This window comes from Benincasa hispida, chromosome 1 (genome assembly GCF_009727055.1).
Source record: "Benincasa hispida cultivar B227 chromosome 1, ASM972705v1, whole genome shotgun sequence".
Taxonomy (NCBI): Eukaryota; Viridiplantae; Streptophyta; class Magnoliopsida; order Cucurbitales; family Cucurbitaceae; genus Benincasa; species Benincasa hispida.
Window position 1 is genome coordinate 26,188,646 of NC_052349.1, and position 72,089 is coordinate 26,260,734.

The following is a 72,089-nucleotide window of genomic DNA, read 5'->3' on the forward strand; positions in this document are numbered from 1 at the left end:
TAATTCATACTCTGCTTTTGTGGAACTGAAATTTGACAATAGGACTGCAACTTCAACCCTTTCCAATCATCAATTTCAAATCCAACATCATGACGCTCCTTATCAGCAAACTTTTTCATCTTTTCTTGAACCAGCCTCAAATGTTCCTGACACTCGCGCAATGTAGTATCTCTGTCTCGCGTTTGTCGGCACAAAATCGCATTGGTCGTACAATTCCTCCTATAGTAACCCAACACTGCTGGTTGTCGTCCATACACAATCTGAAAAGGGACAAAGCCAGTAGGAGCACTATACGCAATGCTACTCCAACAACTCGCCCAGTGCCACCAGTTCCTCCATTCTATCGGTCGCTCACCACCGCAACACCTCCAATTCATTTCACGCTGCGATTTACCTGCTCTGTCTGACCCTCAGACTGAAGATGAGAAAATGAGCTATGATGGAGTTTGGTACCCGACAATCGGAACGACTCTGCCAAAATCGATTCACAAACTCCTTGTCTTGGTCCGAGACAATGGATTTCAACACCTCCACAGATCGATACACTTCCACAGTCATTTCTTGTTTAGTAGTCACGAATCTCCCACAGATCGATCCCTTTCTTGAAGATCGGAATCACGCTAACATCCTTTTCTTCAAGTCTTCCCAATCTTCGAACGGCTCTCTATTTCTCTCCGAACGGTACTAGTCGAATGCGAGGTCATCGAAATTAACAACCGCCACCGTAATCTTTTCAAACTCAGTCAACTTGTGATCTTCAAAATATCAGTTTGCTCTGTATATCCACACATCTAGATCGCTTCCTCCAAACACTGGCATTTCGAATTTCTTGAATTCACTCTGGTCGCCATTCGCTTCTTCACTGAATGTTCTCACCGAACTGTTTGTCCCACACCTCTGATTGGGATCTGATCCTTCTGCCTCCTCCGTCACCTTTGCTTTCTCTTTGGTCATTTCCGTAACATGGGAAACGAACATTTCTTGATGTTTTCCTGCCTGCAATTTCAATCTTTCAATGCTCTTCGCTATCGACGCCAACCTCTCCTCTATGGTTGACACTTTTTGTATTTCGACTCTATATTCAAAGATTTCTTGCTCTAGTAACTCTAGTTTCTTTTCAAAATCTTTCTGATCCATACTTGCCCAGGTGATTGCTCTGATACCAATTTGTTAGGAAACTGATTTTTGAAGTTCTTGTTGGTGTAACAAATGGATATAATCTCTAAGAAAGCGTTTAAACTATGAACAACTTCTTTATTAAACAAAGGGAATCAACAAGACCAAACGGTCGCTTACAAATGATCCCTCGATCGTTTACCATACGCTAAACAAGTAAACGATCGTTTATAATCTATTACACGATCGCTCCGTATTAGCTTACTAAATCCCCGCGATTGCCCACAAACTCCTACACAATCGCTTAGCTATTACTATTACATGATCGCCTACCAGAACCTATACGATCGTCTACCAAGTGCTACACGATCGTTAAGCTTTACTACACGATTGCCTAGTGGACGTAGACGATGAGTGGCACGCTGCAATGGCTTCTCCACGACAGCGTCTTCCGAACTCCCACTCTCGAGAGCTATTCTAAAAAGAAGGAAGGAAACAGATGGGAGGAGGGATTCTGAATAGTCAGGAGTGAGTTAGAGGAGCTCTCGAGAGTGGGAGTTCGGAGGACGCTGTCGGGGAGAAGCCATCATAGTGTGTCGCTTATCGTCTACTTCTACTAGGAGATCCTGTAGCAGAACTAAGTGGTCTTGTAACGGAGCCCAGCAATCGTGTAGCATTTGGTAGACGATCGTATAGCAACTAGTGGTCGATCGTATAGTAATTGGGTAAGCGAATGTGTAGTAGTTTGTAGGCGATCGTATAGGAATTAGTGAGCGATCGAGGAGGATTTAGTAAGCAATCGTTTAGCAATACTGGGCGATCGTGTAGAACTTGTAAACGATCGTTTAGTGTTTGGTAAGTGATTAGGTGATAATTGTAAACGATCGATTAATCTTGTTTGGTTCATATCGTCTAATAAAGAAGTTGTTCACCGTTTAATTGTTCTTTCTAGAAGATTGTACCTCCGGTTACGTTAATAAAGAATTCAAGAATTAGTTTCCTAACATCATACCACCAATATCATTAATATCATTCATTTAATTGATATATATCTAAGTCATATCACTGATATACAGATGTCAACTTCTATTAGTAGCTATCGTTAGTAGATTATATCAATGGTTGTTACTAATAACTTTCATCGAATAAAATTGGCTTTAAAATATTAACACTTAAAGCTATCAGTGGCTATCACTAACCAAATTTCATTAACAGCATTCAACATTGAAAGGTTGACATTTCAAGCTATCAATGATAGAAAGATATCATTGGCTACTAGTGATAGATTTCTAGCGGTTATCAACTTTGAAAGATTATTTCTATAAAACATTTAATGTCTATCACTAATAAACTTTTATCAGTGACTACCAACTTTGAAAGATCAACACTCAAAGTTATCAGTGCTCATCATTCATAGACATCTATCATGACCATAATTAGTAGACTTCTATAAGTGGATATCAACTTTGAAAAGAAACTATCGACTTTCAAAGATTAATACGTAAAATTATAAGTGATAAAAATCTATCAATTATGATAAGTCTATAAATGAGTATCATTAATATCTACCTAAGTCGTCATATCACCAACAACACTAATATTATCAATATCATTGATATTTACTGAGATATATCATTGATATCATCGATATATGGATATCACCCAACTTCAATCACTGGTATCACTTAGATCGTGGTTATCGGTGACAGCTTCTATCACCGATCGCATGCTATCGAAGATAATTTATGCCATTCTTTTTTATCATCAAATAACATGCTATCGTTGATAGCTTCTATCACTGATAACATATTATTAGTGATAACTTCTAGGCATCTCACTTAAACTTGTATTCTTAAATGATTAAGTTGCCAATTAGCCACGCTAAAAAAATCTAGGGTTCCTAGATGGTAAACTGATTTCTTATATGAGAACTCAAAAATCATCTTACATTCACCTACATTTTGCTTAACACATGTTAGATACAATTTCATCCAAGAATTAACAAAATCTTAATGATAGGGACTAAAATAAACAAATTTTAAAAGTTCAGGGACTAAAACGGTCATTTTTTAAACATTAGGGACCAAAATAAAACAAAATTCAAAGTTCAGTGACCAAATAGGATTTAAACCTAAATTTAATCTTAAAATAGCTTATGCATTTTTTTTAAGAAAACTTTTTAATTAATTATAAGCTATATTGTGAAGATGATGGTATATATATATATAAGGAGTAGAAAAATTATTATAAATAACAAAACTGCTAAAAAGACTCACACAAATAGTTAGTCTATCGCGGATAGATAGTGAAGTTTGTTATATTTATAAATATTTTTGTTCATTTTCCTAAAAACAACCCGACACAAATAATAATCTATTGTAGATAAACAATGAAATTTTGCTATATTTATAAGTATTTTTGTTCATTTTTCTATATTTGAAAACAATCCAAAAAGTATTTCAATTACATTTACAACCCTAAAACAACCTCAAATAATGGTGTTAAATAATTTCGCACAACAAAAACAAGAGAGTATTAAACCAAATAAAAACAAAAGGAAAAAGGGAAAATTAAACATAACAGTTCAATTCGTCTTGCGCTTATTGTACTCTTGGAAAAAAATTGTAACCTCCCTTGACAAAATAAACAACTCCATTAGAAAATTTGGAATATGGTAATATACTGGCCTATTAAAGTCCTAATTACCAAAATTTAAACTTTACCTTTAATCAAAAGTTAATATTAATCTCACAACTTCCGATATTTTGCCTAAGAACAAAATCGAACATTCAGATCCAATGTTTAGATTCATTAAAAAATTGTGTTAATGTTCAATTAGGACATTACCTAATTCTCTGCTAACTCGACTATGATAAAATTAGGGTTTTTTTAGTTTTCTTTTTTTTTTTAAAAAAAAAAAAAAAAAAAAACTAACCAGCCACAAACCTCGATCAAAAGGGAGGATGAGAACCAATACGAGATAAAATTAAGAAAATAAGTTCACATATAGAAAAAAAGGGCAACTCAAAAATAACAACAAAAACAATAATATACACTAAGAGGGTGTTTGTTTCAAGGGCTAGAATTGGATGGTTTAGGCATCCTAAGTCCAATTCTTATTTGGGGCATGGATTTAGGAAGTTGGCTTCCTACATCACTTTTCCATGGGTTTGAATAGATGGGTTACCCCTTCCCTTATTTTATTTGTTTTTCCATATAATCTAGAAAGTACGTCAGCTAACCTCCGAACACCACTTGCAGTGACCACCACAGCCAACTCCGACCGCCTCCCTCTGATGACCGTCATCGACCAACTCCAGCTGCCATCTCCGAAAACCGCCGCCAACAACTCAAGTCGCCACCTCCTGCGACCGTCATCAGCCAACTTCGACTGCCACCTCGGCGATCACCACCGGCCAACTCTGGTCGCTACCTTGGTGACCGTCATTGACTAACCTCCAGTCGCCACTAGCCAACTCTGACCACCATCGACCTGTTGAGAATGTCTTAAAACTCACAGTTCGTAAATATGGAAAACATATTCTATTTATCAACAAAAGTATTATTGAGTTGTTCATTCAATAAAATGTCATTTATATTGCATTCTGCTATGAAAATCCAATAAACGAAGCCATGACTATAATATGAATACTTTAACTTTATGTAGAGACAAATATGGATCATGTTTTAGTATATAGCCAAAAAGGTCTATAAGTATATGGATGAGATTGGGTACCTCGTCCTTGCAACACTATTGGATGTGGTCCACTTTGTATACTGGTACAAATGATGTGATCCCAAAATCATTCATGTAAAGTGTGAGTGGGGGCATCTTATGCAAAGAATGTTTGCATAAGACTAGACTTCAAAATAGTCACTTTTCTTTATAACGACTGTTTACTATTAAAATTTATTATTTCAAATTCGATGACCTAGTATAACTTAATCTTAATCTTGAGCTAACTATGAACTCCGACTTATTCAGGATTATCCTTTAATCTGCATAGGTAAGAGTAGTTCAACAACAATGCTCAATAAGCCTCCCATTTTTGGGTAAGACTGGACAGATAACTGACTTAGTCTTGCAGGATGAAATTCACTCCTACCCAATTTAAGATTAGCAGATAAGTTGTTCCCTTAAGTACTAACTCATGATGTTGAACAAAGGGGCTCCGCCCTCTCATGGCCGAGAAGGATATGGTTTATTAGTTGGATTATGAACCGATTGTTTAATAGAGGACAAGTGGGAGATTGTTGGGGTTTGTGCCCTAAAGTCTCGTGTCCTGTAGTTTATAAACAACTTTGTACAAACACTTGTGATGTATAATATAAATGATATTTACTTCACTACTTGACTTTGCACATTTAGATGTTTTTCATTTTATCACAAACCAATAAACTTAATATCCCTGGTTATCTGTATGTAACTTAAGCATGTATGTGGTGACATACAAGTGGATCATGTCTTGAATGATAACCAAAATGGTCCTGTAGTATTATAGATATAGGAGGGGAAACCTTATCCTGTTAACCGCTACGGATGCGGCTCGCTTTGTGGAATGGTCACAAGTGTTGTGACTTATCACAAGAGTGGTTGATCCTGATCATTCGTGTAAAAGGACATACGAGCAAAAGCATCCTATAACAGATGGTTTGTATTAGACTTGGACCACGAAGTGAGTTATACGTCTCGTTTCGATAAGCACGTTTCATGACTGGAGTCAAAATTGCACTTCACGGTGGAATGGACCTATAGTAACATTCCTAAATCCTGAGTAGAGTTCGGCTAACTCCTTACCATTGAGGTGGCAGTCCTTTATTGCATGGTGGAGCGTATGTGCCGAACAATGACTCAAACCTACTATTTTTGGGGTTCATCTATATTGGGAGCTGGAACTCAGCATTCACAAGATAAAGTTCACTCCTTCCCCAAAAGTAGGGGTAAGTAGATAGGATTGCTCTCTCTATAGAGCTGATCCCAGCTTGGATTGAACGATGTGGCGCCACGTACCTCTATGGGCCAAGAGGTGTTCACACATAGTGGACTATGTTGTATTGTTTATTAGAGGGATCAACGTGACTTAAGGAGGAAGATGTAATTTAGGGGCACAAACTGGTAAATTGCCTGTTGTAATTACGAGCATCAAATTGTGAAGGGTCATCATTACTGATGATTGTTATATCCAATGGACATAGAAATATATTATGGCAAGAAGAGTTCAACGTCGGTCTTTAGTGGAATGTCTGGTAGTAACGGATGGTGGATATCGTGACTAAGAGTTTAGTCAGCTATTTCACGTACTGTTGAAGCTTCGAGCCATAGGTCCAAAGGTCCCCTTGGTAGCTTGATACAAGTTGAGATTCAGTTTTTGGGTCAATTTGAAATGTTCAAATTTGACAAGAGAGGGTTCGGTTATATAGAATTAATTAACTTTATGTAAAGATATATTAATTGGGAAATGGATATAATATGATGTATATCTAGTAGAGAAAAATATATAATAATTATATGATATCAATTATTTGTTATGAATATGATAAGATCATTGGACACGGTTTATAAAGAAATGGGAAGGCGTCTCTTCTGTTTCTAAATAACGGATGGTGCATTAATAAATAGCTGACGGTGTGCAGGAAACAAGTGCGCGAACACTGTTGAAAAGAAAGTGTCATCGTTTGGAAAATCAGTGTTTATACGATAGTGACTGCACGATCGCTTACATATACGATATTACTAAGCGATCGCATACCAATTACACTGTCGCGCACTATTATCTAAACAATCGTTTACCTTTTTCCTAAGCGATTGTTTAGCTCCCGATATTTACTAAACAATCGTATAGTGATCGCTTAGTTTTCCTACACGATCGTATACTTCACCGAAACGATCAAGCATCTTGTCTATCGATAGATGACCGCATCTCCCACTTGCTTGATCGTTGTGTACGGTCTCTCTTCCTCCTTCCCTCTACCAAATCTGAAACAAAGCCCACATTTTGGATTCTCATTCTAAGAATACTAAGGACTCTAAGTGGTGTTGTCTTCTCCGTTTCCTTTCGTCTGAGTGGTGATTGTTCGAGGTAGAGACGGTGGGCTTAGAAGACTCGCTGTGAAGAAGAAATCTTCATCTGATATGATTTCTTGATCTTTTTAGCATTATGAAAAATATGTTTGAATGTATATGCGGTAATCCTGTCACAATGAATTGGAAAGATCCGCTTTCGCTCGTAGGTACTCTTGAATAAAAGTTCCTTCAGGGTCGACTTACTGATTATGGTCAAAGTGGATAGAAATATATCTATAGTGAGGAGAGTACAACTATTGAGTTATAGTGGTGTGTCTCGGTAGTTAACGAATATTGATTAATTCAATCTGAATAATTTAGCCAATTAATCTCAAATCGTTGGAACTCTTTGTAGGTCCATAAGGTTCCTAATTACTCATTAGATTAGTTAATTGAGTGAATTTGAAATGTTCAAAATCGAAATTAGGATTTTGAATTTCAAATGTTCAAATTCAATTTAGGGTTCGATTAATTATATTCAATATAATTAAAACGTTTAAATTTGTCGAAATTAAAATGTAAATTGGAGAGATTAAAATATTCAAATATTGATTTAAATATTGATTTACATTAATAGGATTCATGTATAAATTAGGTGTTTAATTAATTTAATATTTGATACTAAATTATTAACTAATTAATTTTGTTTAATTTTTATTTATTCAATTCAATTTTGTAAAATTCAATGTTTTTTTGAAATGTTGAATTAAATTTAATTTGGATGAAAATTAAATAAAACAATTTTGAAATTAAATTACAAATTGAAATTCCACTTTAGTGGTATTTTCCATTTTTTCCAATGTTTGAGTGGTTATCTTATTAATTAAATACCTAGCCCACTCAAATTAAGCTCTTTGAAATGTTAATGAGCTGAACAGTCACTCACATGCTTTACATGGTTAAATACTTCAGAATTTTGAACGGGAAAGAAGTTAATGCAAGCTGAAAGCTGAAATTCTAAAATCCTCTCCAAACTATCTTCCTTCTCAACCCAATTGACCTTAATTCAATGTTTCCACTAGACAATCTGAGTTAGAGAATAGTATAAAAGATTCTCTTAGTGGTCTACTATGCATTTGGAGGCCAAATTCGTGAAGAGGAGCAATAATTTGAAGAGTTTCATCAAAGGTAATATACTTAAGAAACCCTACTTTATATAACAGTTTAAGTGCATGTTTTAAAACTCAAATTAAATGTAAATAGAATGCTTAATGATTATGATTTCTTCCGTTGCATGTATACTTACTCAATCACAACCAACCTCTGGCAACCCTTTTTGCCCCACACTGGCAAAATTCTGACCACTGACTCCGTTAGCCACCCTTCGACTGCCGCTTCCGGTGACCGCCACCAACCGACCTTAAAAAACATTAATAAAAATACTCTCAGTATATAACAAACTAGAAAAAATTGTATATAAAAACATGTTTAAGAAAGAATTGCATTACATATATGCTTTTTTTATTTTGATGAGTTCTTATCAAAAGTGTTTAATTAAAAATGAATTTTTGAAAGATATTTTTTTTTCATCCCAAACATGTTAATAGACTGCGATTGTATAACTATATTTGTTTAGGTTATATTGTAGGATTGTATCAGCAACAACGGAAGCGCAAGGATCATCTAAGCATCCAAATTCACTAATTTTGGCAAAATATAAAGCATGCTTTTACAGAAAAAAGTGAGTTTTAAGACATACCTCTTGTAGAACTTCTTCAAAGCTCCTTCACCAGCTGCTATATTCTCCAAATCTTGTTGTAGACCACCTCAAGATCTTCCCCACTATTCTCTTGGTGCTCTAGATTGAGTTGTGGGACTCAAAACAAGCTTGAATCAAGGGAAGAAGGAAAAATGCTCACTGCAGAAAACTAGCTGAAGAAAAATGCTCACTGTAGAAAACTAGCTGAAGAACTCTTTCTTCAAACCAAAATTTCTCTCAAAATCTCTATAGATTTCATCATCATTTTTCACTCCTCACTATATTACAAATCAACATGCAAAGGAGTGAGTTACATGAGTTGCAGCTCATGCTTAGAGAAGATAAAGTCAAAGCAAATGTTTCATGTGTAAGCAACTACAAAGATGGATAATGGAAAATCTCCTTTTTCCATTTTAGTGTTTTGTTGTTGTTGTTGTTGTTGTTGTTTCCAATTTTATCATAGAATCAAAATTTGATTTTAAAAAATCTATTTTGATTTTAAAAAAAGAAAAATTAATTAATTTCATAAATTAATTATTAAATAAAACTTAATTAATTTAATATCAAATATTAAATTAATTTTAACACATATCCATCTTTATATATTTAAACCATATTTAAATATATATATAAATTCTCCCATTCCGTTTAATTCTTAAATTAAACACATAACTATATCTCATATGATTACTAATTCCCTCAATTCTAATATTGAGCGATTCAAAATTTAACTTATCACAACTATTCTAAAGCTAGTCCGTTACAAGCTAGTAGGGGGACCTCGTGGACCTACAGATCATAGGCTCCAACGATCCGAGATTAATTGGCTAAACTCATTAGACTAAGTTAATCACCATTCGTTAACTAATGGGTTACTCCACTAAAGCCCATAGTTGCACTCCTTCACTGTAGATATATTATGTCCACATGATTTAACTATAATCAGCAAGTCGACCCTTCACAGGTTGTTCTAATAACGGCTGGGTCTAATATATGTTTTACCCTTGAGATTTCGTCTTATTCCTCAAGTCCCTACTGATCCTCTAATGAACAATTGGTTTGTGATCCAATCACTAAATCAAACTCTCTCAGTCCAGTGAGAGGGTGTGGCCCCTTGTTCAAGACCTGAATTCAGTACTTGAGAAAACAACCTTTCTCCTATCCCTAAATCGGGTAAGCATGAACTCCGTCTTGCACCCTATGTCCCCAGCTATCTATTTGGTCTTACCCCTGAAATGGGAGTCTTATTGAGCCGGCGTTGTTGAGTCAACCCTCAACTATGCAAATCTAAGGGCAATCTCGAATAAACAGGAGTTCATAGTTAGTTCAGGATTAAGATCGAGTTACCTAGGTCATCTAAGTGAATAGTTAGTCTTAAATAGTAAACACCGTTATAAAGTAAGAGTGACTTATTTCTTGTTTCTGATCTTATGCAAATTAATTGCTAAACTCATAGTTACTTCATCGCATTGCTTGGCACGCATCATTGCTAAACGATCGTGTAGTACCATCGTATAGTAAATTGAACGTACTGTTTAGTTCCTACGCCAAAGCTAAACGATCGCTTAATGCTATCGTATAGCAAATTGAACGCATCGTTTAGCTACCGTAGGTACACGATCGTCTAGCGTTTAACATCACAACAACCAGAGCCCATTACTATACGATCGTCTAGCTTTTCTTCACAGCACCCATTGTTATATTATTAGGTTTTTACTCCGATAAATATTAATGGGCTTTTCCTCCAATAAATGTTAATGGGTTTTCTTTCATAACGTTATTGGGCTTCATTAGGTAAGCAGTAGCAAATGGAGCCGAGAGAATAGTTAAAGCCCAAATTGGGGGGGGGGGGGGGATCGGGGAACAATATCTTTAACTTTAAAACCCTAAATATAACCCCCAAAAGATGCCAAATATACCAAATACTTATTTTTAATACGAAGGGTAGGGTGATAGTGATAATTGATAAATTGATAATTTAGGGATTGGTTGCACCAAAAAAAAAAAAAAAAAACCAGGCCTCAAATAATAAAAAAATGTTGCACAATATAAATACATTAGAAATATGGCACAAAATTAGGAATTTATTAGATAGAAAAGGTGCTTTTGAATTTTTTTTTTTTTTAAAAAAAGATAGAAATTTTGGACCAATCACAAATCGCCACGTCATTTACTAAATTAATGACAGAGTTCCAAAATTGTCAAAGAGTTGACATGTATCTTAAATTGAAATTAAGGACAAATTCAGGTGTTGACCCAGTTACGCCCAAATATGGGCCTAAAACGCCAAAATAGGCCTAAGCCCAGTTTTGGGCATAAAGGCCACGCTCAAGTCTAATTAATTAGGCTAAAAGCTGCCCAAGTCCAATTAAATTAGGTCCAAGGATCAGGTCCATGGGCCAATCAACCCATGCCCATTAAACCCATCAAGGACCTCTATAAAATAAATATAAATACAAAGTTCATTTCACTTTTTTAATATAAAAGCTGACCACAGGAGTCCATCAAAGACTCTCACTCTTGAAGCTGACTCTTACACAAATACTTTCCAAGAAAGTATAAACATCAAACCCGATCAACAAACCCAAAGGTCGGAAGATCAACCAGCTTAAAGATGATAGTTTATTTTGAAAGCATCAAAATAGTATGTATTAGAGATTGTACTCACTTTCTATAAAATTAATATAAATACAAAGTTCATTTCCCTTTTTAAATAATCTTTTTTATTAATATGCTATGTACCATATCAAAATGTCCTCTCTTTTATTTAGTTTTATTTTTTTTATTTTGTAAGGGAAGCATGAGTGCATCCTTGTCATTATTTTTCTTTTTTTATATATATATATACTTTTTATAATAATTTAATGTTTTTTTTAATAAACAATTTTATTCAAAGTTTTCGTAATGTAATTTTTAAATAAAATAAATCTTTTATGATAGTTTAATGTTATTTTTGAAAAACAATTTGACTTGCATGTTCTTGTAAAATATTTTTAAATAAAATAGATTAACTACGTTTGCTTCAAATATTATTGTTTTTAAATATTTTTAACGAGTTATTTTATATAATATTTAAAACAAAATGCATTTTTTAATGAATAAAATGTATATTCTTGAAAATCTTAGACAAATTTATTCATGCAATTCAATTTTCAGTAAGCATGACTAGAAATAAATAATTTCTATGATTGCACACGCAAACATTATCCAAGTTACTAAAGTTACTATTAGTGGTGAGTAGATAATTACTCAATATGTGGGTAATTACCTAAGTTAGTATTGACTATATATATACTTGTGATAAGAAAGTTCTTGTGTGCTCTCTCTAATTCTGTGTGTGAATTGAATAATTTACAATATTAATATTGAAATATATGAATTTAAAGAATTTCGGATATTTATCATTGAATCATCAAATAAGTGTTCATTTATTTAAAATATGTATCTTGGTTGATTTAATTATCCTATTAAAAATCATGGGTGATAATCTCTTTTATATTTGAGTTTAAATGATGCTAACAATTGAAATAAAATTGTAAATAAAATTGATTATTATAAAAAAAATAGATTACAAAAAGAAACTTGTAAATAAAATTGTTTAATAAAATAACATTTTATTATTATAAAAAGTTTAACTATTTTATTTGAAAAAGACATTACAATTTATTTTCAAAAATTCATTACAAAAACTTTGAAATAAAATTGTTTATAAAAATAACATTAAATTATTATTATTAAAAATAAAAGTGAGAGGGGATGCACTCCACCACGATCCAATACACAATTCTAAAAAATTAAAAGAGGGGACCATGCTGACACCATGAAGAACAAACTAACAAAAGATTATTATTTTTTAAAAAATCAAATCAACATTACATTTACATGAATTTTAACATTTTTTAAAAAATCACATGTTCACGCACTCTTTTGAAGGTAGACAGAAACATTTGTTTATATCTTTAAAAGCAGCACACATGGTAAACATTGAGAAACCATGAAAAACTGGATAATTTCCTTTTAAATGTAAATTATATCAGGTAACTGGCATATAATAATCAATAACTGGAAAATACATAATGTTGGCGATGGAAATTAAAAGAATGTAAAACAAAACAAAGGATAAAAAGGAAATAACCCTAAATGATGAATAACCTTTCGGGAGAGAAAAGTAAAGGACCCTGATCTTCGTCCAATGAAGAAGATATATCATGTCTTGAAAGCTTGCTTGAAATCAGTCCAGCTTCTGCTAAACCTGGAAAATAAAGACGAATTAGAAGATGTAATAGAAAAGCCAATATCCTAAGAGTCAAATATCCCACTGACCTTGAATAGATGCAAAATCAGGGTCTTGGGGTGTAATATCATCAAAAGCAAGCTCGGTAACATTCTCTATATACATTGCTGGGTATACTTTAGACGTTGTGTTCCTAGGGATTAAAACAATTCCATTGTTTCATTGGTTTATATTCAGGTAAAATCATAACTAAAAGAGTTTACCATTTCAATACCCTAAAGTCCAAATACTTCAGGGAACTATAGCAGCAACGAAAATTAGAGTTACCTTGAAAGAGCACTGCTTGCAGACACAGCCAACGAGCATATTCCCGACGAGTACATAGATCACTAGGCCCGACATAGCCTCAATCACCTGAATAATTTACAATCTTTAAAATTAATTGGTTCCCGTTTTATTCTAACCAGTCTACATCATGATTCAAAAAACCAAAGAAATTTGGTCCAGTATCTTAAGTATCTAAACCCATAAGTGTTATTAGCCAGAAGGAAGCAACACGCTTTCTCAAGTCATATAAATTATTATTAAGACAGTAGGCAGAGTAGGATATATACTAAGATCAATAGAACAAAAATAAATATATTCTGATGCAAGTGCATCTGGAGAGAATCACATAGTTACCTTTAAAACTTGCAGTGCTGCCAGTGCCTGCCCCTGAACCTGATCCACTACTGCAGGAACTAGGACCTTGCCAGGAAGTGTTTTAACAGCTGCAGAAACCACAGGAGCAGGAACACCTGCAGAAGAAAATAAAATCTCTTGTAGTTCCGGTTTGGCAGCAGTACCATTCATGACACTTTCATGATTTTTCTCTTGATCATCTGCCGATGGATAATCTGTGACAGAGACTAATGCTGCTTCAGATAATCCCCGTTCTATTCGCTGTTCTATGGTTGATGCAGTACACTCGGATAAGAACTGTTCAGAAATTTTCTTGGCAATGAAGAATTCTGTAATTTCATTTACAGGACCAAGTGTCTTATCCTGGTTGCCAGAATTATAGTTTGATGAACTATCATCATACATTGGTAACTTCTTAGAACTGAAATCATAGAGGACCAACATTCAAGGTTTAATGAGAAAACCCACCCAATTTCATGGGATTAAAAATCCATCAAGACCGACATTCAAGTTGAAAAAAATATTTTTCCAAACAAATATCTCCAAATCTTCAACCAAACATGGGTATACAAACCCATACCCATTCCAACCTTCCATACCATCAACCCAAACGAGCCAGATTTCTATTAGGGTCTATAGCTGATAACCTCATCTATCCCCGCCCCTATTAAAGAAGATTAAAATTTTACTATATTATAGAAATAATTTTCCTTATTTTTCTATTTTTGAAAATTTTCCTAAATATAAATTAATTAAAAAAAATCCTAAAATTCAAAGAACTTACTATCAAAAGAAACAATTAATATTTTTTTGCTTTCAAATAAAACATTCTCAGAGGCTAAATTAAATGATGCATTATATTCTTGCTAATTGGCAATCATACCAAAAGAGATACAAATGGCCGCAAGGTGCAATTAAAAAAACGACTTGAAGAAATTTAAATATAAGTTCTAATAACATCACAGTTCATCTAACATAATGTTCAAAAATCCACTCAATTTCCTTCTGGATAAGAAAAATATTAATCTAGAGCATGTCCTTATACATTATGGGAATTAACCACACAAGTTTCATTTCTTCTTCTCGCCACCTCCACCAGCTCTGTATCAAAAAGATATTCAAAGAAAAAAGTTTTAGTATATGGAAAAAAACGTAATTAAATTATGTATTATCGCTGATAGCACGTCAGAAGTGAATTAAGGATAAAATTCAATCATACTGAGGAAAAATTGAAAGCCATCTGAAAATACCTCATCTTGCGGAGAACACTGGACATCTCTTCTCTCTTCTTCTTTGCTCGCTTGTGAGTTCCCAACTTTCTCTTAGCCACTTTTAGTGCTCTCTTATCCTTTCCAACTTTAAGAAGCTCGGTGATTCTCTTCTCATATGGGGCAAAGCCAGCAACTTCCCGAATCAAATTCCTCACAAACAGAACTCTTTTGCTACTTTTCTATGGTAACAATCAGAATTCAAGCAAACATTAATCTTTTTGTGTCAATTACTTCCATCCACCAACAGCTAATATAACTCTGAAAGAAACCAATAGTCCAGAACAAAAGAAGTTCCAATTTGTTTTATATGCAAAATGGTAATATGCATATGGTCAAGACCCTCACAAAGCAGACTCCTTTGCTAGTATTCAACATTATCAATCTAACTGAGCACATGCAGACAATAAATAAAAACTTATAAAAGGTAGAGTTAAAATATCATTGAAGGAAACTGATAGCAAACCAAACAGTCAAACACAGTCCACATCCGACTTTCAATTCACTTAATGTGAGGAACAAACATTCAAATGTACGATCAAGATCTATCTCCTTGCTTTAGAGCTTTTGTAGAGTATTAAGTTAAGTTCATATAACATAGAAAAATTATTAAAAATATCTTATCAAATTGGCCCTACCAAGGGTATTTATGCCCCAGGAAAACCCTGGTTTCATCCACCACTAAAATCCCAAGAAAGAAAAGAGACGAACACAAATTACAGCGAACCAGGGCTCAAATATGGTAAAGAGTACCAAAAACTTGACTGACTTTTCACCGGAGAAAAGAAAAATGCTGGGAATTACTCGTTTGATCCAGGGAAATAATAGTACAAAACTAGCATTAAGATTTCGACTATAGAAAATTGAATAATGATAAATTTGATTTTAGCGATCTGGTAAAGACAGAGAAGGGGAAGGGAAGAGTCGACGTACCTTCTACGACGGGAGGCGGGGAAGTTCTAGGTTACGGCAGCTTTGTTCTAGGTTACAGCAGCTTTCTTATAAGGATAGGTTTCTAAAGGGTATTTTGGGCTGATAAAGTTATTGGGCTTTTACTCATATAAATGTTAATGGGTTTTCTTTCATAATATTATTGGGCTTCATTCGATAAGGTATTTATTAAAAACCCACCAACTACGATAAGAAATTGAGAAAAATAGTTTCTTTCAATTCCTTATTCGAAACCTAGCTTTCTCAAATTTTTTTAATTAAATAATTTTATTAAAAAGTTAAAGTAAACAATAAAAAAATTAATAATGAAAAAAATTGAAAATAGAAAATCAAAACTAAAAAAATAAAATAAAATAAAATAAAAATAAAAAGTAAATGTAAGCAATTGAAAAAAAATGGAAGCCAAATGGAAAAAAAAAATGGAGACCACACAATAGTAGAGGAGACGAAATAGGGAAAGAAGAAAAAGAAAAAAAAGAATGGAGAACATTGGGAAAGGAGAAAAAAAGTGGGGAAAAAAAGGAAAAGGAAGAGGAATAGAGAAGGACAAACTTGGAAATTAAAAAAAAAATTAAAAGGCGGTTGGTCAACATTTATGATATATGCAATTATTTTTAAATGGTTATATATTGATAAATATTCTCTTATTTTACTTACTGTTATAATTTTTCTAATTCAAGCCCATTTGGTAATCATATCTTTTTTGTTTTTTGTTTTTGAAAATTAAGCCTTTAAATACTCATTTCACATATAATTATTATTTTTTTTTATTTTTTTTATCTACTTTCTACTAATATTTTAAAATAGCAAACTCATTTTTAAAAACTACAAAAAAAAACATATATATTTTAAAAACTTATTTTTGTTTTTTAAATTTAACTAAGAATTTAACTATTTTACTTAAGAAATATGTATATTGAAAGAAAGAAAGCTTACTTTTCAACTCTTTTCACGATAGGAACTAAATTATTATAAGTTGTAAAGCACATCACTTAATTGTTACAAATTTAAAAATATAAAGACTAAACCATTGTCAATTAAAATTCAAAGACTAGGACTCCGTTTGATAACCATTTCGTTTATTGTTTTTTTTTTTAAAAAAATTAAGTCTATTTTCTCCCATGTATTATAATGATTTGCATCTTTTTTAAATATAATAGTTGAATTCTTAGCCAAATTTAAAAAACATAAACAAGTTTTTAAAAGCTACTTCTTTTTTAATTTTCAAAATTTTGGCTTTATTTTTTAAACTATTGGTAAATAATAGATAACATATAAAGAAACTTGGAGATAGAAATAGTATTTTAATTTTCAAAAACTAAAAATAAAAAATGAAATATTCATAAAATTCAAAACCTAGAAGTATTTTTTAACCTAAACTTTAATAACAAACTTCTATGAATTTAAAAATATTTTCTTTAATTTCAATTTAATTTAGTTCAATGAATAAATAAAATTTAAAATATATTTCGAGATCGAATGAAAATTTTGCAATAGAAAATGAACAAGATCGAACCGATTCTCTGTCTTTTATTTAGTGGGTAGAAATGGATTGAAGTTTTCCATTATAAAACGTGGCTTAACAAAATTTTAAAAAGTCGATAGCCAACTTTATTGTGCTCTTCAAAATCTCAGTACATCCACTCAACTGCTAAATCGATAGTTTCTGTCTTAACCATAAGATGTTTTGAACTTTTGGGTAATTTTCTCTACTCCTTCCCTACAATCTCCCACAACTCGCTTTGCTCCTTCCTTCAGTGCCAAGCTCAACTCTGCAGTGCTTTGTTGCAGCTCTCTTGCTGATCTATTTGCCCTTGAAATTGCCACATTCTTTAGATCTTCAGCCTGTTCTCCGGTTTTCGAAATCCATTGTCTCAAGTTTGATACTAGTAAAGCTATCTTCTGGATGATCTTCTCGATAACGTCTCTCGATTTCCCTCTTACTTCTGTAGCCATTCTTTTCAGCTTCTCCATTAAGTTCTCGGCCCTGTCCGTGGTTTCTTCAACTGCAAATTGTTTGCTAGAATCAAGCCAGGTATCGACAGCAGATTCTTGTTCACGGAGATCACTGTCGACGACAACTTTGATGCCACGCTTTTCCCAGCGATCTCTAGCCTCTTCGAGTGCTTTTGCCTGTTCTCTTGCTCTTTTTGCTTCGTCCTCGGCCCAAGCTCTGCGTGACAAAATAGAAGACAAGGTGATGAAAGTAGAATGGCATGATGCAGGTTGAAAAATTTTCATTTGAGGTTAAAACCAGTTTCCTTTCCATGGGGAAAAAGATCTTATTGAAAGCAGAAAAATGGTTCAAATTTGATAGGAACACAGACAAAAGAGGGCTTTAAAACAGCTTTATGAAAGATACTAGGCTATGGCCATACTACTACACCTAACCTTTTTGCATTTTCCTCGGTAATTATTCACCTATTTTATAACCACAAATCCTTAGATGGTTCCCTAAGAATAAGATAAACAAACAAACCTAGGGTTACTTTCTTCTCATCTACCAAACCTTTGTAAAACCAATCATTTCACGATGTCCAGTGTGTCAGCCTCAAACACGAAAAAAGCTGCAAAACCTCACCTGGCCATGGACAAGGCCTTTCTCTCAACTTCAAGCTCATACTGCAGACGGGAAATCTCCTGATTTTCAATTTCAGCTTCTTTCCTGAGTTTGTTGATTCTTTCCTTTTCAAAGGATATCTCCACTTTGTTACTCATCAGGCCTCGCAACTGCTCCTCCAACTCACTCCTTAACCTGGAAAGAATTTCCATTTCCGATTCAATAGAAGCGCGTTCCCTGATCAAGGTGATACTATCTCTCTCTCTGTCGGATCTTAATCTTTCCAGTTCTTGCTTTGCCTCTTCTGCCATTTTCTCCACAGCGTCAACCTTTTCCCTTTCAATGGAAAGTTCTTTCTCAAAGCTAGCATTAATATCTTTCTCAACTTGAGCTACCAAAGCACTATGCGTAGCAACAGCATTTTCTGCCATCGATTCAGCTTCAATCCTTGCAAGCTCCTCACTTACTATATCAGAAGCCTCCCCAGTTGCAAGAGCAATGGCAGCTTGTGCTTTTGTTACAGGCTTATCTGGCTGGAAAAGCCTTGTATATCCTATAAGAAGCAAAGTTAGTTTAAAATGGATACATCAACCACAAAATTTGAAATGAATTTTGTATGAAAAAGGGTTTTACGATGTGCAATTATATCCACGCACCAAATGCAAGAGCTACTATTCCCTGTTCTCCTACAGAAAGATCAGCAACAAGTGCAGGACAAGCATCTGGATGGATCTTATCAGCATCAATAAATCCAGAAACTTGGTGGAGCATCTGCATATCAGTCGAGCCAAACTTTAACAAATATGCTAATTATATACAAAATTGGAAATTTCAAAGTCAAGCTTCAAAATAATTTGACCTTTCTATCTGCCACTGGCAGCTGCCTTTTTTCAAGGGCCATCTTCCAACTCACAAGATCCTGACGTGATAGGTGGCTGCAGTTTTAGAAATAGTATAAATAACAGAAACAATTTAGCTTGTACTATGGTTGATAAGAAACAAAACACAAATCGGAAAAGGCAAGTCAATGCAATTGAGCATTTTAGAAAGTGCCAAGATTAGTCAGCAATGAAAAGTTTTCAGCGTAAATCAACATTATATTTACATGAATTTTAACATTTTAAAAAAAATCACATGTTCACGCACTCTTTTGAAGGTAGACAGAGACATTTGTTTGTATCTTTAAAAGCAGCACACATGGTAAACATTGAGAAACCATGAAAAACTGGATAATTTCCTTTTAAACGTAAATTATATCAGGTAACTGGCATATATAATCAATAACTGGAAAATACATAATGTTGGCGATGAAAATTAAAAGAATGTAAAACAAAACAAAGGATAAAAAGGAAATAACCCTAAATGATGAATAACCTTTCGGGAGAGAAAAGTAAAGGACCCTGATCTTCGTCCAATGAAGAAGATATATCATGTCTTGAAAGCTTGCTTGAAATCAGTCCAGCTTCTGCTAAACCTGGAAAATAAAGACGAATTAGAAGATGTAATAGAAAAGCCAATATCCTAAGAGTCAAATATCCCACTGACCTTGAATAGATGCAAAATCAGGGTCTTGGGGTGTAATATCATCAAAAGCAAGCTCGGTAACATTCTCTATATACATTGCTGGGTATACTTTAGACGTTGTGTTCCTAGGGATTAAAACAATTCCATTGTTTCATTGGTTTATATTCAGGTAAAATCATAACTAAAAGAGTTTACCATTTCAATACCCTAAAGTCCAAATCCTTCAGGGAACTATAGCAGCAACGAAAATTAGAGTTACCTTGAAAGAGCACTGCTTGCAGACACCAGCCAACGAGCATATTCCCGACGAGTACATAGATCACTAGGCCCGACATCAGCCTCAATCACCTGAATAATTTACAATCTTTAAAATTAATTGGTTCCGTTTATTTCTAACCAGTCTACATCATGATTCAAAAAACCAAAGAAATTTGGTCCAGTATCTTAAGTATCTAAACCCATAAGTGTATATTAGCCAGAAGGAAGCAACACGCTTTCTCAAGTCATATAATTATTATTAAGACAGTAGGCAGAGTAGGATATACTAAGATCAATAGAACAAAATAAATATTCTGATGCAAGTGCATCTGGAGAGACATCACATAGTACCTTTAAAACTTGCAGTGCTGCCAGTGCCTGCCCCTGAACCTGATCCACTACTGCAGGAACTAGGACCTTGCCAGGAAGTGTTTTAACAGCTGCAGAAACCACAGGAGCAGGAACACCTGCAGAAGAAAATAAAATCTCTTGTAGTTCCGGTTTGGCAGCAGTACCATTCATGACACTTTCATGATTTTTCTCTTGATCATCTGCCGATGGATAATCTGTGACAGAGACTAATGCTGCTTCAGATAATCCCCGTTCTATTCGCTGTTCTATGGTTGATGCAGTACACTCGGATAAGAACTGTTCAGAAATTTCTTGCAATGAAGAATCTGTAATTTCATTTACAGGACCAAGTGTCTTATCCTGGTTGCCAGAATTATAGTTTGATGAACTATCATCATACATTGGTAACTTCTTAGAGCTGAAATCATAATTTTCACCAGTGTCAGGTCTTTCATCCCCAATATCAGTTTTAAGGTTTAATGAATTAGTATTAGAGTTAGGCAAGTTGTCTGGTTCATCTTTCAATATATTCATTTCAGATTCAGAAGTTGAGACTTCTGCACCAGAATGACCGTTGTTTACATCTTTAAAACAAGAAGCTATGTTAGAATCAAACTCAGATTCAGGTGAGATAAGTGAACTCAAACTTCCAGGAGCAACTGATGTAACAGTTAATGAGGAATCAGATTGGAAATCTTCTTGCAAGGAAACAACATCATTGACATCGTTATTGCTGGATGAAGATTCAACATCATTTTCTGCTAACTCATCAACATCAACACTGTCACCAACTCTGTTTTTGTTGAGAGTTTCTTCATTTTCTGTACATGAAGAAGAGTCCTCTTGGTTACCTGTTTTACCAGTGCGAGTTTCATCATCTGCATTCATAATGTTCTCTTCCTTTCCATCTTCACCAAGCTTATCATTTCCTGTATCAGAGACCAACAATAATTCTTGCTGCGTACTTAAGGCCTCCATTTGCGGCTTTTGTCCTATGAATTATAATATACAGATAAGAACACAGATCAACTATAATTGTTGTAAGAAACATAAGAAAGCAAAATTAGATTAAAGAATTAGGGACAGTAAAGAAGAGTATCTATACAAAGCCAAAGAAAAGTTTACAAATAAAAGGAAAACATTCCTCTAGTCACTCTCTCAACTACTTCAACATCAAGTTCGTTATAGCTGCATTATACAAGAAAACTACTTACTGGAACTGTTCTGCTTGTTTATGGACCATGCTGCAAAGGTGATTCCAGAGAGAAGGATGAATCCAGTAATTCCAATCCCCACAAATCCTGAAAGAAACTAATTCAAAACCATTACTGAATAACTGATGTAGGAAATCTCAAAACAAAAAGAGCATTCAAGCACACAAGTTTAAAAATTCTAAAACCATATAAATGTCAAAATGTCAAAATGAAAATGTTTAAATTGATTCTAGGAACTAAGTTATGCCACTAAACATCATTACACGCATAACTAATCCACACTTCAAGAACAAAAGGACCCTCCACATGGAATTGAAATCCACCATGTCATCAGAACCACATTAACAGCAAAATAGTGTCTTATCATATAGAACTAAGATAACGGCAACGCAATCCAACATGGGGCGAGAAGAATTTCCCAAATAATTCAAATCCTGAATTGCCGGCTCTCCTCCAAAAAGAACAAGGAAAAAAAAGAAGAAGAAAAAAACTCAAGATAATAGAAAACAACAGCTCCACAAGATATTAAGCTTCTCGTTTTCCCCTTCTACTCAGCAATCAAACAGACATCACCAAGAAAAATCGTAAAATCATGAGGAAAATTTGAGAAGTGCAGTAAGTACCTCCAACCCACTTCTTTCTCCACAAGTCCAAAACATCCTCCTGGGAATCCGATTCCGACCACCCAGAGAATCCATCAGCCGTCGACTCCGATCCAGCAAAACAAACTCCTGTGCAACCCAGTCCATTTCCTCTCTCGACTCTGGCGCCATTATAAACAATAGGGTGACAAATTACCCGGAGTCGAGGATCCAATTTCCTGAGTCTCGCCCGAACAAGAACTGAAGGGAATTTGCCACAATTCTTGCAATTGAGAGCGAGACGAAGCTGGAGAGAGCTGGGAGAACACGTGGAAGGAGTGGAAGCCATGAAAAATCCTACTCCAATAAGCAGATTGAGTAGGGTTTACAATCAAATGAAGAAGAAGAATGAACAGAAGGGGTTTGAATTCGGGTATCTATTGCGGATAATTGAAGCTTGAAATTGCAAAAATGAAAATTTTAGGTTGAATTACAGAAAAGTATGAAGTAAAATGTGAAGGGTTAAAGGGTCGAAGAAAGGGACGACTTTTTACTTTTCTTTCTATCCGAATGGAAAAAGATGGATGTTTTATTTGATGTTCCAACTGGAAGCTCGAAAAAGACAAATTAATTGGATTTTTTTTTTTGGGGGGGGGGTTAAAATTAGTAAAATCAGGGTGTTTTCTTTGTTCGTGCAGTCAATTTTATACTTCATAATATGATCACAAACATCCTTTCATAATTAATTGGAAATGTGTTTTCTTAACATTAATTAAATCCGGAGATTTTGTTTCAATGTTTGGTCGACTTATACTTAGTGATGTGAGTTGAATATTAACTTATTGAACCATTTTTAGGTTGACAATAGGTGGTTTAAAAAGAGGAAGAAAATTCCATTCCACCCCTACTAGAAAAATTATATTTTTATTTGGGTTAAAATTGTGAAATTACCATTTAGAGTTACCAATTCAAAAGTCGAGTAAATGAGAAAGAAAGGGTAAAGTAATTTTATTGACTTCTCTTCAAATATACATACATGTAAATAATGTAAATAATGAAAAATTACAAAATATAAAAAATATATATATATAACATAATATGATTATACCTAATATTTCCTGTAAACCCCGAACCTTATTTTTCCTACTTAAGTATGATAATTAGTATGTTAATTAAAATTAAGTAAAAGCCAATATTATGTTTGTAGGGAAGCCTAAAGATGGTTAAAAAGAAGGAAAAGTTCTAAATCTTGAGAAACAAGGTTCTCGAGTAGTAAGGTATTAATGACACTTAGTAAGAAAAATTAGGCTAAGTGTGGAAGCTAGATGCGCCATGCGTTGAAGGTTGTTGAACTGTGCGGCAACCTTGTGTCTTAAGGTTAGTTGAGTGCATGATGGCTGTAAGGCATGGAGTGAGTGATTAAATGTTGGTCGTGAGTTACCATGCGATAGGCGTGGGCAATGCGCCAACCAAAGCCCATGTGAGGTTAGAGGGGCAAGGATGCGCGCGGCATGGCAAGGGCGTCTAGGCGATAGGGCTACAATGTGCGTTGGCTAGGTGAGGCTGCATGCATTGACCGGATGAGTTATGTGGGCAGACAGAACCGTGAGGTGGTCACAAGCCCAAGTGATGTGCGCAAAAGACACCAAGGTATGCATTAACTAGTCGGTTGTGCGCTGAAGTATTACCATGCGTTGGTAAGTGATTGAATATTAGGCTTTCCGTTGAGGGTGTGCGTTGGTTAAGGGGATGTGCCATTCAATGGTAAGAAAATGGTGAGCCATGTGTTGGTTTAAGAGGTGATCACAGCTTAACCACCAACTTGAGTGGGCCAGCTGTCAAGGTTAGGAGAACTAAACCCACTTAGTAAGTGAGTTGTCAACCTAAGAATGATTTGTGGGCATACAGTCTCAGCTACATAAAGGAAGGTCTCAGTTTAAAGGGTTAGTTTGAGCAAAATACTCGTGCTATTGAGGTGATTTCAATGCCATTTGAATGAGGGTTGAGTATAGTTAAAGCTCCAAGGCTGCCGAAAGGAATCTCCTATGGATTCAAGCTGAAATCTAAAGAAAACTTCAAGAAGGTCAAGCTCTCGGATGAATCTAGGTCAGTGGTGAAATTTGAAGTTTTCTAGCCGAACCAAGAAGAATTCAGAGCTCAAACTTTAAGGTAAGCAAGCTAAGATGTTTTTAAACAAGTTTGTAAAAGGAAGTTTTCTAAGACAAGGCCTGAAAAATTAGTTATTCGAGCTCAAATTGTAATATGGAATTTTGGTTAAACAAGTAGGCAGCTGCAACCGTTGAGCAAGCAAGCAGCTCAACCCAGGCAGGTGCGGGCGCACGCGAAGGGCAGGTTAAGCGCAAGGCATATGCTGGGCTGGGCATAAGGATGTGTTGGTATCCGTTAGACCATGCAAACGTGTCTTGAAGCCGTGATCACAAGGGGGGGCGTTGTGTGGGTTATAGGTTGTGCGCAGGTTGCGAGTGAGGCTACACAAGCAAGTGTGTGAGGCCCTGAGCGCAAGGTTGCGTTGGGTATGCATTGGCACACGGTTGAGTAAATGCATGGGCCATGTGTTGGCACATGATTTGATGATTGTTGGCCACGTAGGCTAGTACCATCGTTGGCACAAGGATTTTCTAAGTGTTGAACGCATAAGGGAGGTATGCGTTGAGCTAAAATGTGAAGTTTTAAGTTAAATGTTAAATTGCTTTATGTAAGTTAGTATCACAAGGAGACCATGAGTTTTGGCTAAACATGTTATTTATGTCCACATGATTAACACCAATAAGAAAAGCTTATCAATCCTAGGAGGAACACTCAAGGCTGTGAGTGACAAAAATTAAGTGTTTTCTAAATGTTTTAGTAAACTCATGTTTTACTTAAAGTTCAAACTCATGATAGCTTATTTTTAAAGAATGTTACCAAAAAAATAGCTCTTTTAATGCATGTCTATCTTTAAGAAGTTTGTTAAAGCATGTTTGAGTATTTATGCTCTTAATGCTCATGATGCATGCGTTAGAAATCATGTTTATATGTTGAAGATGTCAAGCTTATGTTTCATGATATTATGCCTTCAAGGGTACATATTTTTAATGAATAAGTTTTATGTTGATTAAGTTAAGCTTGATACTGAAGGACTTGAAAAGGTATCTGAGCAATAGTACCTAAAATATGACAATACGTAATCGTTTCCACGTGCACGTAGGTAGAGTTGACGTTGGTTGTGTTGAGAATACTCCACACCAACTAAGGATCAGACTAAGCTATGTTTTAAGCTATGTTATGTTTTGAAAGTTTTAAGTATGAGTTTGCGGTAGTTTTCAGCTTTAAGCATGATGTTTATGATTTATTAGTCACTCATTGGGCTAGTAGCTCACTCATTTTAAATGTTTTTTCCTTCCCAGGTAATGGTCAATTCCTCAGAGTTTAACCGCACTGCTGCTTCACCACTCAAAGACTCCAGTTTAAAGAGAAGTTTTAGGTGTTTACTTGTTAATATTTGTACATAAGTGTTGTTCATGTTAGGGACAAAGCTAAGATGTTGGGATCTACTAAACTCTGTATCTGTTAATGATGTAAATATGTTGTGTGCTTAACCCTGGTTGTGTTATTTGAGATTAAGTACCTTAAACTATTATTTATGTATTCTAGGGATTTCTAAGCAGGTTAAGGATGTAGGTTAGACAGTAAGTGCCACAAAAGGGTTGGTAACTGTTGTCGTCATATTCTCTTATAGATTAAGAGGGTAATATGAGAGGGCGTGTGATATTTCCCCCTCAAGTTGTGTTGTACAAATTCAATATACCTAACTTAGATAATATTGAAACGCAGACCGAAGCTGGAAGTGCTTTAGTAAAAACATATGCTAGTTGATGTTCGTGTAAGTAAGAGCTTGAGAGAGCTATCAACAACTTTGTCTCTAATAGAATGACAGTCAAGCTCGATTAAAAGTATTATTGAAGACTTTTTTCAATAAAAGTGTTATTGAAATTGCATTATGTTATAAAATCCAATGAACGAATCCATGCTATAGTATGAATACTGTGACTTTATATAGAGACATAAAAGAGGATAGAGTTATAGTATATAGCCAAAAATGTCTATAAACATATGGATGAGATTGGGTACCTTGTCCTGAGAACACTATGGATGCGGCCTACTTTGTATACTAATACAAACGATGTGATCCCGAAATTGATCATGTGGAGATATACGATTAGGGGTATCCTATGCAAAAGAGTTTTTACATAAGACAGGACCATGAAATAGTCACTTTTCTTTATAACGACTGTTTAATATTAAAACTGACTATTTCAATTCGATGACCTAAGGTAACTCGATCTCAATCCCAAGCTAACTATGAACTCTTGTTTATTCAGGATTATCCTTTGATCTGCATAGGTGAGAGTAGTTCAACAACATTGCTCAACAAGCCTCCCATGTTCGGGATAAGACTGGATAAATAGCTGGGGACATAGTTCTGCAAGATGGAATTGTTGGGGTTAATGCCCTAAATCTCATAGGGTATATAGTTTGTAAACACTTGTATGAACAAACATTTTTTGATTTATGATATTTTATTCACTCCAGTCTATAAAAAATTTGATGTTTTAGTTGCATTAACCACAAACCAATAAACTAAGATCTATGGTTATCGTTGTAATTTAAATATGTATATGGAGACATATAAGTGGATCGTGTTTTAAGTGATAATCTAAATGGTTTGTAGTATATGGATAAGGAGGGATACCTTATCCTAGTGACACTGCGAGTATGACTCACTTTGTAGGTGTTACAAATGTTGTAAAGTGCTACAAAGGATCTGATCCTAATCATTCATGTATTAAACATTCGAGTGGGGATATTCTATACAAAGAAGTTTGTATGAGACCGAACCACGAAATATTTAGTCTCATTATATAACACCGTTCATAATTGAGACTTTCATTTCACTAGGATGACCATAATCCTGAGTGAGTTGTAAACTCCTACCTATGAGGGCGGTCCTTTGATTTGCATGGGTGAGAGTCACTAGATCGCTGACTCAACAAGCCTACCATTTTGGGAATTCGTCTGATTGGGGAGTTGGGAAATTAGCTACACAAGATGGAATTCACTCCTTCTCCGATGCAGGGGTAAGTAGATAAATTGCTCCCTTAAAGTCTGATTTTGAGTCTTGAACAATGTGGTGCCACACCCTCTCTTGCCTCGAGAGGGGTTTAGTCATAGTGTGATTATGATTTATTGTTCATTAGAGGAATCAATGATACTTAAGGAGTGAGATGTAACTACAAGGGTAAAACGGTAATTTGACCCAGTTGTACTTATGAGCGATTTGTGAATGGTCATCGTATTGTTGATTGGTTATATCTAATGGACATAGAAATATATCTGTAGTGCGAAGAATGCAGCTGTCGGTCTTTAATAGAGTGCCCGATAGTTAACGGATGGTGGATAATGTGATTAAAGAGTTTAGTCAGTTATTCACGTACTGTTGGAGCTTCAAGTTACAGGTTCATAAGGTCCCCTTGGTAGCTCAATGGACTCAAGTTGATAATCAGTTTTTGGGTTAATTTGAAATGCTCAAATTAATAAGAGGGAATTTGATTATATATGATATAATTAAATTGATTCAATTATATAATATAATTGATATAATGTATTTGATACATTATTGTTTGATTGGAGAAACTAGTATCTGAATATGATTCAAATATAATTTCTATGAATTAGATTCATAGTTATTAAATTTAATATAAATATGATTTATATTAAATGCCATAAAATAAAGAAAAAGAACTATGGTTTATATATTGTATATGATGCAATATTAAAACTATTAGTTATAAATATAATATGATAAGTTAGTTATCATATTTATTTATATTTAGTAATTATTTGATAATTAAAAATCTATTTCACTATAACTACCCTTAGTAGGTAGTTGTACGGTTTTATGGCAATTGTGGGATAAAATGAAATTTGATTTCAAAATCTAAAAGACGACTAATATTACACTATCGAGTTTACTAGACGATAGTTTGAGAGACTAAACGATCAAGTATCTAGTTTATACGATAAACTTCTTCTACACGATAGTTCATCGCTTATTCGATCATCTCCTCCTCCACTATAAATCCTCCCTCCAACCAAAATAAGTCAGAACCTACCACTCCTGGATTCTCACATCGAGAATACTAAGGTAATCTTGTGGTTGTATCCGATTGTTTGAAGATCGAGTTTTTACTTATTACTGTTTGAGGGAGATTGTCTTGCTCGTTGCGTTCGAGTTGTTCGTGTGTTGCTAAACGATCGAGGGATATACTTGAAGAAAGGTTTTTCAAAGGTATAGTTTCTCATCCTTTGTATTTAATTCAAAGCATGTTGTAATTTATGATTTAATGCATAATCTGTTTAAGTATAATTGTAAATATATGAGTTATTTCATAATGGAGTTTTGACGATCTGCTTTCGCTCATAGGTCCTCTATAATTAGAGTTCTTTTAGAACTATAATTAGAGTCCCTTCAAAAATTTACTTTGACCCGTTTTAGAGTTAGCAGATAGTTTGTTCCCTTAAGTACTGATTCCTGGTCTTGAACAAAGGGGTCCCGCCCTCTTATGGCCGAGATGGACGTGGTTTATAAGTTAGACTATAAACCAATGGTTCGATAGAGGATCAGTGGGAGCTTAAGCAGCAAGATGTATTTACAGGGGTAAAACTGTAATTTTGACTTAGCTGTAAAATACGAACGACCTGTGAAGGATCGACTTACTAATTATGGTTAAATCAAATGGACAGAAATATATCTATAGTGAAGAGAGTGTAACCATCGAGCTATAGTGGTATGTCTCGATGGTTAACGAATATTGATTAATTTGGGGTTAAAGTGTTTAACTAATTAATCTCAAATCATTGGAGCTCATGAACTGTAGGTCCATAAGGTCATTCTACTAGCTCGTAAAAGATTAAACCTTGGATTAGAAAATTGAGCGAAATTGAATTGTTCAAATTCAAAATTAGGGTTTGGAATTTGAAATGTTCAATTTCAATTTTAGGGTTTGGATAAATATATTCGATATAATTAATGTTTAAATTTATCGAAATTAAACGTAATTGGATAGTTTAAAATATTTAAATATTGATTACATGAATAGGGATTCATGTTTAAATTTATTAAATTAATATTTTATATTAAATAATTAATTAATTAATTAATTAAATTTTTAATTAGTTAATTAAAATTAAATCAATTTTTCATTTTTAAATTCAATTTTTAACACCTTGCCCACTATCTAAATGCTAATTAAAGTGTCAATTAGCTGATTAACTTAGTGCTTGCATGTATCAACTGATAAAAAGGTTTAATTTATGAATTTGAAGACTTATGCAACCAGTTTTCTACATAAATTGTGAAAAATTAATTTTTCACTCTTAACTCTCTTAAACCCATCTCAATTTTCTCAATTTTGAGTTTTCACCACTCAATCTAAGGTTGGAAATAGTAGAGAAGCTCCTCTTAGTGGTCTGCTAAGGATTTGAAGTGAATCTACAAAGGTATACACAAATGAAACTCTCTTTGTATTGAAACTATTTTAAGCATGCTTTTGAACTCAAATTAAGTGTAATTAGAGTGCTTAATGATTCTATTTGCTTCCACTTTATGCATGTTTATCTTATCAGTTTGGTGCGCTTGTGGAATATCATATTTGTAGCAAGATATACAACAATCTAAGTATCACAATATACAATAGATGGTTGAATACTAGGTATACCCAAATCATGAAGTAGAGAAGTTAACCGAACCAATTCACATGTTGTAGATGCAAGTGCCTTGTACTTTGCTTCAGTTGATGACCTTAACACATTGTTTACTTCTTTGATTTCCATGAAACAAGAGAATTTCCCATGAAAATATAAAAAACCTGAAGTAAACTTCCTTGTGTCAAGGCAAGATTCCCAATTCGAATAAGCGAATGCTCATAATTGAAAGGAATTTGTGGGCTAAATAAGAGTACCTTGACCTGGAGATGATTTTAGGTACCTTAGTAAAAAATGAGTTGCTATCGGATGAGATTTACATGGCCAAGCAACAAACTAACTAAGTTTGTTAATAACAAATACAATGTCAGGTCTTGATATGGTCAAATAGAGTAATCTTTCAATCAATCCTCTATATTCAGATGAATCAGAGAGCACATCCGCATCATAATTCTTAAATTTCACATGAAGATTCATTAGTACATAAATAAGTTTAGCACCAAGATGACCAGTATCTTCAAAAATTTGTAAAGTATAATGTCGTCGAGAAATAGAGATACCTTTAGAAGATATAACGAGTTCAAGTCCTAGGAAATACTTTAGAGGATCAAGATCTTTCAATTTGAAATGTTCATTCAATAAATGTTTGAGCTGATCAATGAGTTGCTTATTAACACTAGTGATGACAATGTCATCCATATACACCAACAAAGCTATAAAAGTATCTCCAAATCCTCGAACAAACAAAGAATAGTCTGCCTTTTATTGTTGAAATCAAGGGAGACTAAAGCATTAGAGAACTTTTCAAACCACTGACGAGAAGCTTGCTTCAAACCATAAATCGACTTCTTTAATCTACGAACAAGTTTTCCATTGTTAATAGACACACAAGCCTGATATCCAAGTGGTAAGTCCATGTAAACTTCTTGAAATAAGTCATCATGGAGAAAAACATTATTGACATCTTACTAAAGGAGGGCCAATTGTAAGAGACTGCCAATGTGAGGAGAACTCGAACAGTGACTAGCTTTGCAACGGGGAAAAAAGTTTCAATGAAGTATAATTCTTCCTGTTGAGTGTAATCCCTTTTCTATGAGGCAAGCTTTATACCTCCCAATAGATCCATTTGCACGATGTTAATTTTTATAAATCCATTTGCAACCAATGTTGTGCTTCATTGGAGGCTAAGGAACATCCCAAGTGTGATTTTCTTCCATGGGTTGGAGTTCAAGGCACATGGCTTATTTTCAATGGTCATAAGGGACAACTTGATGATAGAATTGAGGCTTATAGTTAAATGCTATGGTCAAGGAGAGGGTTCTAAATTCAGGTGAAAGCTGATCATTTGATAGGATAGAATGAAGGAGATACTGAGTTGGAGAAAAGAGTAATGAAGCACCAAGGTAAAACTACAATAATAGTTTTGTAAGTAGGAAGGGGGCTTGATAGATCGTAATGTTCTATGAAGGGGAGGTTGTGAAGGATTTGAATGGTGTGAAACATATAAAGAGTTTGAAAGTCATGAAAAAGAGGGATCATTTTGAGAAATGGGGGGAGAATGATCAGGATTATTAGAGGAGGATTTGGTGGAATTACTAAAGTAGGTAGGGTATTTGAAAGGATGGGGTTCAAATTTTGGGAAGAGGAATTGGTGATTTCAATGTTGATGGGATTGTTCAAAGGTGAAGATATTGAGATAGGATTTGGTGAAGTGTCCAATGGGTAATGGGGAGGATGAGTTGGGATGTCAATGTCAAAAGTTTTTGGTAGTACTAGAATGGGGACAAAGTCAACAGTTTCATATTCCAATGTAACTTTATGAAAAGGGAAAATGTTCTCATGGAAAATCACATCTCTAAAGATGAAAAAAAATGGTTGTTGGCAATATCAAATAGCTTATAAACCTTCATGCCTAATGGATAACCAATGAAAATAGCTGGTGTAGCCCTTGGAGAGAATTTTGAACGACCATTGAACAAAGTTGATGCAAAACACAAGCAACCAAAGGTTTTTAGTATTGAGTAATCTGCCACTTGAGAGTATACTAATTCATATAAGTTTTCTACTTGAAAATAGGACAAGGTATCTGGTTAATGAGATGCATTGTTGTTAAGACATATTCATTATAGAAATGTAGAGGGACTTAAGACTGGAAAAATAATGCTCTAGCAATATTCAGGATATGTTGATGTTTCCTCTCTACTACAAAGTCCTATTCTAGTATTCCCACATAAGAAAATTGATGCACAACTCCTTTTTGTAGAAAGAATTCAATAAATTCTAATGAAAAACTTTAATTTTCTTACTATACTGAGTTTCAACATATTCAAAAAAACTGGGGTACAATATGCAATACATAAGATTTGTTCTTCCGCATAAAGACCCAAGTGAATCTGTTATGATCATCAACTAAAATAAGAAAGTACTTGTCGAATATGGAAAATCTCCTCTTACCTTGTACATATGATTTTATTCCCTGTAATTTGGGTTTACTTTTATTCTTTCCATATGTACATTTTTTGACTGTTATAAGTTTTTCCATAATTAGCTATCATAGTTGTATATATAAAGGATACACCCTCTTGTAAAAACATCACAAGAAATATAGAAAAAGTTTTGTATTGTAACATGGTATCAGAGCCAACTCTATTAATCTTTTCTATAGGTTTCACGTCTGAAACCCTAAAAAAGAAAACAGAAAATCTCAAACATACCTAGTAGCTGGAATCAGTGCACCAGAAGAAACCTCCATCGATTCCTTGTGTGAAGCTTCACATCCGAAGAAAAATGCATCAAACCTAGCCATCAATCTGAAAATCTGAAGAACAAAGTCTTCGACCGACGAAACACAGCCAAAACATAGTCTTCGACTGACGACCAAGAACATGTTCTTCAACCGGAAGTCATCGATCGATGACCAAGAATACGTGGGTGCTGATTCCCAAAATCTCATCTCCGATCGTGAAGATTTTTGGACCATGGGTGGAAAATGAAATCGCGGCAGTCATAATCATCGACAAAACCTCGAGTTAACGGGTTAAGTTGCGTCAAGTCGTGCGAACGAAGTTGGGCCAAAACTGGGTCAACGTCTTCTGGGTCGGATCGGGTCAACGGAACCTCGAGTGAATGGGTTAAAATTGCACCGGGCCACATGAACGAAGTCGGGTCGAACCGAGTCTGAGTCTTCTAGGTTGGATCGTGTGAAATCACAGGTCTGGACAAATTTTGATCAGTTTTTTATTTTTTTTGTTTTTGTTTTCCTATTTCTTGCTTAATTAATTATTTTGCCAATCAACAATTTTTTTTATGGCATCCATAAATTCTAACAATACTGAAGGGACCGTACTTCCAATTACTAATCACAAATTAAATGGAAGGAATTACCTACATTGGTCACAATCAGTTATGATGTTCATATGTGGAAAAGGAAAGGAAGATTACCTATCAAGCAAAAATCCTATCCCAGACCAAGTTGATCAAAGATACAAGAAATGGAAAGCAGAAAATAATATGGTTATGTCATGGCTAATCAACTCCATGACGACAGAGATTGGTGAAGGTTTTTTTTACTCTTCTCAACTGCAAGCGAAATCTGGGAAGCAGCTCGTGAAACTTATTCTGACTAAGAAAATATTGCAAAGTCATTTGAAATTGAAGGCAAAATTCATGAGCTACGACAAGGGGATATGCAAGTCACTCACTATTTTACTCAACTATCTCGACTTGTTCAAATTTTTGCTTGGCCTTAATAAAGAACTCGATGAAGTACATGGTAGAATCTTAGCTATTAAACCATTACCTAACATCAAAGAAATTTTTGCAAAAGTGAGAGAAGAAAGCAGGAAGAAACTAATGTTAGGAGTGACTGCCAGTTCAAAATCTGAAGGATCAGCCTTACTTGCTCAAAACCTCGGTAATGAGGTACATACAAATACTCATGATAACCATTACAATCGAAACCAGAACTACACAGGAAATGAGAATCGGCAACAAAAACCAAGACCATGGTGTGAATACTGTAAAAAACCAGGACACACTAAAAAAGTGTGTTGGGATATTCATGGAAAACCTCCAGATTGGAAGCCCATCAAAGGTGCAAGAGACAGACGTGGAAAGGCCTATTAAACAAGTACATCATCAGAATGTAACGTCAACCCTGAATATAATGTGTTTACTAAGGAGCAGTTGGACCTTCTCTAAAAACTATTCGGTTAACCAAAACCTACTAAAAAAAATCAAAAACCAGCGTAGCAACAATGGCACAATCAGGTAACTTTCTTTGGCCCCTTAATGCAACCAAAGAAAATTGTAGTACTTGGATTATTGACTCTGGTGCATCAAACACATGACAGATAACATCTCACTTTACACATACTGTAACAATCAAATTACTGTAAAGATTGCCGATGGTACCTATTCTAAAGTAATGGGAATTGACAATATGTTTGTATCTAAAGATCTAGTATTAGAGAATGTGTTGCATGTCCCAAATCTTAAATGCAATCTTCTTTCCATAAGCAAACTAAAATTTATGAAAAACTACAGTGAAACTTTTTACTCATATAATTGCATATTTCAGGATTTGAATTCGGGGAAGATGATTGGCAATGCTAAGGAAACCTCAGGTCTCTACATACTAGCCACAAGTCAAGAAGTTAGGTCTTAGCAAATCTCATTTTATTTCTAAAGACTATTATGATAGTACATCTAGTACATCTAATTTTATTGTCTCTAAAGATAATTATGTTAGTACATCTACTTTTGTTGCTTCTAAAGACAATTATGATAGTACAATAATGTTATGGCATAATCGTTTAGGACATCCCAATTTTCTATATTTGAAACGAATGTTTCCAGATATTTTCAATAAAAGTTCTCAAGTGTTTCAATGTGAGTCTTGTGAAATGGCAAAGTTGGCTTGATCCTCATATCCGGTAAGTGCATATAAACCCTCTTATCCCTTTTCTATGATGCATAGTGATGTTTGGGGACCTAGTAGAGTTCATAATGTAACAGGAGCTAAATGGTTTGTTTCATTTATCGACGATCACACTAGACTTACTTGGGTGTTTTTAATGAAAGAAAAATCTGAAGTTACTTCCATATTCCAGAATCTGTTTGTCATGATTCTCAATCTCTTTAGCACGAAAATCCAAATCCTTCACACTGACAATGCTAAGGATTATCTTAACATTTCCTTGAAAAATTTTCTAAATGAAAAAGATATTGGCCACATGAGTACATGTCCTAACACTCCCCAGCAAAATGGAATTGCGGAGAGAAAAAACAGACATCTCCTAGAAGTTTCTAGAGCTTTAATGTGTCAAGCTAACACCTCCAACATTTTTTTGGAGAGAAGCGGTTCTAACCACCACCTACCTTATTAGTAGAATGCCCTCTCGAATATTAGGCTTCAAAACTCCCTTACAAAAACTTAAGGAAGTATTTTCACATGATAGATAATTTTCTCAAGTCCCTTTAAAAATATTTGGTTGCACAGTTTTTGTCCAAGATCATAAACCCAATAAGAGTAAGTTAGATCCTAAGGCAATAAAATGCTTCTTTCTCGGTTATGCTCCAAGCCAAAAGGGATACAAATGCTACTCACCAACTACAAAAAGGTTCTATACATCCATTGATGCAACCTTCTTTGAAACCCAACCTTACTTCAAAAAGCAAGACACCATTGAACCTTCCACCCTCATAGAAAACGAAAAACGAAGGAAACCAAAAACTAGATATCATTGAAAAGAGTGCTCCGTATGTTCCTTATATACATGAAATAGATATTCTCAATCAAGGCCCACTAGAAAGTAAGAAATATCCTATAGTCTATACTAGAAGGAAGAACACCTTTGAACATGCACCAGTACTCAATCAAAACCCAACCGAAATACAAGAAAATCATGTCTCCAACTCCACAGCTGAAATACTTACTGAAGACATTGATCTTCCTATTGCAAAACAGAAAGGGGTAAGAATCTGTACGATGCATCCCATCCAAAACTACCTGTCCTACAAAAACCCCTCTCCCTAGTTTAAAGCATTCACAACTACACTATCCCAAGTTTACATTCCGAACAATGTCTATGAAGCCCTCAAGGACATTAATAGGAAGCAAGCTGTATTAGACGAAATAAAGGCCTTGGAAAAGAACCATACATAAGAAATAACAGACATACCTCCAAGAAAGAAAACAGTAGGATGCAAATGGATTTTCACCATCAAGTACAAGGCTAATGGAGAAATAGAGAGGTTCAAAGCTAGACTCGTCGCTAAAGGATTCACCCAATCCTATGGCATTGACTATTAAGAAACATTTGCCTTGGTGGAAAAATTAAATACTATTCGTGTTCTGTTTTCCCTAGCTGTGAATAATGATTGGATTCTTCACCAATTAGACATAATGCATTCCTTAATGGAGATTTAGAAGAAGTGTATATGGATATATCGGCCAGTGTAGAATCTACTCAAACCATAAATAAGGTATACAAACTAAAAAAATCCCTATATGGCCTAAAACAATCCCCTAGGGCGTGGTTTGATAAATTCTCAAGAGTGGTAAAGGAAAACGGGTACTCACAATGTCAATCTGACCATACTCTCTTCGTCAAACATTCTTGGACAAGTAAAATAGCAATTATCATTGTCTATGTAGATGACATTATCCTTACTGGAGACCATGAAGAAGAAATAAGAAATCTAAAATTTCTCTTAGCCAAGGAATTCAAAGTAAAAGACTTAGGCAACCTTAAATACTTCCTAGGAATGGAAGTGGCCTGCTCAAAAACAGGCTTAAGCATTTCTCAAAGAAAATATGTCCTTGACCTATTAAAGGAAACTGGAATGCTTGGATGCAAGCCTGCTAATACTCCAATTGACACAAACAATCACATAATCAAAGAAAAAAATCACAAACTGGTTAACAAAGAACAGTATCAAAGGCTAGCTGGAAAATTGATTTACCTAACTCACACAAGACATGATATCTGTTTTGTAGTTAGCTTTGTAAGTCAATTTATGAACAGTTCAACAAAAGACAATATGCAAGCTGTATACAGAATACTCAGGTACTTGAAAGGAACTCCAGAAGAGGGATTATACTTCAAGAAATCTAAGAGAAGAAACATCGAAATCTTCACAGATGCCGATTGGGCAAGCTCAAAAATAGACAGAAGGTCAACTTTCGGATATTGCACCTTTGTTTGGGGAAATTTAGTCACCTGGTGAAGTAAGAAACAATCTGTAGTATCCAGAAGCAGTGCTGAAGCAGAACTAAGAGCTCTAGCTCAAGGAATATGTGAAGGAACGTGGCTCAAAAGCATTCTATCTGAACTTAAAATCAAATTAGAAGAGCCAATGGAGGTACACTGTGATAATCAAGCTACTATCAATATCGCCAAAGACCCAGTCCATCATGATCGCATAAAACATGTGGACATTGATCGGCACTTTATTAAAGAAAAAATTGAAAAGAAAAGCATCTCACTCAACTACATACCTACCAAAAGACAAATTGCTAACATACTAACAAAGGCCCTTTTCAAAAATATGTTTGAAGACTTAAAAATCAAGCTGGGCTTAATCAACATATATTGCCCAGCTTGAGGGGAGTGTTGAATATGGAAAATCTCCTCTTACTTTGTACATATGATTTTATTCCCTGTAATTTGGGTTTACTTTTATTCTTTCCATATGTACATTTTTTTACTGTTATAAGTTTTTCCATAATTAGCTATCATGGTTGTATATATAAGGGATGCTCTCTCTTGTAAAAACATCACAAGAAATATAGAAAAAGTTCTGTATTGCAACAGTACTTATGACAAGCATATGAACTATTGAAAAGTGACCCCAAATATCAACATGTAACAGGTAAAAAACAACAGGAGATCTATGATCATGAGACTCAAAAGAAAGTCTCTCTGTTTAGATATATCACAAGGATATGCATTATATAGTAATGAAGAGTCAATCAATAAAACATCTTTAAGAGCAGATAAACGAGAAATGGAAGAATGTCCAAGCCTGGAATGCCAAATGGTAGATGATGCGTAAAACAACATTAACAGAAGCATTGGGTACAGAATCAACAACTTAATATGGTTGCTTAAGGATGTATAAGTCATCACGTACCTGCCCCTGCCAATCATCTTTAAAGTTGGCTTTTCCTTAATATCATAGAAATTAGTACAGAATCTCACGGACAAAGTATAATCAGACATCAAAACACAGACGAAGAGCAGGTTATACTGAAATTATGGTACATAAAGGGCATGATACAATCTAATGGATAAAAGAAGAGCAATTGTCCCAGCAAAATGCATTGGAATGCGTGCATTATTAGGAAGAACAACAGAGCAAGGGGCTTCAAATCAATAAACAGATGCTTTTGAAAACGTGTGGAAGCACCAGAATCAACAATCCAGTCATCAATAGAGGTGGATGTAGAGCAAATACCTACCATATGTATGATAGAATCAACATCATTCTTCACTGCAACAAGTTTGGATTGAAACATCGTGAGGATATTATGACATTGAGTAAGAGTATCTTTGATCAAAGCAAACGTCAAAGTAGGTGTTCCATAGACATATTCGTTGGTGTTGTTGGTAGAAGCATGATTAGGAGTTGGAGCTTTATGAACTTGATTATTTGACCTGCCCTTCTAACGATATCCAGGAGGATATCCATGTAATATGTAGCACTTGTCAATGGTATGGGCAAAGATATTGCAATAAGTGCAAAGACTTTGGACAAATCAAAGACTAGAAGGTTGCATATTAACTGAATGAACTATTTTTAGAAGGTTGATATATATATATCATTTTTTTAGCACTAATTCCAAACAAATGCTTATTGTGTTTCACTTGATCTAGGAGCAACATTTTCACTGAGCAGTAAACACCTCTCAACAAAATTGATCTTGGAGTTCCCCTAAGGAAGTTAAGCCGGCCATGGCTGCTGCTTTTACGAGCAACTGTAGACCCATCAACTTATGGTTAACCTGGCTTTGAGACCATGGTAGCATGAATTAGCTTACATTCTTCAGTTTCATAGACTACCAAAGCCATAAAAAAAAGTGGATTTTTTTTTTATCCGTCTAATTTCAGCAATGAAACATACCTAAAAAACACAATTGAGAAACAAGAAAAGATTAATACATTTTTTACTAGGCAGTTCATACTTAAAATTGCTGGATCTCTTCCATGTTCAACGAGGCATCTCAACTATAGCAAATAAAATTGTGAATACAAAAGTTCCCGAATTTTATAATAATCCTCACATAAGGGCCCTTCAATGACAACTTGATGTGTGCCAGAACCACCACCCTGCATAAATTGAATGTACTATATTTAATGTTTATGCTTAGAAGCAAGGCATGAAAATGGTATTAGCCAAACAAAACCATCACAAGCAAATATGCAATTCGTTTTTGGTATGAAGCTGAAACATGGTTCAAATTCGACAAGCAATATTAAGGGCATATTTGGATAGACCAGAGGAAAAAAATATTTTTCAGAAAAGTCATTTTTATTTAAACTCTTTTGATTAAAAAATTGTTTAAAATACACTTAGAAAGTGTTTCAGAAGCTATTTTGAGTAATTGGCGGGCACTTCAATTTTTTCCAAAATTGAACACTTGAATTTTTGTTTATTTTCCATTTTCTTGAAAGTTCTCACCTTTTGACTTGCATCTGTAACCTTGCGTAGGGTGACATACTCGCCACATCTCAAAGCACCCCCAGCAAATTCAACCTGCAATGCATATAGGACGACAATATCGTTCATTTTTCTTACTAAATTGTATATTTAGTGTCTATAAATGTCAAAAAGGAGCTATTTGTTTCCTTCCCTTGGGAGGTCCATAAGCAAAGGTACCTGTATTCCCTTGCTGGCAAGAAATTGTTTGAAGTCAGCCATTTTTAAATCACCAACAAGAACAGATTTATGAGGCGAAGCAGCCTTTGAGAGGGGAAGCAAAGATAACGTTTCATTCTCGGTCTTCCCTACTTCAGCATCAAGCCAAGCGATTTCATAATCTCCTAGCTGTATTTGAAATTACGTTAGATATCATAGGGAAGACTGCTTGTACTAATACAAAATACAAGCTGATTTTGAGAGGAAATTTGCTTGGATGTCCAAAAGCTTTACCTTCTTAAACAGCACATTACTCATCAGCTTCTCTGAAAGTTGTACCTGAAATTCAAGAATTGGAGATTTTCTTAGTCTCAGTATATGAAATGATAACCTGAAAAGGAAATGAAGAGTGCCGACTATACCTTATATGCACACAAATCAGAAGTAACATCAATCGTTTCTTCAATTTGGGGGGCATAGACATGGGGACAGACATTTTTAAGGCAATGTTGCTTAAGATGCTCAGTGGCCTCTGCGGTTCCATGCACCAAAACCTTCAAATAACAATGTAAATAACTAGGCAAAATCAAACGGTCGAATTGTTGATTAAAGTAGTTTTTGTGGTAAAATGAACAATGTCTAGTGAAAAAGCAAAAAGCTATCGCAAGTACATGGGATGTGGAAATTTAAAAATCCGACCAACTCAAAGAAAATTTTTCAGAGTTCACCAACTTAGCTTAGCTAAACAGAACTTTCTTCCTACAAGCTATAGTTACAAAGGCACAAGCTTATTCATACACAACGCAAGTGCAGTTGTAAGAAAACACCATACAAGCTTCAAGGGAGCAACGTGGGAGAGTATTGATTTAATTGATCTCCCATCTGAACGGCCTTCAAAATCCATGTAATGCAATGAGCATTTAACTTGGACCTGGAATGGGAAATTGCAGAAACATTTATTGCTTCGGTCAATAGATAAATAACTTGATCGTATCATCAAATTGAACATGGGAACAAAGATGATTAACGGAAAGCATAAAATTCAGCACTTGAAAAAAAATGTGATTGATCAGGAAATATATATATATGGGTGACAAATACACAATCGTGTGACTTCAGCCAACCAATATAAACCTTAACAAAAATTTAAGAAGGTCAACTTACTGTCAATTCGTTAGATACAACTTTCGAAGGCTTCATATCCAGAATCAAGTTAGCAGCAGTTTCATCTAGTTTTCCATCCACGTCCCCACCAGCCTGTAAGCATGATTCTTGTAAATAAGCAATCCATCCAAAATGACAAATGACGAAGGGCATACAATTCAGTTTCATCCACAATGAAAAATGCTGGTTTCTCATCAATATCAATAATAACAGAACAACCCCCACCCACCAAAAGGAGGGGGAGAAAAAAAAATGGCTTCTCAACCAACCATAAGATAAAGAAAAGAAAAGGAAAAGAATCCCATTCTCAAAACAACCCAAACAGGATATTGCATTCCAAATGTTAATTAACAAAATATTTTTTATATTTTTCTATTTTCAAAACAAAACAAATCAGTTTCCTAAGTTTTACCACAAGAAAGACTTTCTATAAGAACCCACAACCTATCAACAATTTAACATTTCATTTCAATCAAATTATCTTACATGCATCGCTGCTTGGTCCATGTCTTCATCCTTAATTACATAATCGTCAGGATTGATTACTTCACCAAAGTCATCCCACGTGGAGGTGTTTTCATAAAAGGGAAACATTGGAGCAACGCTGGTTAAAGGAGGAACAAAACCATCAATTAATATGTCTCTGAACGCACCTCCATGTGAACCCCCTACTGCAAGATACAATCAGACAACCAATCAATTCCACTAAAAATTATTAAAACATATGTTAAGGAAATTTCAATTAAAAAGAATAATGATAAATAAATAAACAAACTTTTATAGGCATGTATGGAGAATTGCCACAATAATTACTAAACGCCCATTAGCCAAAATACGAAGAAATGCAGGGAGATTTTACAATAAAGTGAAAAAATGGAAATTGATTCAAAGCAAATAAAAAATCACAGATCATTTGAAGATTGTAGTGAAGATAAGGATCCTCTTTTCTAGTGTCACTGAAATGCATGTATGTTCAGAGGACTGAGAAAAGATAATGAGACCTTAATAAAATACCCGGTATTGTCCAAGCAATAGAGAGACCCTAAGTTATAGATGGGCCTCGGGAAAATTATAGCATTTCTACACCATGTTAAAGAATACAATCTTCTCCATTAGCATTTAAAGCTAACCAAAAAAAATCGAAGTAGAAACCTGATCCATCAGAGCAGCAAGTAATAACTCGGTGTTCTGTGTTTCCATGATAGAGTTTGGAAAAATATTTTGCTAAATATTTATGTAACCAAATTAACAAAATCCCACTTTCACTTAAAATATATTTTCCAATTCATGTAGATAGAAAGGATGTTCATAACTTCCTTACTGAAGAAAATTTGCACGTGTCTAGAAAACTGCAGTTATCAATCATCATACCATCTGGTGCTACATTACTGCTAGCATCAATGATCATTGGATCACCAGCATCATTATCAGTTCCATGAGATGCTTTAGATTGTTCCTCCTTAAGCAAACTAGCCTTAAGAGCTTCCTCCTTTTTCCTGTTTTGCTCTTCTTCATAAGCAATAAGCTCATCTCCAGTCAAAGGGACTCTCTTAGACACAGTTACCTTAACAGCTTTGGGAGGTGGATCTGCTTGAAGCATGCGGGCCAAAGTGCCAAACTACATTTTCCAACTGATGGGGTTATGCATTCACAATATAGTAGAAGTTATAAGAGTTTAAAGAAGCATGCAGTTGAGCAAGTACATACAGAAGGTGAAAAAAGAAAGAAAGGAAAAAATACTGCTTCAACTTCCAAGCACAGTCATATCAGGACATGCTCAAGACACCAAGAGTATACTTAAGACTACCAATGAATCACTGACTATTGTTAGAAAAACTATCTACTAGAAAATTGAAGCAAAAGGAGATTAAACATATCCTAGAACAATAAACAAAGAAACTTTCAATACGATTAAATGTGTTTTAATTTTCTATGAAGAACCTCTATTCCTATGGAATATATTTGAAAAATGGTAACAAAGATGGATCGAACGCATTTATGCAACTGTAACAAATAAATTTTGGACAACAGTTACTAAGTTCCAAGTGAAGATAAATAGAAAATCAAACAGGAAAAATCATTAGAGTCTGGAGTGCTAATCAAGTAAACAAGTTACTAAAAATACCTGGCCTCTTTCAGAAAAAAGGACGAGGTTTTTGGCATCCATTGCCCAGTCAACAAAAATGTCATGTGAGTAACCAGCTTCCAAACTAGCCATTGATGCTAGAACCACCTATAAGAGACCCCACATGAACGCCAATTCAATTGAACCTCAAGCAAAAGGAGGCAAATGTTAAGCAAAATTAACAATTTGTGGCAATGAACCTTTGGACCATCTGGAGCATTATCAAGTTCACTTTTGTTGATTAGAAGGGTAACATGCCTGCAAGATTTAGAACAACAGCCTGATAAGAGTTCCTAGTTCCATTTGTATCACTTCACACGGCACTCTGCTATACTAAAATTTATTTTAGTCTATCTCAATTTCTTTAATCAAAAGTAAATACAGCATGTTATCAAGTGTGAAATATGTCACGCTTGAACCCTCAAGACAATGGGAGTTACTGGTAACTACCCCCTGTTTCTTAACTCCTTTCTTTTTAAATGAATTAGTTTCCTATCAAAAGACAAAAATCTTAACCCTTGAAAGTATACTTACTTGAGAAGAAAAGCGTTGTTCCGTGTGTGTTCAAAAGACTTTGCTATTGTATCACTCATCCACTCTAGGAAACTCTTGATATAATCAATTGTGCTGGATGCAACGTAGGTTAAAAAGAAAATGGGATAATTTAAACTTTCCTCTTCCCAGTACTGCAATAATAACAATCAGACAGAGAATATTACTACTTAATTAATACAACTAAAAACTTTTAACTGAAAGAGAAGAAAGGACAAAGGATTTTTATCTTTCCCCAACTAACCCATTCCAAAATTTGAATAAGCTCCAACACTCGCCCAGCAGTATCAACAGGAAGTAAGACATTGCCATTAGCTCTTAAAGTCTTCTGAATAGTATCTATGTTAATCAAAATGGTAACATTTATCAACAATTCTTGGCAAAAATGACTAAGCATCCTTAACAAAGGATTTTTAGAATACACATTTTTGCTACAAGTAGGGCATGGAGGAGGATAATGAGGCAAGAGGTGGAAGCTCAGGCAGGATTCTAAGTACCTCCAAATTCTTTGTCCTTTTGCCGTCTATAAGGCTGATTATTTAGAGCATTATAAGCATCAGTTATCAATACAGCAGGTCGCACGAATGACTCTAGAATTGTTCCGTTCAGATGCCTGATAGTTAGTTAAATAAGTATTGTGCATTATACTTTTGCGTGAGTGATCTTTACACAAATGATGTTGCTTGTAACAACAGTTAATATACCTTTCCTTGCGGTGGTTGAAGTCAACAGCATATATAACATCTTCTCCATCCTTAGTTATCTTCCATAGGGTTCCCCCCAAGAGATGTCCAGCCACATGAGGTGCAATAACTATTCCCTCTCCTTTGCCTGTCACAAAATATTAGAGAAGAGAAGGAGAACCGGGCGCGGGGGGGTGGGGGGAGGTGGGGTGTGTTGGAATTAGTTATGTACAACCTAAGTATTGGTAAACAAACAGTAAGCACTAACCCTCTTCCTGAGTGCTAAACGGAACAATATTTGGCTTTTGGTCTTTACTTTTCCTTTGTTTTGAGATATCCACTTCTTTTGTTGAAAATATTGAGGGGCGTTTGAAACAGGGACTATCCTAAGACTATAATAACTACCTCTTACTACTGTAAATACTATTTTGTAATCCCAATTAGCTACATTCAACACTATTTCAAAACTCCGATTTGCTACAGTTTTTACTATTTTACATTCATCATTTTTTATTCTTTGCTATAGTGTTTGCCATTTCCTTCTCAAACTAAAACAATCTACACCCCAAACACAAACTATTATAACCCAACTATAATAACCAACTTTTTGCCCCAAACGCCCCCTGAGTGGTTTCAAGTCAGCCCTTGTTTTGTTAAGCTGTCTGGCTTCCTCCATATTATTTTATTGTTCTTAATGAAAGCTTTGTCTCATCTAGCAAAGTGAAATAGATTTTAAATTGGAGCCTCATTTAGTAGATTTGTAGTTTCTGTTAGCCTATTGCTTTTGCTTCTTTTGTATTGAAGCTCTCCTTTATATTGCCTTCATGTATTTTTTCACTTATTTTCAAAGAAAGACGGTTTCTTCATCAATAAAATTTACAGAGTATCTCATCGCTACACGAACTATGGAAAATGAACAATTCAATCTAAGTAGTGGGCCATGTTAATATAGGTTAGATAGCTTAACAATCCAACACTAATTGGAGTGACATTCAAACTCGATTGTTATATATATATATATATATAAGTTTAATATCAAACACTATGCAAACAAGCTCGAGCATGAGGATACAACAAAATAAGAGAGCAAAGAGAATTTATGTGAATAAGAAACAAAAGCTTTGAAGTACAAAAAAGTAAACAAAAGGAGGGATGATAAAGGAGTTCAAATATTAAACGCTTAAGTATATCAATGGTATGGGCATATTTTACACCGAATTTCCTTATCATTTAAGAAATTGAATAATGATAAATACTTTACTCTGGTTTTCCATTGCTTTTCTAAGCTTTTGTTATAGAGTGTAGCATCTTTGGAAGCATGTCATTGGCTTCTTTAATTTCCCATAGGACACATATCTTAACTCCTATATCATACCATACATTACAGAAAAAGTATTTCAGAAAACATGTTGTTGCCATGTGCATGTCCTATGGTTCTTTCTCTTTTTTTTTTCCCCCTTCTCTTTCCTTTTAGCTTGAAAAAGGACAGTCATTTGTAACATATCACGTCATAACATGTTTGTGCTTCCGAGATGAATGACTGAATGGCTTTCCAAGAATCATAAGGTGGGATCATTGGTATAGACAACACACAATCATTAGGCAACCAAGAGAAAGAGGGATCAATTAGCTTTGATCTAACAATAAACAAGATCAAGAATACCCACCTGAAAGATGATGATTCTGGGAGTATGTTAGTCTGGTTACAACTTGGAACGCAGAATCGATATCATCCAGTGTAAATAAATCAAACTCTGATACTTGCTGCAGAGGGGAAAGAGGACGTTTTCATATGGCAACACCCAGCATCAAGACAGTTAAGAAGAGCCAATCGAATGAAAAGCTAGTGTAAACTAAACACCAACTAGGAATCAACGGTAAATTTGTGATGTAGAGATTATTATTCTGATTTGAATAACAAAATGAAATGCCGGCAATAGATTAGCATCACCGTTCTAACAAAATACAAAAGTTGGATCTGCTAATGATTCCCCACCCCCCACCCAACCACAAGTAATAAAGAAAAATAAAATTCTTTGGGACAGCATATAGCAAAAATTTCAAAGGTCCAAGCCCACATATAAACTGGCGAGTGAAGACTGACCTAGATAAGTTAACTGCATAAATATCATACTTAAACTAACAAAAACTTGCTAGGTCAGTCATCACTCATATAATTGTAGGAATCTACCCCTCAAACAAAAAGACTCCTTTCTTTACTGCACTCCAAACTTCAGGGCACGCAGACAAGCTTACTAGATCAAGATCTACAACTTGGTCCTTGAGTAAAGAAACTTGAGGGCCAGTACTTTTTCAAAGTCTAGCTAAATAGTGTAGTGGCTTGTTTTGATTTGGTTAATTAATAACGTTAAGAACCAAATTACAGGAAAAACCTTTACCTTCCTCGCGATGAACTGATCATACATTGTAAGAAGACCCAATCGGTACACGGGTTCAGTGGAAAAAACTGGAGCAGAAAGTCCAAGTTGTTTCATAGCATAAGGAAGAGCACCGAGGTGAAGTGTATCAGGATGTGATATCAAAACTGCATCAATCGTCGATGCCACCCTGAAATACCACATTACGTATTAAGGGCGAGAATTAAACAAAAATAAAGAACTTGTAGAGCTTGTAGCCCATTCGCTGAGAAGCCATTTAACCAATGAGTTACTATTCATTCTTATCCTTTTAATCCACAAAAATTATTCGATTCAAAAGTAAGTAGAACTTCCAATGAAGCATTCCAGTGATTTTCTCAGCAACCTAACACGTTTCAAAACCGGCAAAAACAGCTAGGGATCACTAATTTCCTAAAGCAGCCAGTACCAGTATAGTAATCTTTCAGATTGCATTCAGCAGCTTCGATACAAGGAACTTAAGAATTCAGCTCAAACAAAGAAAATTACGAAGAAATACTGAGAAAGCGAACCTGGATAAAGGTTGAAGAAGAGCAGGATCGAAGTGGTCGTTCCAACCGCAGTCGATAAGGAAGTTGAAACCGTCAACAGAAACCAAATACGATAAAGGATTTTCATTGTACACCCCGCAAAGAGGTGTCACTTGAACAGAGGTGCCCATTGCTATGTAGCTCCAAGCTCTCTGCAACTCCCTTGTTTTGGAGGAGGAAGGAGGTATTAGGGAAAATGGAAAATGGCGGGGCGGTTTTTTTCCCTTTTTTCTTTTCTTTTTTTTTCCTCTCTTTTTCCCTATCAAACGGCACGGCGTCGTTTTCTTTTCTTTTCATTTCTCTTCTTTTGAATTTTGGAGTCTATGACCTTGATTTGTACTTAATAAAAATTATGTTTAAATACTATTTTTATCCTTGTAATTTGGTTTCGGTTTATTTCAATCTCAGTACTTCGAACATATTTATTTTGATTTCTATACTTTCAATTTTTGTTCATTTCAATCTTTATACTTTCAAAATATTAATTTTGGTACTTACACATTTATGTTTGATTCATTTTGGTCATTATACTTTTAAGAAATGACTATTTGGTCCATTCATTTTTCATTTTTATAGTTTTGAAATGTTTTTTTTTTTTAAAGTCCATGGACCAAAATGACTATTTTGAAAGCACAATGACCAAAATAAACAAAAAATGAAAATATAGGGTAAATGAACCGAAGCCAAAAATTTTGGGACTAAAATAGTATTTAAACTTAAAAATCACGTAGCTAATGAAAATAATGATTTATATCACTGGTATATAGATGTGTTGGCGATCACAATTATGTGGTTCGAACTGAGGTTTTTGTACGGATGACCTCCTTGCAAGTGTCTTTATGTTTTTTGACTCACCCCTCACAAATGTATGAAATCTTTTCTTTTCTTTCTTTTTCTTTTTCTTTTTCTTTTTTTCTTTTCTTTTTCTTTTTTTTTTTTTGCTATTGCGTTATCTCTAATGTGATGGTCATCCCTATCGCAATTAAAATAAAATCACAACAAACTATGAGAAAATTGGAGAAAACATAACCAGCTTACGCATTTTGTACCTTATCACGTTAAGAATGACCATGTATAGCCCTAACACGATAATTATCTCTATCACAATCTCTCTTTTTTCTCATAAAAAAGTGCAATAAATTGTGAGAAAAATGGAGAAAACACAACAAAAAAATTTTATCGCGATAGAAATGGTTATAACAATAAACATTCTCATCCATAACGTGATACGTTATGAAATGCGAGAGTAAAATATGACGTAAGCAATAGGTTAGATTTCATACGTTTGTGAGAGGAAGTAAAAAAAAACATAAAGGTCAATCTACTAGCAATGGGGGAGAAAACATAGCATGTCGCAACAAAAGCTTGATTTGAGGCGTCAACAAAACACTGACGTCTGTTCCAAAAACAAAAACCCCTTAAAAAAAGAATAGTGGAAGAAGAATAAATCGTTTTTTTATTGAACATATTTGCTCATTTTGACCACTTTATCATATTATCATATTTTATCATACTAATTTCTACTCTATCTTCTCGGAGCTCATTCTCTAGAGAACTCCATTTTAAGCATTCTGCTAGATTCTTTCCAATCTTCTTATTTTATGATCTCATTGGAAATCATATAAAAGATGATTTCTATTTAATATAGCGATTTGGGCAAGTATTTTATGATTAAGAAGCGACAGCCTCTTGTACAGACCGTATATGAACCTACTATAACTGAAGTCTACCTTATTGGATCATACTGCATTTATTTGAGCGATCCACAACTACTGAAAATTTCTTTTTTTATCTACCTCTATCCTGATAAGCTGAAGCCAAAGCTCTTATTTTTTGTTGAGTAATTCGAATAAGTCTTGAATAAGCCCCTCGCAAGCTTGATGCAGATAAACAAATTTTTGTTCTACGTCTCCCAGCTAAGATCATTTGGGAAAAAGGGGAGAAAAAAAATCGTTCAAAACATTATCCGTGTTATTTATTTATTTTAAAAAAAGGGTCAACGTCCATCGCGGCACATCTGTCTTAAAAATTACATCCATCTTCATTCATGCACGAAGACTCTAAAGTTTGAGATTTCTCAAATTTGATTCAACTTTCATTTTTATCAAGTTTTTAAGCCTCTGTTTTTTACTTAAAATCATTAGGAAAATTTGCGAACTGCATCCAAAAGTTCCCAATGGCCAACTAAAAAGAAAGAAAGGAGAAAAAAAATTCCAAAATCTTGAGTATTTTTTGTGAAAATCAAAAGATAATAGTGTTTAATATATATAAACATTAGGGATGCATACCCATATATCAAATGTCCCCAGATACATCATCGAATTTTCAAGAATTCTCTTTCAAAAGTGGGAATGAAGTCGACGTGTAATAATTTTCTTTTCCCCTCATCATCCACACCAGAATTGTAGCATTTGACCCTTTTCACTAATGAGTTGGGCATTTAAACAGAATTTTTGTAAGGCGTTCAATTTCATACAAATGACAAATGTTTTCAAAGGGTAAGCATTTGATACAGCAAATGACTTTACAACTCATCTTCATGAACAAAAGGGGGGCTTGCGCGGAAGAGGTGAGTGATTCAAACTACTTCTACTACTTTATCGTTGGGGTTCAGCGAGGGACCTTCCCATAACTCCACAAAATCCTTCCTTATCCAAGATATGGCAATAACAGGTCCTAATGTAGAAGGCACCTGAAGATACCATTACGAATACAAGCGTAATTAGCAGATAAGTAACCCAAAGGTACGATTCAGAAAGTACACATAACAACAAACAATAGTTCAGGATGTAAAGCAATCCAAGGATCTCTCTCAATCTCGTTATCAAAATACCCCAAAAGCTACGGTTAGAATACCTCCTAACAAGAACACTCAAAAAATGCAAAGAACAGAAAGAATACTAAAGATAGAATTATATATTGTAATATCCATGAAGAAACTACGACATATATCATAGCCTTTCGAGAGGGCTAGTCCTCCCAATTTTCCCAAAAGAAATCTCTACAAAATTCTTCACACCCTTGCTTCCCAACCCGCTCCCTCTATTTATAACTAAAAGTCCTAACAAACTTACTACCTATTTATTAATATGCTCCTTCTAATAACCATACTAATATTCTCTATGAATAATTTTATTATATCTCTAGCTAGGCTCTCACAGCTAACTAGAAAAAATCTCGGTTATAATGTATTGTGAAGTATCGATAGCAACAATAACTGGATGTAAAATGATCCAGGGACTCTTTCATATTCCCAAAAGACAAAAGACCTAGGATAGGAAACATATCAGATATAATGTGTTAATATATTGAGAATGTAATATTTTGGGAGGAAAAAAATTGAGAATGTAATATTACAATTGCAGATGTGGATATTCGCATTTTCAACAAGAAATCTTTCTATGTTTAGGTTAGCGTTAATGTATTATTTTATGAGGGAGAAAATTTACAAGAACAGTAACTCAGGATGTAAAAAAATCCCAAAACTCCAAGCTCTCTAAAAATGTCATTTAACTAACTTGATAACTTCAGAAATGTGGAGGAGAACAGAGAAGCAGAAATCTTTTTCCAATAACCTAACCATTATAAGATACATGAATGAAATAGAAAAGATGAAACGGCAATACCAGATATAATAGAGCAGGTTGAGGTGAGTGAGTCAAAATGCCAGCTGCTAGAGCGGTCACCAGCCCAATGGCATATCCAGGCAGGGCATACCAAATGTACTTGTGGCCTCTTGTGTGGATATCCAAGAGATTGACTGTATCCCTACTTTTCCGGTGGTCAAAACAAAGAACTAGAGCTAGAAACATGGCAGGAATTGCCTACGATGAGAAAGAACCAACGTTAAGAAAACACCTTAGAAATATAATAGAACTGATCACCATCACATAACAAAATGGAATGGAATGGAATTCACAACGAAACCTTCTACAACATTGTATAAAGTTGCTAGGGAATGTTTAAACTGCCAATTGTACCCACACAATATTTTCTACCTCAAGTTTTTAAATAATGCAAAACTATTTTCTTCACCTCCTACATTCATCAGATCATTGCCCTGGGTTCACCGTTTCCAAGATCAAATACTATGTTGAATCCTCAAGCATCAAAGTCACCTCAGAAGGTTAACATCCAAAACAAGTAGCACAAATTTTATTGAGAGCATAGCTGCCATCACATTCAACGAAACAAGAAGAAAATATTTGATAACAATGTCACCACAGAAATAAACCAGATGTGACTAAGTGGCTGGAGTCTTCCCCTTACTTTTGTATATCAATTATTAATGAAGACTATTGTTACTCATAAACTATAAATACAAATATTAAACAGTTAGATATGACCATATAACATTAAAAATAAAATAAACAAACAACAAGCTAGACACCCTAACTTCATGCTCAGTGCTCATCGTAGGCTGGTGGCTTATGTGCAAAAAGACGAGACATCACATTCCTCTCCTCTAATTCCAAACAACCTTTCTCAGATATGTAAGAAGTCCTCCTTTCTTCTACATTTGGTAGACACCCTTTCAACATGCAAAAAGATTCTTTGGACTCAATTCATTATCAGATTTTTTCTTTTCTTTTCTTTTCTTTTCTTTTCTTGAAATAGGTTAGAGAGAAATGGAAGAGTTCTTAAGGATGATGAAAGATCCACTGGACACTTTCGGGATGTTTTCCTTTTGTTACTCCGAGGAAACATATGCTCCTTTTTGTACAGTTTAAGTTTTCCTTGGTATGCATTTAGACTTACATCCCCTCTGTAATGTCATATTTTCAATGATATTAGATATTCCTATTGAACTTGTACATATACAGACAAATGTATGTAATTCAAATCTCTTCATTTTTTTTTCTTATCAAGGATATATGCTTTAACCAACTGAGCAATTCCCAAGTTTGCAGCAATTCTATAACATGAAACCCTAGTTTTGGGATATTTCATTAACTCGGATGAAAAGGATTGTTTCATTTTATAGATAGAAAATCTTACAGAAATAGATCCCTAAATATCCAGATGCAAGCAAAAAACAAACACTTCAAATAATGATATAATATAGCATATCATTGAGCTGCAAGATTTTCTGACCTTCATTAAGGGGTTGTCTGGCCCACCAACTTCTTAAGTTGGTGTAAACATCTCAACTTTAATAGTAAACACTATTGAACTTGCACATTTATCATGTAACTCCATCTTCCCATTTTTTTTATACTTTTCACATTTACCAAGGAACTTTATCTTCCCCTCTATTTGTACTTTCCACATTTACCAAGTAACTCCATCTTACTTTCTTAATCTACTTTTCACAATTATCAAGGAACTCAATTTTATAACTCACCCTAAACACAAATTTACTAACTCCAATATCTTAACCCTAGACGACTTATCAACTCCACTCAGTGGGCCAAATGTCCACTAACATTGTAATTGTATTTTAACAACAGGTTGCTAATTTCATGAGGTCTTTCTAATGAAAGATGAACATACAAATGGATTTGCAAAACTGAAGAAAACAAGAATATTAACAACTGTTGCTGGAGGAAATTATATGAATAAAGATAATGCAAGGAAAATACAATTGCATACCATATCACCAAGACCAAGCATCATGAAATCAGTGGCACTTTTTCCTGGAAGGACTCCACCAAGTAAGTTCCTTGGAAAAACTATCTTGACAGGTAATTCCAGCTTCTTAGTTATCAATTGCAGCCCAGGAAGACTCAAACTATTAGCAACTGTGTGAACAGGATTTGATGCTTGCTGAGTTGCTACAGATACCATTACATTTGCCCCAAAGAATCTCTCAGAGAAGAAGACCCAGAATATATCATATACAAAGAGACAAACTAGGAGCATTGCACATATTTTAACATTAGGGAGACGTACATGGCTGACAAATGCAACACATATTGAAATTCCTAACAAATTGTTTAGTATCCAATGCCCAGAAACAAGCCAAGCTGCAACTAAACCAGAACATGCCAACAACAATAACCCTTGAATACGTGTAAATGACTTGGAACAACACCTTGATACGTAGGGATCAGCCAATCCAAACTGAGACTTTAAATAGGCCATGTAAGGAGATAAACAGAAGAAGAGGGATGAAACAGAAGCAACTGCTGTGAATGCAGTAAGAAGTTGGGACACGGAAGAAAACAGGTAGAACATCAAAAGCAAACTGCAAGAACTCATAACTGGGATCATTAGCGCTTGGGATCTGTCTAAGGTAATAGATGCTTCTGAAAAGTCACGGTTTCGCTCCATTTCCTTCCCATAATTTAGGGCCCGGAAAGCAGATCCAAATGTAACAGCCACTGCAGTCACAATGAGAGTGGCAGGTGCAGGCTCCAGCAAATATAGAAGTTTCCATAAAGACTCCATAATGACCTAATTGCAATTCTTCAACTTTTTTCTCAATTTTAAAACTCCTAAAATTGTAAATTTGGCAACCAAAGTTGCATTCTTTCTCTGATGTAAGCCTGACCAGAGAAATTCATGCAACCTGCAAACCAAAAGCAGTCGTTAATTAACTAAGGAAAATACACACACACACAAAACATACAGCAAACAAAACCAAGAGTTATCTTCAAAACAAACATGAAAAAGAAAGAAAGGTCCTGCCTGCACGACCATTGGATTGATACCAGAGGATAAGTGGAAATTTTCAAACTATAAGCTGAACTGGCTTGTTATAAAACCTTAAGCTTAATTGTTCGTCAAAAAAATTATTGACAAGCCAAGTATTGATGATTGTAGATAAAGTGTGAATAGTACAATAGAATTTCCATAAGAAGGTAGATTAAATAGATCCATACAATACATCAAGAAATTTCTTCTTAACTCAAAAATCTGTTGAAACTTGACTCAAATATGAAGAACCATTTAAATCCTCGCTTTCAATGATCTACTCTTTTAAGGCCTCAGGGAAAATAGTACTTGCATACGCGGATATGCAATAAAAAAATGTTATGAACTTTTTTAAATTGAAAATGGAAAAGGAATAATCAACTTTCCAGAAATATTGTCATCATATTCATAGCTTTGTAATTCAAATGAATAGCTCTGACAATCAATCCAGATAGTATCCATTCAACTCGCAACTAAATCAGTAGACAGAATGCAATATGGGATCAACATTAAGATGAATTAGCCCAAGAACCGAGAAATTAACAAACACAATCTATGGTTACATCAACTACCAACCGTCGTAAGGCTTCAAATATTAATTTCTCGAAACAAAACCCCGGTTTCCTTGGTAGCCAGACAAGAGGTCGACAGGACCTGGAAATGCAACTCCCATTATGTTTCCAATTGAAACACCAGTCAATTGAGAATATTTATCCACAAAATAAGATATATCTAGGGTGAAAAAACATTACAACAATACAATCCTACGAGTATTGTAGTGATAACAAGCGCAGACGCAGAATCATATACGAAAATAATAAGCGATCATGGTTCTTGAAAGCCAAGAAGATTGCCAAATTAGGGTTCGTCGAAATCGGAGGATTAACGAAGAAGACTAACCTTGGACTTTGAAGCTGTTGAAACTCAGGACCCTCCCTCTTGGCCACTCTGAAGTCTGATCAAACAAATCTATTTGCTCGAAGTGGGAAGCTAAATGGTAAAGGAATTTTATTTCGCTAAATTACAGAGTAGCCCTTCTTTGGATGTAATCACGATGTATTTTTATTATTTTTTTTTTTAAATACTTAATGGATTTTAGTGAGGGCGTTTTTGGTAGAAATTTTGAAAATATAATTTTTTTTAATATTCTGAAATATTTTGAAAACAAAGGGATGGGATGAAAACATAATTGTATTTTATATTTTTTTTTTTTGTATATTCAGAAATTAAATTTCAATTTAAATCATTTTTCTGTTAATAATATATTTATAAATTTGTTTTATGTTATATAAATTTGAGCGATGGTTCAAATTTTCTTAGATTGTATTAAAAATAAATTATAATTATTATTTTATAACGTCTTGTAATATTTGATATATCGTATAATGCATATTTTAATTAAATAAAAATAATGAGTTTATAATATAAAATAATATATTTCTTATCGTTTTTATCTTGTCTGACATAACTTTATATTTTAAAACTTTAAATTCAAAATATGGATATATTGAAATGTATACTGATGTTAAGGATTTGCTTTATTTGGATGACATAATTTGGAAATAGTTTTCAGAAATATAATATGAATTGCCCAATAAAAACATATTTCTCGGATTTAATATGAATTGCCTACACTACCCATAATTATCCAATCAATGTTTGACATGTGGAAACTTTTGTTTTTTTTTATTGAAAAAAATATCTGTATTTTTTAACTTTTTAAATTATGCAATTAAAGATGATGCATGAAAGAGTGGTATGTACCAATTAAGGAGGATGCTTGAAGATGGAGGCAATCTAGCATGTACCAATTATAAATTAAAAATATAGGAAAAATATTATTTTGATCTTTAGGTCTTTGATCTAGTTTTTATTTAGTTTATAAGTTTCAAAGTGTTATATTTTTACCCATAAGATTTGAATTTGATTTTTATTTAGTCTCTATATTTCAAAATGTTACATTTTTACTTTTGGTTTTTTAGTTTTGTTTCGACGTGGTCCATAGGATTTCAAGATATATACTTGTAAAATTGAGTTTTCATTAGATATTCACTTTAAATCCTTAATGTTAATATTAATATTAATAAAAAAATTTAAAAATATCAAATTAACTATAATTAAAATAGTTTTCACTTATTTTTCATCTTTCTTTTTCTTTCTTTTTTTTTTTATTACAATATCTAAGGAGGGAGAATCAAATATTTGATTTTGAGATTGATAAGACAAACATTATGTCAGTTGTGTCTATTTTGGCTTGATCTCTACTCGTTATCTAAATATTAGCTTCAAATACCAAATTGAACATTATTTATAACTTGGGATTAGATGGTACAATATCAAAATTTAGAGGCTAAGTGAAAACAAAACTTAAAGGTTAATTATACATATTGAAAACTAATGATCGAATTAAAATTAAACTTGAAGCTTGAGAGTAAGAGTATAACATTTCAAAACTAAAGGTGTATTCGAATTAACCCTTAAGGTTGTGTTTGGGACAAGAAATATCTTAAGACTATAATAACCACAACTTAACTTGCTACAGTAAATATTATTTTGTATTCTCCAATTAGCTACAGTCAACATTATTTCAAAACTCTCATTTGCTATAGTATTTACTATTTGGTACAATTTCTACTATTTTACATTCGATTATTTTTTATTATTTTGCTACAGTGTTTACTAGTTTATTCTCAATCTAAAATAGTTCACATCTCAAACACATACTATTATAACTAAAACTACAATAATCTACACCACAAACACACACTATTATAATCTAACTATAATAACTATGATTATAATTACCAACTTCTTACCTTAGACGCCTCATACTTTATTTAAAAATAAGTAATTTAAAAAAAAAATTATTTGACACTACTCAAAATAGCCTTTAGATGAATTCAAAATTGATTTTAAATAGTTTATCATAAACAGAATAAATAAATAAAAATAATTTTTGTTAAGAACATCGATTTCTTTAATTTAGTCAATCAAAGGAACTTTAAGAGACCAAATGACAACTAGATTCAAAATCTAGAAATTAAAATGGGTTTTTTGTTTTTTGTTGTTTTTTTCCTTTCCAAAAGTATACTGCGAGGATAAATGGCAGAGTATCGCATGTGATTCTATTTCTAATTTACCTTCAATTCGGTTCGTGCATAAGGAATGATCTTTCCCAATCGTCTAAATGTTTTTAGAAATATGGGTAGGATGTTGATGTAGAATGATATTTTTAATGAAGTTTTAGAAACACAAAAATGACAAAAGGATATTGAAATTAATAAATTCGCATTTAACCAAGTTAAAGTTTCTTAAATTTACATTAGTGATGGTCGAATGTAAAATTTTGGATCAATCATAATTGTCACATAATTTCTCAAATTGATAACAAAAATGATAAATTATCAATTTAAAGACTAATTAAAAGTCGACTTGTCCTCATCAGATTATTCAACAGAGAATTTGAATATATAACAAGTTTCAATTAGAAAAATAGCAAAACCGAACTTTAATAAGATTTTTAGCAAATCCATTGTGGAGCTAAACTTTTTTAATTCTTTATTTATGCCCAATCTGATCCGTGCAATTGTTGACGATTGAGTTATTAACATTTATATATACAATATAATTATTAACTATTGAGTTATTGGTTTTTATCATAATCTGATTAAATAAAAACATTTAAACGAATAATCCTTTATAGTTTTTCTCCCTAAATATTTCTCTCCAAATAAACCTCAGATTTTGATTAATATATTTTTCCATTTAAATAAATAATCTCTCATAATTTTTCTTTGCAAATATCTCATATGTATCTCTCTCTTATTTGTAGATTGATTCGGAATTCAGATTCGGCCTAGGAAAATTTTCAAGAGGTCACCCAACATAGATTGCTCCAAGCTACGCTTAATTTTGAAGTTTCTATAATTGAGCAACCGAAAAGGAATGTGCATCTTATTAGTATAGATAGTAACTTTCAATTCTTTGAAGCATTTCTTAACAATACTTTCATGTCCTCAGGATCCCTCTCGTTCGGATGTGATACCGGTTCATTCATGTACCCCTCCTGAACTTGGGTCGTTACAAATGTAATACAATATTACACTGTATTTGCATAATATTACAGTGTATATGCGTTGAATTAGCTTCTTCGAATTTGATTTTGTTTGTGATGTATGATTTTATCAGGTTTTATGTGCAAGGGTAATTTAGATATTTGTTAATTAGTATTTTTTTTAGTTTAAAAAATCGTTTTTCTATTTTTATGATTTTGAATTTTTTTTGCAATTTTTCAAATGAAACTTAAAAATTTATTATTTATCTCGTAAACCCTTATTTAATCAAATAAACTAGTTGGATTTGATTGTAGGTCTTAATATTTTGGGCCCATGTTCAATTAAGGGGGAAAAAAAGCTCTTTTGGCCCAAAAATCCAATTTGTTTGGCCAAGGGGTTCGTGAATGTCGAACCAAGTCCAAGACCACATTGTACCATGAAAACTCTATAAATAGAGAAATTCCTCTTTATTTTGAGCTAAAAAATTTAAGTTCCAAATAGATCTTAATTATAGATAATTTTTCAACTATTAGAAGACTTCTTAAACTTCTAGAAACTAAATTACTCTGGAAGATTTAAGTCTTTTGAAGATACAAATATTGTTTGAAGACTTTAACTTCAACAACCTTCGCAACGCTCCACATTCCAAGTAGAGCGTATATATTCAAAAGAGAGAATACAATGGTCAAAAGTTAGAGATCGAACCACGACCGCATAAATTTATGTAAATTCAAATCCAACTCCTCGAACCACTTTTTAATCTACAAATCTAGTGCAGAAAAAAATGTTCATATATTTGCTGTATTTCGTAAACATATTATGATATAATTTAAATATTAATTCATATCTAATGTTTTTCGAATGGATGGACATATGAAAATATGGATAGAAAATTAATACATTTGATTATATACTATAACTTACAAGATTTGTTTGTGTTCAGGCAGTTGACTTAACAAGAAAGTATAAATTATTTTTAGTAAAATAAACTCAAAACATATAAATTGAAGTTGTATTTAACTTTATTAGACCATTCACTACTCTCAGTACTAGATTTCTGTTTAGATTATATATACACATATATGTTTTGGGAAAAATCACTTTTTGTAATTAGCTGTAGCGTGAAATTTTAATCATGTTTTTTCTTAAAGAGAAAAAAACAAAGTCAAAGCATTTAAAATATAAAAGACAGGGACAGTGCATAATTGAAATGAACTAAATACAAACCTGTGGGGATTAAAATGACTTTTCTTTTTTAGTTTACTTACCGGTTTTGTTTATGAGCTCCATAGTTTACATTTCCATCAAAACTTTGAAATTTTGAGATTTAAACGGGATCGAAATTTTGAGAATATTTTGTTGATTTTCCTATTTCGGTGATATTAGTTTTCAATTTTGTAGGACTGATTACTGGGGTTGAAAATGGGTTGGGGCAAGGCGGATTCCCCGTCTCCGCCTCCGATGGGGAATTGATTACCCCATCCTTGACGAAGAATCCCCATTTTTCCTTTGTTGGTGACATTTTTAATTTTTTTTTTTAAAAAAATTTCTATAGTTTGAGTTTGGACATTTTAGTTGAGTTTAGACTAGGCTAAATGTAAAAAACTAAAATATCTAATATATATGTATTTAAAAATCTAATCGGGGCGGAGGCAGGGTCAGGATCCTAAAGAGGTACTCGGTTTGATCCCACCGGAAATTCTCACCCCGATCGGAGCAAGGCCCCTCAGGGACCTGACTTCGCAGGGAATTTTGCCAAGCCTATTGATTACACACAATTCTATAGTTCCATAGTTCATTGTCATTTTCGACAAATGATCAAACCTTTTTATATGCTACTTTTTTAGTTTCCAACTTTTCTCAAATTTTAGCTTTATTTTTTTACCTAAAATTTTGGTTTTAAGAGATATCGAATTTGGAAAACCATAAAAAAATAATCTATATTTATTTAACCCCATTCAAATTGTTTCATTAAATTTTCACATCACATTCACCTCAAAATTGAATTGATGTGAGTTTTTTTTTTTTTTAATTTTATTATCCAAAATTTTCATATTTTTCACATCATTTAAAATTATTTTAAAATTATTTTCCATTTCTTTTTTAAATTTATGCTCTCGCATAAAAATTTACACATATATTTACGATAGACATCTAAATGTTGTCTTACTTTATAGAAATCGTGATTAAAAATGGTTATTATAGTCTAATTAAGCTATAATAAAAGTTTCATTAACTAATTATAACAAGTTCCACCAATTTTTATAATTTTTCTTGAAATTTTCGTCGATATCGATATTTTCATAAAATCGGGATCTCAACATTTCCATCGACATCAATATTTCGAGCCTTAATGAGCTCTTATGTGTTGTTCCAAATCTTACATTATTAATTAAAATTTTAGATCCAAATCAATTCCATTGTGTTTTAAAAAAGAAAAAAAAATCTTTTTTTTGCACAAGTACAATTATCCAAACTCGAACCCAAGCAACGACACATGTGTGGGGAAAGAGCCTTTACTACGACTTAAACCACTTTTACAAGCCCCTTGGAGATCTCTCACATTTGATATTTATACCCTCTTCCTAGTCCTTAAACTTCCAATGTGGGGCAAGAAATTCTCTCTCAAATATGAACGTGCTATGGTCATAGGCCTTGGTAATTATCATTCATTCCTAACATTCTGTTTGAGTTTAATTAGTTGTTCTTAAACTTTAAAAAGTAGCTAATAGATTCTTGAACTTTTAATTTTTTTTTCCTGATAGGTGTATGAACTTTGAAAACATCTAACATATACTTAAATTTTTAATTATATGTTTAACAAATATCTTGACATGTTCAAGAATTATAAACTTAATGAACCAATGGGACGTACAGTTAAATTTTAAGTCAAATAAAACATAAAACTTTCAATTTTGCGTCCATCAAATTCGTGAAATTTTAAGCCAAAGTGTTTAGTTTAATAGTGATGGACATGCACTCAATTTTGTAAAGTTGGAGGTTTGATCTTTCATTCTCACCATTATTGTAATATAGAAAAAAAATTAAAAAAAAAAACTTCATTAATTATTTTAAATACCAAAATTGAAAACTTATAAATAACTAATTATTAGGTATAAAATCATAAATTTTGACATTTATCGACACTTTTTTTTAAGAAAATCTATTAAACACAAAAGTAAAAGTTGATTATAGGACTTATTAAACATGTTATGTATCATATAAACTTGTTTGACACGAAAGTAGAATTTTATTAGCCAAACTTGTAATTTAATATAAGAAAAAATAATTAAAAAAAGTAATGGGAGATTTTCAAATATATAAATAAGAGAAACTATTTACACAAAATAGATTTTTTTTTTTTTTTTTTGATAGAGAGTGATAGAAACTGATAGAAGTCTATTATTGATACTATTGGTGATAGAAACTAATACAAGTTTATCACTGATAGACGCTAATATAAGTCTATTTGTGATATAAACTGATAGAAGTATATCATCGATAAAGGACAATAGAAGTCCACCAATGTCTATTAGCGATAAAAACTGATAGAAGTCTATATTGGTACTATAATAATAGAAAATTGATATAAGTTTATCGCTAATAGACATTAATAGAAATCTATCAGTATCTATCAATATTTTTCTTTTGCTATTTCTATAAATAATTTGACATTTTTTTCGTGAAAATTTTCCAAAAGTAATAGCCAATTCGAGTATATACGAATAAAAAAGCTATCAATTAATAACTCAATCATGGTATTAATTATATAAGAAACCTAGAACGGGATTTAACATGCATGAACATGGAGGACTAAAGTCAACTTGATTGGCTGTCACTCTACTCTTCCTTCTATTATTATTTTCCAGCTGGAGAAAAATTATTCAACTTTTTAGTTCACAAGTCCCTCTCTCTTATTATAATTATTTCCTAACTTATTAAAGCAAACTAATTTTGAAGATTATTAAAAGGTACTTTATTTTTATACGAAAATTATTCACGAGGAATGGATTCTAATTTCCTTAAATTACAAAAATAGCATAAAGACTCAAAATAGGGTTAATAATAGACAGGTTTGCTAAAAAAAAAAATTTGCTTTAGCAAAATCAAACAAGAATCTATAAGTCTTCGTTAGACATGCTAGAAATAGCCGACGGTGAATAACTGTCCATTATTGAATTAACAATTAATTAGGTTGGCAGGGGAAGATTTAAGCGTTTGATGGATACAAATGGTAAGCACCATTAAACAAATTTATTGTTGTCACATGCAAATCATACTCTTTTTTCGATTTGAATTTTTCACATCAACAATATGCACAATAATCTTAGTTTGATTATGAGTTTTTATTCTTAAAAAAAAAAAAAAAAACAAAAACAAAAACAAAATTAAGCGATCCAATTTAAAGTTTTACCAAAGTTATTCCTTCATCCTACTTTTCTTGAGTCGAGAAAGAGATATCTTTTAACCCAATTATTTATTTTCATTTATAAACCATTGTAAATTAGATTTTGTTTTTAAAGTTTCTACTAACTTTATATAGAAGTGATTTTAATTTTTAAAATATCAAATTTAGTTTGGTGGGGATAATTCGGATATTTAAGTTTTCCTTCGATAACTATTTGTTTTTTAAAAATTGAGCTTATTTTTCACAAATTATTGACTATAATTTCTATTAAAATATTCTTTTAAATAAAATTTTGAATTATTAGTTAAATTTTAAAAACAAACTCAAGTTTTATTTTATTTTTTTAAACTCGAGTTGAATTTTGAAAACTCTCATAAAATGTAGACGATAAAATAAAGAAATCAATATATACCGAAGTAGTTTTTAGGCTTCATTTTAAAAAAATCAAATTCTTATAAAAGAGACTTAACTTTTAGGTTACGTGAACAAATATTGTTCATTTCGAAAAAGGAAAATAAAAGTCAACAAATAATGTTGTAACTATAGTTGAGTTATTTTGATTAGTATTCAAATAATGTTAATTTCCACAAATTTTTCCTTGACGAGAAATGTGTGGATTAGGGGTTGAGTTGGGTTCGGTTGAGTTGAAAGACTTTTTAGACTCAACTCAATTGTTCGAGTTGTAAATTTCTTCAACCCAAATAACCTTTATTAAAAAACCACTACAAGAATTTTGGGCTTTAATGTCGGTTGAAAAAAGTGAAATCAAATGTATAATGTCAGTTTTTTTTTTTTTTAAAAAAACTGGATCTTTAATGTCGGTTTTAAACTGACATTGTAGGGGTACCTTTAATGTCGGTTTTAAACCGACATTAAAGACCCGCTTAATTTTTCCCTCTTCACTCTCCCCCTATTTTATTTTTCCTCTCATTCTCACACTTCCATCTTCAGACCCTTTTCTTTCTCATTTCTCTCTTCCAAACCCTTGCCAATGGGTAGCGTAACCCGCGTCGCCGTGGAACCCGTGCAGGTCTGTCGTGGTATAGATTTGGCTTCCATGCAGGTCTGTTCGTCGTGCAACTCGTGTCGCCCGGATCTGAAGTCGCCTGGATCTGTGTGCCACCGTTCGTCGTTCGATCTGAAGTCCAGATTTGAAGATCTGAAGTTCGCCGTTTGTCGTTCATCCAGATCAGTATGCTCTTCTTCTCTTTCCTCTCTTAAACTCACAGCAATTTTTGTTCTTATGTTACGCCTCTCAACTTTCCTCTTAGTGCTAGACGATTGTGTAGATATGCGCGGATGCTGAACAATCGTGTAGGCGGGCACTAGACAATCGTATAGTAGATGCACGAGCGCTAAACGATAGACTACACGATGGCGCTACGCGATGGTCATGAACGCTAGACGATGAACAGATGTGCTGATCTGTGTGCCGCCATTCGTCATTCGATCTGAAGTTCGCCATTCATCGTTCGTCCAGATCAGTATGCTCTTCTTCTCTTTCCTCTCTTAAACTCACAACAATTTTTGTTCTTATGTTATGCCTCTCAACTGTTTGTGTAAATGTCTCAATGAAAGCCAGCTGTAGTTTTACTTCAATATGTCTATCTGCTCCTAGATTTAGGCCTACTTTTTATGTGTCTATGGCCTTTGAAATTCTATTTGACTAATGGTTTTGTTGTATATGATACATTTGTTGAAGTACTGGCAAGAGGCGTTGCCAAGAGTTGCTCATGCGTTGGGTATGCATGAGCAAGAGCAGTGAAAGCGAAATGTTGAGTGCAAGGCACTAGGTAGATGATCGCGTAGCAAATGGGTAACGCTACACGATGAGGTAGGCGATTGTGTAGACAGGCGCTGGACGATCGTGTAGCAATGCGGGGAGCTAAACGATGAGGTAGACGATTGTATAACAGATGCGTGGAGCTAACCGATGCACTAGACGATTGTGTAGATATGCGCGGGTGCTGGACAATCGTGTAGGCGGGCGCTGGACGATCGTATAGCAGATACGTGGGCGCTAAGCGATAGACTACACGATGGCGCTCCGCGATGGGCATGAGTGTTAGACAATAGGTGAAATGCTAAGCGATAGGCGACTGCGTTAGATGATAAGGCGTCAACGCTAAACGATGGAGGTAAACGATAGACTATGTGCGAGATCGTTTACTAAACGATTGAGCTACACGATGGGCTATTGGAGCTAAGCGATAGATGTAGGAACTAAACGATTGATTGGCTTGAGAACATGTGCATTATGCTAATTAAATACACTAAAAGAATGTTTGACACAGTTTTAGTAAGTTTTAGTTGATGACTCAGTTTTAAAAAGAATATTCTCTAATTTATTCAACTATTGAGTTTTCTTGTTTTGCAGGTGCAACAAAGGAGTAAAGATTTGGTATCGCAACCTCTTTATGCTTTTTCTTGGGGAACTCTAGTAAAGAATTTGGTCTTGAATGTACCATTTATACACATTCCCAATAAACACGGCTAGTTGAATATGAATCCTGATCACATTTTTACTTTCAATCCTTTGTCTTCAACCTTTTTTGTTTGTGATCCTTTGAACAATAGTGGTCAGACAAAGATGCCTATAACTAGATACTGTTGAAGCTAGGCGGGTCTGTTCAAGAAGAATTATGAAGGAATCCATACATACCAAGTGGAGGGGGACAATAAACTCATGATGTTTGTATTACTTGTAATTTTTGTTTTCAAGGGCTGAATTATTGTACAACCTTTTAAATTATAATTTTATAGCAGAATTTGTGGATTAAATGTAATAGATTTGCAATCCATACATAAATATTATGTCATAGCCACAACGTTCGATGATGATATGTCATGTTATACTTTTTGACAAAAAAAAAAAAATGGATTCGACAACGGAATTTAAAAAAATGGACAATAATTGATAAAACGGACAGATTCTCGGCTTTAATGTCGGTCGGAACCGACATTAAAGACAGTGTTATTAAAGCCCTTTAATGTCGATTTAAGACCGACATTAAAGACAACCGACATTAAAGGGTTTAATAACACTATCTTTAATGTCAGTTGTCAACCGACATTAAAGCCCAAAATTCTTCTAGTGAATGAACCCCAACCAAACCCAACCATGAAAAATTTGGGTTGGGTTGGTTCGGTTTAATGGGGTCACTTGTTTAAAATTTTGTTTTAAAAAGAAGCACAACATAAATATGTTAAAATCTTATTGAATTATTTTTATATATTGAATGAAGATTAACAACTTAATTTCAATTTATATAGTGAAAATTTTCTTTATAAAGTGCAAAAAACCTACTTTTAAGAGTTGTGAATAATAAATTATTAAAAAAATATTAAAATTAAATAAAATTAAAATCAATATAAAACTACTTTTAAGAGTTTTTTGAGGTGTGGATGACTAAATTTAATGGAGGCAGTTGGACATATGTCTAACTTCAAAATGATTTTCTTTTTTTAAAAAATATTTAAATACAATTTTTATTAAAAAAAAAAATGTCTAAACATAAATTTTATTTGAAAATATGGGAAGATATACCCTTCCTAACAACCAACTGATGTACATGTACAATATTGCAAGAGAAATTGTAGGATGTATCTAAATCGGGGGGTAGCCATTTTTATTTTATTCCCATTTTGCTCTCCAATTACATTGTACTCAAATATGCACGCCTATTTTAGTGTTGTTTCAAAACCCGATTTTGATTTTTCTCGATTTTAAGAGCTTGTTTGATAATTTTTTCGTTTTTTGTTTTACGTTTCATGTTTTTTGTTTCCCGTTTCCTCTTTTATGAGAATAAAAAATGATTTTATCTTGAAAAAAAAAAAGAAACATAAACATAAACTTTTTTATAACTATTTCTTATTTTTTTTACAATATAATATATAAAAAAATATATGTCATACATTAAACATTGAAAAAATATATATATCAAAAGTTTATGTCATATAATATAAGCAAGTCTCGATGACAACTAAATATAATAACAAAGTTGTATCAAATCTTTCATATGTTGCCCAAATTTGATCGGTACAGTCATCTCTAACTTGAGTCATTTGTCTTAAATGATATCAAGTCAAACACAACATAATTATATTATCATGTAAATCTCGTTGTTGTAAAATGTTAAAGTTAAGTTAAATGAATATCTTAGTCAACAAAATTTATATATTATAAAATTTTATTCGATTTCAAATATACTAAAAATATTATAATTAAAATAATATATAAACATGCATATTGTAAAAATTAATACTCAAAAGTTGTAATGCAATATATATATATAATATAGGAGAATTTTAAAATTTAAAATTTAAATAAAATATAAATATAACATAATTTTTTTTGTAAATAGCAAAATTAATAAAGAAAGTAAATAAAATATAAAAGATGGAAATAAATATAAAAAATAAAAATATAATAAAATAAAAGTGCAAAGTTAGGAGCTAAATTTTGAAATATAAAAAATTATTATACATATTGAAAATTAAAATAATATATAAATTTAAATATTGGAGAATTTTAATATTAAAATTAAATTAAAATATAAATATAGCAAAATTATTTTTTAAATAGCAAAATTAACAAAGAAAATAAATAAATATAAAAGATGAAAATAAATATAAAACAAAATAAACAAAATAAAAATGTCCATTTTGGAGTTGAACAAACCAAAAGTGAAAGGGTGGTTCGATAAGTAAAAGAAATAGAATTATATAATGTAGTTCCTTAATTTGGTCCTATTTTCAGAAACATTTCTCACCTTCTAAAGACAAAAAAAAAAAAAAAAAATATATAGTTATCAAATAAGTCAAATTCTTAAAGAATTGAGAAATAGGAAACGGAAAATAATAACATTATCAAACAGGCCCTAAGACATTTTCTTTGAATTTTCGTGATGGACATTTTATCTATTTTTAAAATCTAAAATGTATCTTTGTAATTTAATTAAAAATGTTTTTATTTTATTTATGCTTATTTTTTAGATTTTGTAGGTTTAGAATTTTGTTTTCTTCTCGGTGCCATGGTTGGATTTTTCATGCTCTCAAATCATTTGGTCTCCGCGTTTTGGGAATTTGATGGATTTTGTAGGTTTTGTGTTGCAACACCGATCAAGTTGGATTTGGTCGATTATGATTAAATACAATTGAGAGTTTTAGGTCGTTCATTGTAGATTGCTGATGGGGAAGGTGAAATTGGAACGTCCGAATGGTGGGGTGACCATGAATGAGGGGTTTTGGTTTTGATGGAGGAAGATGTTTGGGACATTTTAAATGAGATTACTTTGTTGTCATTGTCTTATAACCGCATTCGGTGAATTTTGAAGACCACAAAATGATTAACATCATTGATGAAGATCGTGGAGATTAGTTTACACCTAGAGATGTCCAATTTTTCTGGGTCCCACCCCGAACGGGGCGGAGATTAAAATTTTCCCGTGAGCTAAATAGGGACGTGATTCCCCATCCCCGGCCCCGCCCCGTTCCCCGTCCCCATCACGATTAGCTCTTACATATTTATTTAGTATAATTATCTAATATTATGTTATTAATATTATATAAATATTACAATTAAATTTTAAATTTGATTATTTATTGGGAAATATAATGAATATGTTTAAATTGAATGTATAAATTTAGATTATATATGTGAATAATTTGATTTATATTTATTTCTTTCTACTCAAAAAATTAATTAGCTTTTTTAGGCCAAAATTTGATTAATTTATCTTTAAATTCAAATTGTCATATAAAACTAACCATAATAAATAATTTAGTGATAAAGTTAATTATCTAATTAAAATTTTCTCATATTAGTGATTTAAATTAATTGATTTTTTACAAAAAAAAAAACGTAACTGGAAAAAATTCCCCGCGGGGAACCCGATCCTCGCGAATTCCCTGCGGGAAATCCCCTCCTTGATCCCCGTGGGAAATTTCACGGGGATAGGGAATGAAATGGGGAACGAGGACGGGGATGGGGAATGGCATCCTCGGTCCCGTCCTGCCTCGCTCAGTGGACATCTTTATTTACAGCAAATTAAGTCTTAAGTGAAGGTATATGATATTTTTTATAGTGGTGACTCAGCTTTTGGTATACTGAGACTAGGAGTCAATATCTTTTAGTACAAGGTATTTTTGAATATAAGGTAGTAGCATGACTTGATCTAACAAAAATTTTAGTTATTAAGTACAACTCATTCAGGATTTAGATCATGTCACCAATTGTCATCCTGGTGAAATGTAAGTCTCTATTAGGAATGACGTTATATAATGAGACTAGACATTTCGTGGTCCGGTCTTATATAAGCTCCTTTTGTATAGAATACCGTCGCTCATATGTCTCTACATGAATGATTAGGATCATATCATTTGTAGCTCTTTACAACAATTGTAATCTACAAAGAAGGTCATATTTGTAGTGTCATCGGGATAAGGTACCTAGCCTTATCCATTTACTACAGACCATTTGGGTTATCACTTAAATATGATCTATCTGTATGTCTCTACATACATGTTTAAGCTACATGTGATAACTTTGGATGTTAGTTTATTGGTTTTGGGTTAATGCTACTAAATATTGAATAAAACATCTCATATTTTATTAAATAAGTAAAATGTTTGTATATTTACATTTACAAACTACAAGATCCATGAGACTTAGAGCATCAACCCCAATACACAGATATAACCAATCAACAATAAGTCGACCATTCACGAATCGTTCATAATTACAACTAGGTCAAATTACCATTTTACCTCTGTAGTTACTCCTTAAGTTTCATTGATCCCTCTAATGAACAAATAGTTTATAGTCCAACTATAAACTAATTCCTTTTGGGCTAGTGAAAGAGTGAAGCCTCAGTTTTCAAGACCCATAATCAACTCTTAAAGGAGCAATTCATCTACTTATCCTAAAGACGGGAAAGAGCGGATTTCACTTTGTGTAGCTATGTTCCCAGCTTCTTACTTGAACAAATCCCAAAATGATAGGCTTATTGAGTTGGCGAATCTGACCACTTTTACCTATACAGATTAAAGGATCATCTTCATAAACAGAAGTTCACAACTAACTCAGGATTAAGGTCGAGTCACCTTCAATTAACGGCGTTATAAAGAGAGACTAGTCATTTAGCGGTCCGGTCTTATATAAACTCTTTGTATAGGATACCTTCACTCGCATATTTTCACATTAATGATTAGGATTAGATCGTTTGTAATACTTTATAGCTCTTGTAACAATTACAAAGTAGACAGTATCCATGGTGTCACCAAGATAAAGTGTCACCAGGATAAGACACCCAACCTTATCCATATACTACAAACCATTTAGGTAATTACTTAAACATGATCGACTTATATGTCAACCACATGCATGTTCAAGTTACGTAAAATAACCTTGGATACTAGTTTACTGGATTAAGTAATGCAATCTAAATGTCAAATAAAATAACACCTTATTTTATTAAATAAATAATTTATATATAAAATCTACAAACTATGAGAATCAAGAGATTTAAGACACCAACCTCAACAATCTCCCACTTGTCTTAAAGCTAGGTGTACAATACAAAGTGCAATACATGTAAAGTACACAATACAATAAACTGAGGCATACATTATACCCAGTAACATCTCCTACTTGCCTTAGACAAGATGATGCATATCCCGTATATTGGTGTTGATGCCTTAAATCTCGTAGGGTCCTGTAGTTCATAAACACCTGTAAGAACAAATGCTTTGTTGTTTATAATATGAGATATTTTATTCATTTTAGTCTATGAAATATGGGATATTTTAGTTGCATTAACCACAAACCAATAAACTAAGATCCATGGTTATCGTTGTAACTTAAGCATGTATGTGGAGGTATACAAGTGGATCATGCTTTAAGTGATAACCTAAATGGTCTATAGTATATGGATAAAGGAGGAAAACCTTATCCTGGTGACACTACGAGTGTGACCCACTTTATAGGTGTTACAAATATTGTAAAGTGCTACAAATGATCTGATCCTGATCATTCGTGTATTAGACATGCAAGCGGGGATGCTATATACCAAAGGAGTTTGTATAAGACCAGACCATGAAATGTTTAGTCTCGTTATATAACGCCGTTCATGACAGAGACTTTCATTTCACTATGATGACCATAGGTAACATGATCTTAATCTTAAGTGAGTTGTGAACTCCTGCCTATGAGGGCGGTCATTTGATTTGCATGGGTGCAAGTGGTCAGATCGCCGACTCAAACCTACCACTTTGGGGATTCGTTTGATTGAGAAGCTGGGAACTTAGCTACACAAGACAAAATTCACCCATTCTCCAAAGTAGGGGTAAGTAGATAAATTGCTCTCTTAAGGGTTGATTTCAGGGCTTGAACAATGTGGCGCCACACCTTCTTTTGGCCCGAGAAGGGTTTAATTATAGTGGGACTATGATGTATTGTTCATTAGAGGAATCAATGGTATTTAAGGAGTTAGATATAACTACAGGGGCAAAACGGTAAATTGGTCCAGCTATACTTACGAGCACTTTGTGAAGGGTCATCGTACTATTGATTGGTTATATCCAATGGACACAAAAATATATCTGTAGTGTGAAGAGTGCAGCTATTGGTCTTTAGTAGAGTGCTTGACAGTTAATGAATGGTGGATATTGTGATTAAAGAGTTTAGTCAGTTATTCACGTACTATTGGAGCTTCAAGCTACAGGTCCATAAGGTCCCCTTGGTAGCTCAATGGATTCATGTTGAGAATCAGTTTTTGGGTTAGTTTGAAATGTTCAAATTAACAAGAGGAAGTTTGATTATATATGATATAATCAAATTAGTTCAATTATACATGATATAATTGATATGATGTATTTGATACATTATTTGATTACAGGAATTAATATAAATATGATTTATATTAATTTCCATAAAGGAGAAAAAGAATTATGGTTTATATATTACATATAATGTAATATTAAAACTATAGGTTGTAAATATAATATGATAAGTTAGTTATTTTATTTATTTATAATTAATTAGTTATGAGATAATTGATTTTTCATTTTCTCCAATAACCACCTTAGTGGGTGGTTTTAGACAGTTTATGGCAACTGATGGATAAAGTGAAAAATAGTTTTTAATTTCCATGAACACATGACACACGCATCAAGTGATTGTTTTCATATTCGATAGAGTAAACGATAAGTCATCGAGTTTATTATACGATAGTTATTTGCATACTAAACGATCGAGTTCTAAAGTATATATGATAGACTTCTTCTTATAAACGATTGGTTGTCGCATACTCAATCGTCTAGTTCCTCCATCCCTCTACCCAAATCCATACAGACCCCACAAGTCCTAGATTCTCACACCGAGAATACCAAGGT

General features: G+C 33.5%; 5 protein-coding genes across 8 annotated transcripts; 1 reads left to right on the forward strand and 4 right to left on the reverse strand.

Moving 5' to 3' along the window:
• Positions 1 to 14,692: 14,692 nt before the first annotated feature.
• On the reverse strand, positions 14,693 to 15,552 carry LOC120076483 (60S ribosomal protein L36-2-like). The gene is made up of 3 exons (XM_039030330.1): positions 15,529 to 15,552; positions 15,045 to 15,244; positions 14,693 to 14,895 (listed from the first exon to the last, which is right to left on the reverse strand). The coding sequence occupies exons 1-3, from the start codon at positions 15,550 to 15,552 to the stop codon at positions 14,865 to 14,867; spliced, it is 255 nt and encodes an 84-aa protein (XP_038886258.1). The 3' UTR covers positions 14,693 to 14,864.
• A 1,962-nt stretch (positions 15,553 to 17,514) lies between these two features.
• LOC120081550 lies at positions 17,515 to 23,044 on the reverse strand. Of its 3 annotated transcripts, XM_039036553.1 has the most exons (11): positions 22,544 to 23,042; positions 21,921 to 22,007; positions 21,558 to 21,698; positions 20,707 to 20,822; positions 20,357 to 20,445; positions 20,119 to 20,222; positions 19,948 to 20,047; positions 19,433 to 19,508; positions 19,230 to 19,344; positions 18,595 to 19,126; positions 17,515 to 18,186 (listed from the first exon to the last, which is right to left on the reverse strand). In XM_039036553.1, the coding sequence occupies exons 1-11, from the start codon at positions 22,848 to 22,850 to the stop codon at positions 17,685 to 17,687; spliced, it is 2,169 nt and encodes a 722-aa protein (XP_038892481.1). In that variant the 5' UTR covers positions 22,851 to 23,042; the 3' UTR covers positions 17,515 to 17,684. The 3 variants fall into 3 exon arrangements, with proteins under 3 accessions (XP_038892481.1, XP_038892464.1, XP_038892472.1); XM_039036536.1 differs by having other exon boundaries at positions 20,707 to 21,698; positions 22,544 to 23,044; XM_039036544.1 differs by having other exon boundaries at positions 20,707 to 21,698; positions 21,921 to 22,017; positions 22,544 to 22,833.
• Positions 23,045 to 33,670: 10,626 nt separating this feature from the next.
• On the forward strand, positions 33,671 to 34,390 carry LOC120076493. The gene has a single exon (XM_039030342.1). The coding sequence runs from the start codon at positions 33,671 to 33,673 to the stop codon at positions 34,388 to 34,390; it is 720 nt and encodes a 239-aa protein (XP_038886270.1).
• Positions 34,391 to 39,388: 4,998 nt separating this feature from the next.
• LOC120087010 (cleavage and polyadenylation specificity factor subunit 2) lies at positions 39,389 to 47,845 on the reverse strand. The gene is made up of 18 exons (XM_039043854.1): positions 47,580 to 47,845; positions 47,050 to 47,218; positions 46,318 to 46,414; positions 44,672 to 44,798; positions 44,465 to 44,580; positions 44,212 to 44,306; positions 43,950 to 44,101; positions 43,616 to 43,673; positions 43,416 to 43,523; positions 42,662 to 42,908; positions 41,777 to 41,961; positions 41,291 to 41,383; positions 40,959 to 41,057; positions 40,549 to 40,680; positions 40,421 to 40,465; positions 40,148 to 40,315; positions 39,950 to 40,024; positions 39,389 to 39,597 (listed from the first exon to the last, which is right to left on the reverse strand). The coding sequence occupies exons 1-18, from the start codon at positions 47,726 to 47,728 to the stop codon at positions 39,496 to 39,498; spliced, it is 2,217 nt and encodes a 738-aa protein (XP_038899782.1). The 5' UTR covers positions 47,729 to 47,845; the 3' UTR covers positions 39,389 to 39,495.
• A 2,001-nt stretch (positions 47,846 to 49,846) lies between these two features.
• LOC120084142 (signal peptide peptidase-like 1) lies at positions 49,847 to 55,269 on the reverse strand. 2 transcript variants are annotated; one of them, XM_039040046.1, is made up of 5 exons: positions 55,134 to 55,212; positions 54,810 to 54,887; positions 53,190 to 54,108; positions 51,224 to 51,421; positions 49,847 to 50,289 (listed from the first exon to the last, which is right to left on the reverse strand). In XM_039040046.1, the coding sequence occupies exons 3-5, from the start codon at positions 53,985 to 53,987 to the stop codon at positions 50,176 to 50,178; spliced, it is 1,110 nt and encodes a 369-aa protein (XP_038895974.1). In that variant the 5' UTR covers positions 53,988 to 54,108; positions 54,810 to 54,887; positions 55,134 to 55,212; the 3' UTR covers positions 49,847 to 50,175. The 2 variants fall into 2 exon arrangements, with proteins under 2 accessions (XP_038895974.1, XP_038895971.1); XM_039040043.1 differs by lacking the exon at positions 54,810 to 54,887 and having other exon boundaries at positions 55,134 to 55,269.
• Positions 55,270 to 72,089: the final 16,820 nt, after the last annotated feature.

Bases quoted from the DNA above. Each gene is read 5' to 3' on its own strand.
- LOC120076483 (XM_039030330.1), bottom strand. From the start codon at position 15,552: ATGTGGACTGTGTTTGACTGTTTG. The intron at 15,245-15,528 runs GTTTGCTATCAG...TTGTTACCATAG, and splicing joins GGACTGTGTTTGACTGTTTG to AAAAGTAGCAAAAGAGTTCT. The intron at 14,896-15,044 runs GTATTTTCAGAT...TTTTTGATACAG, and splicing joins AGTGTTCTCCGCAAGATGAG to AGCTGGTGGAGGTGGCGAGA.
- LOC120081550 (XM_039036536.1), bottom strand. From the start codon at position 22,850: ATGGCTTCCACTCCTTCCACGTGTTCTCCCAGCTCTCTCCAGCTTCGT. The intron at 21,699-21,920 runs GTAAGTAGTTTT...TATAATTCATAG, and splicing joins AAACAAGCAGAACAGTTCCA to GACAAAAGCCGCAAATGGAG. The intron at 20,223-20,356 runs GTAACTCTAATT...TTTAATCCCTAG, and splicing joins GCAAGCAGTGCTCTTTCAAG to GAACACAACGTCTAAAGTAT.
- LOC120076493 (XM_039030342.1), top strand. From the start codon at position 33,671: ATGATGTTCATATGTGGAAAAGGAAAGGAAGATTACCTATCAAGCAAA.
- LOC120087010 (XM_039043854.1), bottom strand. From the start codon at position 47,728: ATGGGCACCTCTGTTCAAGTGACACCTCTTTGCGGGGTGTACAATGAA. The intron at 43,524-43,615 runs GTTCATTGCCAC...GGTCTCTTATAG, and splicing joins ATGCTCCAGATGGTCCAAAG to GTGGTTCTAGCATCAATGGC. The intron at 42,909-43,415 runs GTATTTTTAGTA...TGGAAAATGTAG, and splicing joins TTTTTTCTGAAAGAGGCCAG to TTTGGCACTTTGGCCCGCAT.
- LOC120084142 (XM_039040043.1), bottom strand. From the start codon at position 53,987: ATGGAGTCTTTATGGAAACTTCTATATTTGCTGGAGCCTGCACCTGCC. The intron at 51,422-53,189 runs GTATGCAATTGT...TTCTCATCGTAG, and splicing joins TGCTTGGTCTTGGTGATATG to GCAATTCCTGCCATGTTTCT. The intron at 50,290-51,223 runs GTATTGCCGTTT...TGGTATCTTCAG, and splicing joins AACCTGCTCTATTATATCTG to GTGCCTTCTACATTAGGACC.